This window comes from Lactuca serriola, chromosome 2, assembly GCF_051521515.1.
Source record: "Lactuca serriola cultivar US96UC23 chromosome 2, Lser_US96UC23_V15, whole genome shotgun sequence".
NCBI lineage: Eukaryota > Viridiplantae > Streptophyta > Magnoliopsida > Asterales > Asteraceae > Lactuca > Lactuca serriola.
In genome coordinates, this window is record NC_136409.1 from 210,162,443 (window position 1) to 210,234,531 (window position 72,089).

The 72,089-nt window shown below is 35.6% G+C and overlaps 3 protein-coding genes and 1 long non-coding RNA gene across 43 annotated transcripts; 1 reads left to right on the top strand and 3 right to left on the bottom strand.

Annotated features, from left to right (window-relative positions):
* Window positions 1-833: 833 nt before the first annotated feature.
* Window positions 834-8,312, bottom strand: LOC145088356 (G-type lectin S-receptor-like serine/threonine-protein kinase At4g27290). Of its 17 annotated transcripts, none has more exons than XM_079026661.1 (16): window positions 6,971-8,312; window positions 6,634-6,759; window positions 6,406-6,530; window positions 6,101-6,311; window positions 5,764-6,001; window positions 5,525-5,675; window positions 3,750-5,449; window positions 3,533-3,652; window positions 3,292-3,328; window positions 3,086-3,182; window positions 2,871-2,918; window positions 2,655-2,770; window positions 2,422-2,460; window positions 1,941-1,988; window positions 1,707-1,835; window positions 834-1,074 (listed from the first exon to the last, which is right to left on the bottom strand). In XM_079026661.1, the coding sequence occupies exons 1-7, from the start codon at window positions 8,280-8,282 to the stop codon at window positions 5,141-5,143; spliced, it is 2,472 nt and encodes an 823-aa protein (XP_078882787.1). In that variant the 5' UTR covers window positions 8,283-8,312; the 3' UTR covers window positions 834-1,074; window positions 1,707-1,835; window positions 1,941-1,988; window positions 2,422-2,460; window positions 2,655-2,770; window positions 2,871-2,918; window positions 3,086-3,182; window positions 3,292-3,328; window positions 3,533-3,652; window positions 3,750-5,140. The 17 variants fall into 17 exon arrangements, with proteins under 17 accessions (XP_078882787.1, XP_078882793.1, XP_078882790.1 ...); XM_079026667.1 differs by having other exon boundaries at window positions 3,086-3,137; window positions 3,244-3,328; XM_079026664.1 differs by having other exon boundaries at window positions 3,432-3,652.
* On the top strand, window positions 4,970-6,457 carry LOC145088358 (uncharacterized). Its single transcript, XR_013701083.1, has 2 exons — window positions 4,970-5,101; window positions 6,175-6,457. It is a non-coding gene; the product is annotated as an uncharacterized LOC145088358 (long non-coding RNA).
* A 5,654-nt stretch (window positions 8,313-13,966) lies between the features above and the next one.
* On the bottom strand, window positions 13,967-21,010 carry LOC145088352 (G-type lectin S-receptor-like serine/threonine-protein kinase At4g27290). 24 transcript variants are annotated; one of them, XM_079026649.1, is made up of 16 exons: window positions 19,625-21,010; window positions 19,363-19,482; window positions 19,151-19,275; window positions 18,850-19,060; window positions 18,510-18,747; window positions 18,270-18,420; window positions 17,238-18,179; window positions 16,889-16,945; window positions 16,733-16,795; window positions 16,492-16,560; window positions 15,902-15,977; window positions 15,574-15,734; window positions 15,347-15,457; window positions 15,029-15,264; window positions 14,768-14,945; window positions 13,967-14,670 (listed from the first exon to the last, which is right to left on the bottom strand). In XM_079026649.1, the coding sequence occupies exons 1-7, from the start codon at window positions 20,985-20,987 to the stop codon at window positions 17,871-17,873; spliced, it is 2,517 nt and encodes an 838-aa protein (XP_078882775.1). In that variant the 5' UTR covers window positions 20,988-21,010; the 3' UTR covers window positions 13,967-14,670; window positions 14,768-14,945; window positions 15,029-15,264; window positions 15,347-15,457; window positions 15,574-15,734; window positions 15,902-15,977; window positions 16,492-16,560; window positions 16,733-16,795; window positions 16,889-16,945; window positions 17,238-17,870. The 24 variants fall into 24 exon arrangements, with proteins under 24 accessions (XP_078882775.1, XP_078882771.1, XP_078882770.1 ...); XM_079026645.1 differs by having other exon boundaries at window positions 16,657-16,795; XM_079026644.1 differs by having other exon boundaries at window positions 16,657-16,795; window positions 16,880-16,945.
* Window positions 21,011-54,701: 33,691 nt separating this feature from the next.
* Window positions 54,702-55,521, bottom strand: NIMIN-2 (NIM1-interacting 2). Its single transcript, XM_079026675.1, has one exon. It carries the CDS (start codon window positions 55,327-55,329, stop codon window positions 55,006-55,008), a length of 324 nt encoding a protein of 107 aa, XP_078882801.1. The 5' UTR covers window positions 55,330-55,521; the 3' UTR covers window positions 54,702-55,005.
* Between the last annotated feature and the right edge of the window lie 16,568 nt (window positions 55,522-72,089).

Consider the following 72,089-nt stretch of genomic DNA (forward strand, 5'->3'; position numbering starts at 1 on the left):
GAGAGAGAGAGAGGTGGGCCCCATAATTTTTATTAATAAAACTTTAAATTAAATAGTAAAAACCATAAAAAAAAATATATCAGAAGGGCATTTTAGTATTCTTAGTTTTCTGAAGGACCAAAAACACAACGAAACTAGCTCAAAAAGACCACCAATCCAAAAAAATTATAGTTTGGACTAAAACCTCAAAAAAAATACATACCACAGGGACTATTTTTGCAATTTTGTCTAATTGATATAATAAAATTATAATAATATAATATCATCTGTGTTAAATAAAATATTATATGATAAAGTTATAATAAAAAAATCTCTTTATCAAATAAAAAAATATCTTAACATTATAGTAAGACATCAAAATTACATTATAAAATACTTACTTTTAGAAAAAAATTTATATTTTAATCATATTTTTTTTTAAAAAAAATTCATCATATTTTGGTTTTAATGATTTGTCACCATCTAAAATCTCAAATATATAAACAATCACAAGTTTTTTTTTTTCATTTGTTATTCAAAAACATGAAAATCATTCTTTAATTGTTAATGAGTCCAAAAGGATTTTTTTTTCTAAACATTCTTATTATTTTACACTAATAACAAGTCTTTTTATTTGTTCAAGCAATTACATTAAATCTAACTAGAAGGGTATCCCACGCGTTGCATGGGGTAGAAGGCGTTCAATTAAAATATAATTATATAGTTTCGATTGTTAAATTAATAAATTTACAAATAAATTTAATCAGATACAACAAAAGAGAAAAGAAGTTGCACATCTTTATCTTTTTAAAAGTTGCACCACTTTATCCTTTTTGGACATTGCGGGAAAGAAGTAAATCACATCGAACATTATAATTAGTAATCATATCTGGATTTGGTTGTTTTTTGGTGGGATTAGATGGGGATGAATGTGTATCAGGTTTTGTGCAACCAAAATTTCAAGCTATATCAAACTATCAATAACAAAATCAAAATCAACTAAACTACATTTATGTTTCTTGTATTAAGGCCACAAGGGTATTCTGGTCAAATTACTTGATGTGCCTTTCCATAATACCTATTTATGAATGGAGACTGCAAGAAAAACACACATGGTTACCAAATGTCATTCAATCATTACAAACATAAGCATTACAGTGGCAAATAGGACATTTTGCATTTCAGGTCAAAATCAACAACATATTGTTTCTTTTCGACTTAATGGAACAGAACTTGATAAACGCCATTTGATGACCTAAAGGGCAAACATATCATTTTTGCATTTCAGATCCAATTTAATGGGGCATAACTTGATGACCTAAATCAAGGCTAAATTGGTCTTTTTGCATTGAGGTTCAAAACCAAGGAAAATATACAGGTGTTTATTTTTCACTTATCAAGTCTTAACTTTTTTACAAACTTACCCTCATTTATTTTTTCCTTCCATTTTCTCAATTACTTTTTTAACAATACCTATCCGAACAACATTTTATCTAAACTTACTAAACGTGATTTAACCACATGGTATTTTACATTCAGAACTGCAACATATGACCTAAATGTCTACTATTACCCTTAAATACTAATTCACATTATATTCAATGACCATAGAAAAGGGCAAATGAGTCATTTTCAATTGGATTTCCACAAAGGTCGCATTTTTAAGAAAGAATCTTTGACAGAATGTAAAAAATGCATCTTTTTTCAAAAAAAAAAAAGTAACAAACCTTGACTTGTGAGACATCAGGGGTATCAGGTGTGGCTACAGGATAAAATTTGTAAAATTTCATCTTCTCATATGCCTCAACTTTCTCTTTACTCAATGACTCTCGAGCATTCTTCCTCTTTTCCCTTGCCTAATAGATGTCAAAATTATGAAATTAAAATTAAAACATAAAACAAAGCTCAAGTATTTAGCATATACTAATAATACTAATAAACAATTACTTTCACAAAGTTACCTCACGATTAGCTCTCTTTCTTTCTCGAACCTTTTCCTTCACAAATTCCTATATAAAAAAGAAATATTATTTTGTTAAATAATACTTGAGCAAATCATGGCATGCTAAGGGAAATAGAGGGGAAATAATAAATGAGGACAAATTTGTAAAAAGTTGGAGATCGATGAGAAATGCATACATGTTTCTTTTTTTGACTTAATGCAGAAAGAATGGCCTTATAGTGTAAAAAATAAACATTTTTAACATATAAAATCATTTTTGTATACTTTGAAGTCGTTAAAACCAACTTTCATTATTTACAGTTAGCATTCACATGATTCTACAAAACAACATTGTTTTACCAAAAAAAAAAAAAAAAAAACCCCAGAAACAATCGTCAAAAACCATACATATTTCTATCGGGTTTAGACTCTTTAGAAACATATATGAAAAAGCTAAGAAAGCAAGTAAAAAATTAGAAAAAGAAAGAACTATAGCTCACCTCAAATTCATCCAGCTCCCAATCAAACTCACAGACAACCTATAGAAAGTCAAAATTAAAGCAAATTAGTGACAACCCAAGTCAAAGTTTGTATGAATGGATCATGATATATCATCTTCACAATTTGACTATTGAACTCTAAAAGCTTTAAAACAAAATCAATTAAAGAAGCTAATCAGTAGTTAAAATGATGAAAGCATGAAAGATGTATTTTCATGGCTGTTTTATCAAACCTTAAATTTGCAACCGTCATCTGAATCTATTTATGGCTCACTTCTGGTGGATATTCTGCCAACAAATAACATCCAAGAGCATCTACTCTTTTTGTTTCAACACCCTTCAACATAAACTTTACAAAAAGAAATTTGTGATATTACAAACAAATCCCTTTATGTATATAAAAGAAAAAAAAAGTCAAATTGTAAAAGGAATAGTTAGAGAGAACCAACCTGTCATTGATTGAATTCCATAGTCGATATCAGTCCTTCAATATTGTTCTGCAATTATGTAACCAAAATTAATAAAATTAAGAAACGGCAGCGAAGCAGGAGGAACCGACAAAAAGAACACACACAAAACACAGACATAGTGGAATGAATTCAGATCGATATTATGTGAGTATCCAAATTTTTGATTTGGGTTTTAGCCTTTTAGGGTATTTTACCTGGCCCATATCCGGTGTACATAACAATGAAATTCAGGGTTGTAAGCAGGAACTCCATTGTTGTAGATCCCGTGTGAATAGCAGTCAGAATCGAGCTCTTGATAGGACAAAAAAATAACAAAAAATGAATAACAAATCAGAGCATGTTTTGAACAGACCTTAGGCTTGAACCAGAAGAAGAAAGGAAATCAGGCGAAAAGCCCTACTTTTGAAATAGACGAAGAGATGATTGGTGTATGTATCCTGTCACAACATCTAGGGTTAAAAGATATTGTCTACGACAGATAAATTAATAGCTCGTATATACTATACGTCATAAATATTAAAGGGTGGAATGGAGAACAACCTTTGAAGAAACCATAATCGGCATGAAAGAACAATTACAAGACATCTGAGTGGAGGAGGCGTGGTAGAGTAGAAGACATAGAGTTAGACATTATTAGTTACCTGATTCGAGATGAAAACACCGGAGGCGGAAGAAATCAAAGCGAGCAGCTTGGAAGAAGGGAGGCGGTGTTCTGTGCTTTACCCACCAACGTTGGGGATTTCAAAACCCTGAAAACATTCCTAAAATGAAAGCGAAAACAAAGTTGTCAAACCGAAGGCTGAAATCAATGTACAGACGGTAGGAAGCAGTTGGAATAGATAAGGGAAGATAGGGAACCCGAACAAATATGTTAGCCGATGAGCAGACGAAGAAGAGGTTGCTGATACTGTAGAAGTTGAAGCGAACGATTCTCAAAAGAAGAAGGTATGTAACGGTGAGTAACGGAGGTGAGGTTGACGGTTGCTCAGATGGTTTTCATCAGGACGATACAAAGGGAAGTGGAAGTGTGGAGAATGAGGCGTGGGAAAACGATACCAGTGGGTGTTGGAGGCATCGGTGTCGTCGAAAGCCACCGGTGAGGGAGGAAGTTTGTTTGTGAGAAGCAATGTATAAGAGGTTTCTGGAACGAATGAGAAACAGGAGAAGGAAAATAGGATACTATTGGTATACCAAAGAAATAGAGGCGGTGATGAAAAAACTTGTCGATATGGTATTGGATATGAGAAGCGGTGGATTATAAATGGAATACACGTATGTATGTCACACCGAGTTTTATGTCACGTATCCACAAAAGAATACACATATTGGCAAAAGATGCCCCCTATAAAAACTAAGAACAATTGTAAACAGGTCCAAAGACAAAGGACCAAAACTGCCAAAACCTTTGCAACTTAACTGTAGCTAATAGCTAAGGCACAAGAATTTTAATATACATATATAATTGGTAACAAGCTAAAACAACAATTTTCGAAGGCACGGCAAGGACACAACGATTCATATAATATTTGGTTTGCTATTTAAAGCTTAAAAAATAGCCATTTTTTCCTTTTCTCATATTGTATTATTCTGTTTGCTGTTCATTTTGGCCCCATCATATTTCATTCTTGTTTGGGTTGGGGAAAAAGCCCAGCTGGCAATTCAAACAAAATTCATGTATCCGTCCTCCATGACCCGGTCTTGATATTGATCGTTAGCCGTGAATCGTAATGGGGCTGTAAAATGGTAGGAATTGCTTGAGATAATAAGGTAATATCTGAATCATCACATTAAATCTGCTGCAACTTTCCCAATCTTGATTAGATTCCGATTGTTGATTGTAACCTACATTGCCCATTACGTGTTTGTTGAAAGTTCTCAAAGAAAAAATGTCGTTTGCAAGACCATAAATTTGAATATGTTATTGTTATAGCCTATTTCCACATTTCAACTGTGGCTAACCAAGATGTTAGCTTTTATATACAGATGGTATGTGATATCGCTGTTGCTTACAACTCTGATGGGTTAGAATGAAGTCATTTAAGTTCCAAATCAGGACTGGGTTTTCTATAAGCTCTGTACTTAATCACATTGAATATATAATAAGATCATGGGAGGGACGTGAAGAGAAATCTTGATGTTTCATACTCGATTCACCAAGAGAAAAGGAAACAGAAAGGCGGTTTGTGTGCAAACCACTGAATACAGATTAGGTAATTGGTCATGACTCATGGGTCTACACCTTTATGTAATTATCGAGCATCAAATTGTGTAATTGTGACTTCATTGACTGAAACCAAAACTTCTGGTATGATTAAGTTAGACTTAACTTCAGGGTTAGGCACTTGTGTGAAAAAGCCAGGTGGTTGTGGTGGAGGTAGTGCACCCTCACCACTCAGCATATGAATCACAGAGGACATAATTGGTCTATCATCTGCATGTTGTTGCACACATGATAAACCAACATGTATTGATTGCAATACTTCTGAAACAACCCATGAGTCCCCTAAGGCTGTGTCAACCAGCTCCAGAGGTTTGTCTTCCTTGTAAAGTCTCCATGCCTAAACCATTTTGAAGCTCAATAAGATTAGATTAATTTCTGATTATGGGAATTAGATTATTTTCACCAAACTTACATGCCCGAGAAGGTTATCATGGTGATCTTGATGAGAGAATCCTCTGTTTTTCTTCCCACTCACAATCTCCAACACCAAAACACCAAAGCTAAATACATCTGATTTCACTGAGAAAAGCCCATTCGCTGCATACTCTGGAGAGATGTAACCCCTGCAGAATATTTGTATCTTAGTGTAGAATGATATTATAGAGGATATGTTAAGCTACTACACATGCATTATGATTAGTGGCTTCTTACAATGTACCAACAACTTTGTTTGTGTTAGCTTCGGTCTCATATTCTTTGAACATTCTAGCCAAGCCAAAGTCTGATATTTTTGGGTTCAAGTTGGAATCAAGCAAAACGTTGCTTGCTTTTAGATCTCTATGGATTATTCTAAGCCTGGAATCTTGATGGAGATAAAGAAGACCTCGAGCAATCCCATTGATAATGTGGTAGCGTTGACGCCAGTTGAGTAACAAGGAGTTGTTTTCATCTGCCACAAAAAAAAAAGGAATTTCTTTTTAAGTTTGTATTACGTATTTTAATGATTTAATCAAGTGTTTGCTATTATATAATCTTGAGAAGGACCTACCAAATAAAAAAGAGTCCAAGCTTTTGTTGGACATGTATTCATAAATCAACATCATTTCCTCTCCTTGTATGCAGTATCCCAAAAGCTTCACAAGATTCCTATGCTGAAGCTTGGCAATGCATTTAACTTCGTTCTGGAACTCAACAAGGCCTTGCTTTGATGTCTTTGAAAGCCGCTTCACAGCTATTTCTCCTCCTTCATCAAGCACACCCTGGTGATTGTTTTTAATTCATAGGTTGGTTAGTTAGATGCACTTACTTACTGCTCATCATTGCTGATTGTTGTTTTGATATTGGAGTTTTTACCTTGTAAACTGCACCGAAACCTCCTTGTCCTAGTTTATTGTGGATTGAAAAATTACTGGTGGCCTTGATTATCTTACTCAAGCTGAACAAAGGTAGATCAGAATCTTGCTTCTTGTTCTTGTTTGCTAAAAAAGATTATATGAAACATCAATGAATGGTTCAACTTCCCTAAATCTATACAAAGTGAAATTGCAAGGATAATCAAGTAGTTTTGTAAGTTGCCCCCACCCCTACCATGTGATTTCTTCAACTTTCTCCATGCATATAGTATCAGTGCAAAGCCAAGTAGGGCCACTGCAAATACTATTGACATGGTCACTTTAAGATTCGTGTTCGATTTCTTCTTCTTGTCTGCTTTTTGCCCACACAAAATGTTAGTGGTGGTAGTTGTAGTTAGTAACAGGAATGAGCTTACAAAAACATGACTAGGAATAAAATCAAGCGTTTTTCTATTTCCAGCTGTGTAAATTAGTTGTATTGTTAGAAAAAGTATAATGTACCAGGTTTATTCATGTAAGTTTAGATAGCATCATGAGGTTTAAGCAAGCAGGAGAAGGACACTTACGAATTAAGTTGTTGGTGTTGGACATTTTTATGTAGATGTCTTGCCCTGAAACATCTCCTTCCGGAGCGTCTCTGATGTCAAACAGCTCACCTGACCACTGTAAACATCCACTTCCGCTCCCTCTAACATCAATGTTTGCATAAGCTGTACAATAGCCATTGCGAGCACAAAGTTTCCCACATTCCTCAAGGGAAATGGTAGTATCAAACCATGAATACCTTGAGTCGGGCAATTTCAGGTTTGTAAATTTCCTGAAGTTTTCCCCATTTTCATCAGTCGCCGATATTTTATGCTTACACCCATTTGACCAGTCTGCTATGGACCATTCCATTGGCAGCTTTGGTTCAAATCCTTGTAAACACGCACATGCTGGCGCATTATTGATGTTACAGCTTCCATAAGAACCACATACAGCGTACCTGTCACAAGCATCCACGAAAAGCTCCATATATACCCTCCATTTTTCATCTGTCTTGTCCCAAACAAACTGCAAAACGTTGCCTTGTTGATCCAATCTTACCCTTGTAAGATATGAACTGTCTAACAGTGTGAAGTTGTAGTAATTCTCCTCATCAGTTGAAACAAAGTCAAACGCGTAGAAGATGTTGCGTTCCAAACCATGCAACCCAGTAAACCCCAACCCATTCCAATATCCAACCCTCTGCGGTTGCATGTTTGATCCATCTTCAGCAGTATACAATTGCGGATATCCAATGTTGTCCATCCAAACTGAATAAGAACCTGATGAAGGGTCATCAGAAGTCTTCCATGATGTCAGCCTCCTTTTTGTGCCCATTACACGGTCCACACCGATTTTCATTCCTGGTAGCCAAGTGTCTCCAGGATGATCAAAGCTTTGCCAAATGAGGTCACCACTGATATCATCTCTGATGACTAGATTTCCAGAATCCAATAGCTGTGCCACAGGATTCATATTTGTCCCTGGTTTGGAGGATTTGGATGACCAAATTGAGGTATTTCTAAGATTGAGAAGCTGTAAAGTTCCTCGGTCATTGATTTTGAGTACACCAATGCGGTCAGCAAGTGGAACCTCTCTATTAGCAACCCATACGATGGTACTGTCTGGCACATGCTTATACCGTATCCCTAGGTACCGAGAAGTTGAATTCCCAAGGCCAAAGAATGCCAGTTCAAATATTTCAGCTTCTGAAACAAGGGTGTCACCATCCTTGAGAGGCTGATTTGGAAACATGGTGTCTGTTGCACTACTAGTTTTCAGTACAACACAGCAGTAGAACCAAATCATGGCAAGAAGCTCCATACGATTTGATCTCACCTCTACAGTTGACATTTAATCTTATGAGTCTTATGCTCTTTAATCTCCTCCTTTCATGTATTAAAGACTTAGTCAATGTGGGCATAGCATTTCCCAACCCATGCAATACCACACAATAAAATTTAGTTCTAGAAGACTTGGTCAGTTTTTCTAGTTGCCATCGTGGACTTTTTTTTTAATGGTTATGGTTGCTTGATTTGTCTCATCTCTTATGTCTATAGAATTTTGCACAAAATACAAAATAACTTAGATTTGAATTTCTTTGTTTAGTTTTAGACCAATTATAGCTCTTTTTAGAGAACCCCAAACATATTGACGTCTATGCAATTATTTTCGGTTCTTTTAGATATGGAAAAAGTTTCAAGTTTTTAAATTGAGGAAAGCAAAGGAAAAGAAAAGGAAGAGGGAAAAATTAATTACATATGCTTTCGAGTTGGAAGTAATGAAAAATAATTTTCTGCCATTATTTGCCATTAATTTTTTAATTTATTTAAATAAACACACCTTCAACCTCACCCCCCCCACCTTACCTTACATAACCCACAATTTTTCCCTATTTAAATAATAATGTTTTTAGTTAAGACAGGGACCAAACGCGTAACAAAAACAAACAGTAGGGACTAAGTGTGTAACAAAAACAAATAGTAGGGACCTTCCGAGTTAAAAAAACAAGTTAGGGACCAAACGCGCAAATTATCCCAAACCATAGGGACCATTCGTGTAATTTACTCATTTGTTTATTATAACATCCCACTTTTATATTCCCTGTTTCAACTGTACTTTAAAAAAATGTTGTAACAAAGAGATTTTAGAAATCAAAAAAAACAATACATTACATTTCTCCATTAACTTCAAAACATTTTCACAACAAATTCTATTATATTTTTATAGTAGAATTTTTTACTCCTTTTAATTCATAAGAGATCATTCTATTTTTATGTTTAGCATGCTCTTAGCCAATCATAATTTGTTTATATAAGTTTATCTTAATATATTCTTTTATAATACCACTTTACAAATAAATGCATGTAAGGTTTCTTGATTAAAAACATTAAATTTAGAAAATATAAAACTGCAAAATGTAAAAATCGATAAACACCAAATAATAAAACATGTTAAATTACAGTTGAGCATGTCATAATCAACTTCAAGCTTTAAACATTGCATGATCAACTATTAACAAAGTGCTCTTCAAGTTTTTTGCTTCCAAAAGTATATGAGATAGCATAACTGAAGTTGTTAGTCCTCTTTGCAATAGCCCTAATTTGCTATGACCCAGCTGTCAAACTGTATGAAATAAAAGTAGCAGCCCTTAGAACAAAAGCAACAAACGTACACTATTATTTATTGTATTTAACCAAACAAAAAAAAACATTTGTTATTTAATTCAAACTCATTATTTGCATACCGTTGCACTTTATCGATTAATTTCTCAATAAAGTCAATTCTTTTAAACACTTGGTTATCATGAGATTCAAGGTATAACAGTAAGTAATAAACTTAACCAAAATCCCATCAACTCATCATTAGTTTTAAATAAAGATGTATTAAATACTTACATAATAATGCAAAAGAAAGTAGTGAACTAATCATAAAGTCTGAAGAGACCATATTTGATATAAAACCTTAAAATAAGAGCAAAAAAAAATTGACCGAGTCGTATTCTCTGTGTTAATCTATGAGGTACATGTATGATAAGTTTTCATTGACATTCAACTGTGTCAAAGCACTAATCTATAACAAAAAAATAAAATAAAATAATAATAATAATAATAATAATAGACACCTTAAGTGCTGCAAGCTTTAAAGGTGAGGCCCAAAGAAATGTACATTACTATTTCTTGCTATAATGGAAAGAAATGTAATAAAACACTATACTACAAAAACAGCTATGTACTTTCATGTTTGACATCAAAAACCAATTTTTTTATGTTTAATGCATAACAATATAAATTTTCAGCCTTATAGCTCAATAAAGTTGACAGAGCCTAAGAACAACTTTTTTTTTTCAAAAATCAAACCATTCATGAACCATTAAAGTATCTTAAGTTTGCTGAAAAATATCCAATTGTAAATCACAAAATCCATGGACCACTAAAGTCTTAACAAAATGGAACCGAGGGAAATATAATAACTTGCTAAAATTTTCATAAATCAATATCTGAAAGGGAGAAAAACACAAACAGGACCGAGTAATTTTAATTTTATTTTGGTCATTGATTGTTCCAATTTCTTGATCTTGGTAACCGACATAAGTGAACCCACAAATATTTACTGCAATATTTGTGAAAATGTACACATATTTTTTACACATATTAAATCTCTAATTTCATGTTAAATAGATTGAAGCAAAAGGATAAAGACGAGATAATCGATCGCATGTCTTACTTTTTTTTACATTTTATGTAAAGAATTAACTTTTCACAACTATAATGGAATTTATTGTTTTGAAAGAGCAACTATCATGGAATTTATATGTGCCTACGTACATGAGAATTAGTTCAACATTCATCAACACTAAAAAAGTTCACCTCATATTTAGGATCTAGTGTGGAAGATTTATTTGCATATGTATATAAAGCATTTAGCAAAACAAACCAAGAAATTAAAGAAAGATGATTATAATATCTACCCACTACTATATGAAAAAAATGTGAAAAGTGAAATAAAATAATACCTTTGTTCTCTTGGGAGATCCATTTCAACCACCATCCTCCATGCCCCTCTTATGGTCCTAGAAGTCCAGCGACAATTGCAAGGATGGAAATATGAAGATGAACAGACGGGGTAGTTGTAGGCGATACACAGGCCCACAGGTGGTTACAGTCGGTGGCTGTCTGAGATGAGAGAGTATTAGGTGTAGGAACAGGGAATATGGTAGCTGGAAACCCTTTTCAATCCCACATTCCCACATTGGATAAAATCTGGTTCAAAAGTTCTCCCCATTCACATAGCCTATTAGGGTTCATGTAACCATTTCAACACATTAGTGAACGAAAAGTGTCAATTAGATGAGGCATCGGAGAAATAGAGATGACATCATAGCAGTGTCGATGAAACGGAAGACCGATTTCAAGCAAGAAATTGGCAAAAATTCCTATTCTAAATGAGTGTAATCAGCGGAAGATGTAATTAAAACAATTTTTCCAGTATCGGACAAATCTTCAACAAAAGGTGGAGTGACGAATAACATCAGATTTAGGGTTTCTTAATGGAGGAGTGCAATGGTGGTGACTAAGGATAGTGCGGTGGTGAATCACGGAAGCCGACGATGGCCATAGCGAGGATGGCTCTAGTGGCGATAATGCTCTAGAGATGATGGGAGGCGGTAGGGTTTTACGCAAGAAGTTTGGAGGGATTGACAGAAAATTTGTTCTTGAATTTCAGGAAAAAAAAAGAAAAAAAAATTGATTATAAACACGAATTTAAAAGGCAAAGGGCAAAATTGAAAGTTTACTTTGTAAATTTTTGAACTAAGAAGATGACACGTAGACAAAATGGTTTCTTTTATTAGGGTTGGGATTCCATTATATCTTCCTTCTTAATAAAAGAAACCTTCATCCACGTGCCACTCCTATTGCAGAATCCGGTCATTGTGATTTTACCATGATGTCCTTCCTTTGCAATACAAAATTTCTCACGCTTTTAAATTCCTGCCCTTTTAAATGATACAAAACTAGATATACATAAATTTGGTATGAATTGGTAAGAATCCCTCTTTATTGGGATTCATTATTTCAATCCAAAATTAACTAACTAACTCCAAGATTTAAGGAATTAACTCGGAATTAATTGTGAATAAAATTGGTTTATAGGATTTATTAGTTTTGCCGATTATTTTTTCAAATCTGAAATTAGCCTCATATTCAATAATTCAACATTCCATATTTATGGAAACTGATATCATCCTAAATCATTTCTAAAATACATATCATAATTTCGTGTGTATATAAACCAAGTCTATAATTCCGGTGACTTCCAATGTTTTAAAAACCGGTTTGAACCGCCGGTCGAACCGGTTGGATCGGGAACCGGTGGTGAGAGCGGTTCAACTATCACCGATTTTATGTCGATTTCTGAACCGGATTGAACCGGCCGGTTTTTAGAAAATCCAGTTGAAGCGGTCAAAATAAACCGGTTGAACCGGTTAAACCGAAAAAAAACACATGAAAAAGAACCATTTACACAATAAACTTTGTGTGATTTTTTTTCAAATCTATTTAGTTTTCTATAAATAAAAATATATGGTAAATGTTATCAAGTTTTTTTGATGTGTTTGTATTCATTTAAAACTATATCTTGTTTTGGTATTATATTTTATTTTCTTTTTGACGTATATGGATTGATATAAAATACTAAAACTTATGATTATGTGCTATTTTAATGTATTTGGATTCATCTACAACTTTTTTGTATGTGTATTTTTAATGTTTGAACTTGTAAACATAAAATTTATGAATTATATATGTATGTATGTGTAGGAAAATAAGAAAAGACATGAAAAATATAGAAACCGGTTGACTCGGCGGTCGAACCGGGAACCGCTCACCATACCGGTTCAACTAAAAAACTGGTTTTCAAAACTTTGGTGACTTCTTCATCACTAAGAAACAATATTACTTTGCTTCAAAGTAAATTCCTGTCGAATATCAGGTTAGTATTTTATATTCATCATCTTATACAATGGAAATGTCCATATCATTCATATAATCTATGTTGAATTTGAAATATACCATGTATCTGTAATCTGTAATGTTTTCTCCGCATCATCATTAATCGATCTGTGTTAATTCTAAATAATCGGAAAGGCAGAAAATTCTATATCTGTAGCCTGTAATCTGTAATCGGAAAGGCAGAAAATTCATACCTTTTTTTTTCTAAGTGATAGCTGTATTGCGTATAATTTTTTTATATAATTATGTATCACTCTATCTCTGCATCATCATTAATCGATATGTGTTAATTCTAAATACCAATGTATGTAATATAAAATGCTAAGTTGTAATCGGGAAGGCAGAAAATTCATACCTTTTTTTTCTAATTGATAGTTGTATTGCATGTAATTTCTTTTAATTATGTATCACTCTATGTGTGCACTTGAATGTTGTCTTATCGAAGGTTGGTCTATATCTCAAAGATCCTGTTTTTTTATATTGACAGTTGTATGTTGTCTTATCTAGAGTTCAAAGTAGAGAATGATTGAAATTGTTAATTTTTTATAAGGATGGTAGACTTACAAATAAAATTTTCAATGTTGTATATAAGGAATTTTTTAAAAATTTATAAATAATTCGTAGTTTTTACAGCCAAACTATTGTGTTTTTTTATTTATTATTATTACATTTTTGTTATATTTTATCTTTTATATATCAATGTCATTTATATTATTCATAGTGTATCTCTTTAAACTCTACTGGAATTTATATTATGTTTTATAAATTATTTACAATATATATATATATATATATATATATATATATATATATATATATATATATTAATTTTAAATAATCAATACAAAAAGTTTTAAACAAACTTAACTCTTATTAATAAAATAAATGTTTTAAAAAAAATTTACCCGTGGTTTTCATGGGTTATAACCTAGTATTATTAGACGATAAGACTTGTAGCTTAAGGTTATTAGATATTGATAGAAACTAGTGAAGCTTCCCCGCGTTGCGGGGGTTGGAAGCCATCGGTTGATTGCAAACGAATCACGTTCCTCAAAAAAAAAATTGTACAACTCTTATGTTGTTTTATAAGTATACAGTTGGTCGCTAATTTTGTTACAGAGTACATGATATGCTACTTTTGTTGAATGCTCTCTAATACAAAATTTTTGAATACTGATGATATAATCCATAATCTGTAAAAGCAACAAAATGAAATATGTCAAAAAGTCGTAAAATATGTTAAAGACAAAAGATGGCAGAAGGAATCTCATCGGAAATACTATGTAATATTTGTTGGTATTCTGTGCTCTTGAGGTAATATCAGTTCTTGAAGATCATCAACCTCCACTTGTTTCATGATTAAAAAATGTGTTTAGTTGAATTGAATGGAATGGACACCATAATGAATAGCCTATTCCATTCTGTTAAGAGAAACAAACATTTTTTCATGTCATTCCGATGGAATGGATGATTCCATTCCAGCATACCAGACACTATAAATGTAAACAATGGATGATTCCATTTCATGTATTTGACGTTCAGCTTTTTCGTTACAACGGGACACGAATCACAAAATCTAATGATTCCTCTTGTTGACCGAAAGGTTGCTACTTTGTTAAAGGTTGCTGCTCTGTTCTTGTTGACCATTTATCTTGGAAATGCTATACGGTTCTATTCTCTAGATGATATATGAACATCACGACCCCTACCCTTTGTAGTTGGTGAACTCTCTGCAAAACAAAAATTGTCAACACATAATGAAAAATGCAAAAAATAATAATATACTTTACATTAGGAGGCTACCACTGCTACTATGTCGTCTCTTACCTCAGTAACCGCTTCAGAAAAATCAACATTGAATCCCCATTGAAACGTACAAATCAAAAATCAACAATCGTGTTTCCAACTCTTCTCTTCCATCATGAATATTTGCTACTTCATAGCAAATAGTTGGATCCAAAGAATGAAACAATCTCAGATATCCTAATTTAAATTTCTTTGCATCCTGGAAACATTTATTGATACTCTTAGATACATTGTAAATATAAAAAAAAGGTAGATAGAAAAATCTAGAATAATTGAAGTTACCTCTGGGGGTGCTGCACAAAGCATGTAAAAGGAATGATAGTTTCTCTCGGGGTCAGATACTTGGAAAACATGTGATCTTTCTAGAACATAAGTTCTGACTGCAGCCCCTAATATCCTTCCTTGCTTATCGAATTGGATCTCTATAAATTTTGTATACATATTTTTTTTCTTTCATTTCCAGGTGGAAAATATTGTATACATATTTTTTTTCTTTCATTTCCAGGTTGATAATCTGTCTGAAAGAGGGTAAATGCCTATTTTACCCTTAGATTTTATAAAACAAATTTCAAATAATGTGAAGTAGCAAAGAATGGATACCTCCAGATAGGTGATTTGATGTTGTTTTCAATACTGAGATAGAGTAATTATATCTTTGAAGAATTTTTATAGCCAAATCATTGCAAGTTGTATTTTGTTTTCTATCTCTTCCTGTAGAAATAACCAATAACTATCACATTGTCTAAATTTATGCCAAGGCTACAGGATGTAGCACCATTAATGGAAGTTTTTGATTCTATTTCAAGCACAAGAAAGAAGATCAATACAGTTTATTGTTTTTTGATGTTAACTGTAAGGGTGTTCATTGTTAACTGGATTTATAAACGATTGTAACACCAATACTTGAATCAGATGAACTTGATGGCTAGTTGACTAAAATATATGTGAAGCTGCTCTCTGTTGATGTGGATGTGAATATTGGAGTTGCCTGATCAAGTAGTATCAGATAACAGAATGATCAATTTATGAATTAAAGGTATGGTAAGAAATTGTTTTGGATTATTTCTAATTAGGAACACAATTGACGTTAGTGTTGCATCAATTTTTACAAATTGACTACTCTGGTAGAATAACTTGCACAAAGAGATGACTAACCTGTAAGTCCAAGCGAGTTGTCGAACGCCAAAAAACTATACTTATAGAGTACAATCAGGTTGAAACCATTGTTCCTCTGTACAAATTAGGAGTTCAAAGGTGAGCTTCTTCAAATACAAAATAAAACAAACAATTGAAACCGATGTAAGTTCATCTACAAGACGCTAAACAAATTCGTTGGTACTTTCCACTTCAATGGTCGGCGTTGACTAAGAAAGCTAATTGGACGGATGTTGAGCTGGTCGAAAGTGGCAAAACCATTCAAAATCAAGCCATGTATTAACTTTCTGTGTAATTTTAGAGAAGTTGGAAACGACAATTAATCCCAAATGGGGAAAAAAACTTCAAACCAAAGAAAGTTGCTAAAAAACGATCATTAAATATTCCTTTCAAATCAAAATATGACGGTCAAATGTCGGCGATATGATACTGCAAAATAAGTATCTCGTAATGTTGGTAAAATAGAAAAGTAAAACCAAACACATCAATAACAATCAAAAGTGGAACATAAAAAATTATAGCCTCTGGACTCATAAATCGAAGGGCATAAAAGAAGCAAAATAAGAGGAATATGATCGACAAACCCATACCTACAATTTGTCGATGGTTTCTACATAGCCAAAGATGAGAAGAGAAGCATGTTGGCTTAACCGAAGGAGCTACGTGCACAATTTAGTGAGTGAAAATTAGGGCTAAAAATCCCACATCTCATAAAATTGTTTTATATTTGCTAAAATAGAATTTATATTTTATACCATATAAGCCAGAATTTTTTCTTTCTGGCAATATGCAAAGGAGAAATTGAGGGGCACCAAGGACTTTTGCACTTACTACAGGTCCAAATTTTGGATTATGTGGGACTTCTTCCATTAGTGAAGATGGGCGATCAAAAATCTGAGAAGCAAAAATAAAAAAATCAAAATCAACTCAAATGCAAAGTTAAAGGAAAGAAAAGAAAAGTAAACCTTTGACTTTGACCTACGACACCTCTATTTCTTCCACAATTTATGAGCTCCGGCGCAAGATAACATGCATCACACTTGGCTGAAAAATTGACGGCTACCCATTTCTCAATTACAATGTAGAAAACACTAATTAGCCACTTGTTTACTTTTCTTAATCGCTAATTTCTCTTTCAATATGATTTAATTCCTTTAAACTTATTTTGATTGATTTTCTTTCCCTACTCTTTCAATTTATTTAATACTTCAACTCTTCATCATTACGTAATTACGAGTTCTAAACTCTAAACTCGTTGCAACACAAAAACAAAACAAGTCGACACCACACTATATCAGGTTCAAGCACTCAACCTGTTTCAACCAATGACACTTACGTTTGCCACCCTATATCCTGTACCCGTTCTCCTTGACCTGATCTTGATATTGATTGTTAGCTGTGAGGGAGCTGTAAGATGGAATGAATAAGGAATTGCTTGAGATAATAAGGTAATCTCTGAATCATCACATTTTATCTGTGCTGCAATTTTCCCAATCTTGATTAGATTCCGATTGCTGACTGTAACCTACATTGCCAATTACGTGTTTGTTGAAAATTCTTAAAGAAAACATGTAGTTTGCAAGACCATAAATTCGAATATTTTATTGTTATAGCCTCTTTCCGCCTTTCAATTGTGGTTAATCAAGATGTTAACTTTTATCAACAGCTGGTGTGACAGCGCTGTTGGTTTATGTGAATTTCCATGGTTTGTAGCATAGGTCTAGTGATGATCATTTCTATCATTTCCATGGGTAGAGACTTACAGAAATGAATCTTAGTTTGTAAAGTAGCTTACTGCATTACTAGATCAGATTAAGTTCCAAATCAGGATTGGGTTTCTATACGCCCTATACTTTAATCACATTGAATTTATAACAATACCAAGAGGAAACGAAATAGAAATGCACTTTGTGTGCAAATCACTGGATGTGGATCAGGTACTTGGTCATGGGTCTACACCTTTATGTAATTATCGAGCATCAAATTGTGTAATCGTGACTTCATTGACTGAGACCAACACTTCTGGTATGATTAAGTTAGACTTATCTTCAGGCTTTGCCACTTGTGTGAAAAAGCCAGGTGGTTGTGGCGGAGATAATGCACCCTCACCACTCAACATATGAATCACAGAAGACATAATTGGCCTATCATCTGCATGTTGTTGCACACATGATAAACCAACATGTATTGATTGCAATACTTCAGAAACAACCCACGAGTCCCCTAAGGCTGTGTCAACCAGCTCCAGAGGTTTGTCTTCCTTGTAAAGTCTCCATGCCTAAACCATTTTGAAGCTCAATAAGAGATTAGATTACTGATAAGATCTATTTGTTGATTATGGGAATTAGATTATTTTCACCAAACTTACATGCCCGAGAAGGTTATCATGGTGATCTTGATGAGAGAATCCTCTGTTTTTCTTCCCACTCACAATCTCCAACACCAAAACACCAAAGCTAAATACATCTGATTTCACTGAGAAAAGCCCATTCACTGCATACTCTGGAGAGATGTAACCCCTGCAGAATATTTGTATGTAAGTGTAGAATGATAGATATAGAAGATATGTTAAGCTACAACACATGCATTATGATTAGTGGCTTCTTACAATGTACCAACAACTTTGTTTGTGTTAGCTTCGGTCTCATATTCTTTGAACATTCTAGCCAAGCCAAAGTCTGATATTTTTGGGTTCAAGTTGGAATCAAGCAAAACGTTGCTTGCTTTTAGATCTCTATGGATTATTCTAAGCCTGGAATCTTGATGGAGATAAAGAAGACCTCGAGCAATCCCATTGATAATGTGGTAGCGTTGACGCCAGTCGAGTAACAAGGAGTTGTTTTCATCTGCCACAAAAAAAAAAAAAGGAATTTCTTTTTAAGTTTGTATTACGTATTTTAATGATTTAATCAAGTGTGTGCTATTATATAATCTTGAGAAGGGCCTACCAAATAAAAAAGAGTCCAAGCTTTTGTTGGGCATGTATTCATAAATCAACATCATTTCCTCTCCTTGAATGCAGTATCCCAAAAGCTTCACAAGATTCCTATGCTGAAGCTTAGCAATACATTTAACTTCGTTCTGGAATTCATCAAGTCCTTGCTTTGATGTCTTTGAAAGCCGCTTCACAGCTATTTCTCCTCCTTCATCAAGCACACCCTGAATATCGTTTTTAATTCATAGGTCAGATGCACTTACTTACTGTTCATATATCATTGCTGATTGTTGTTTTGATATTGGAGTTTTTACCTTGTAAACTGCACCGAAACCTCCTTGTCCTAGCTTATTGAGGATTGAAAAGTTACTGGTGGCCTTGATTATCTTACTCAAGCTGAACAAAGGCAGATCAGAATCTTGCTTCTTGTTCTTGTTTGCTAAAGATTATATGAAACATGAATGAATGGTTCAACTTCCCTAAATCTATACAAAGTGAAAGCTCAGAACTTGTAAGATGCCCTCACCTTTACGACGTGATTTCTTCTTCCTTCTCCAAGCATATAGTATCAGTGCAAAGCCAAGCATAACGACTGTGAGTACTATTGACATGGCCACTTTAAGACTCGTGTTCGACTTCTTCTTGTCTGCTTTTTACCCATTCAAAACGTTAGTGGTGGTAGTTGTAGTCAGTAACAGGAATGAGCTTACATTAACATGATTAGGAATAAAATCAAGCATCCAAGCGAAACATAAGCAATGTAATGAGTGAATGACAAATGCACTTACGAATTAAGTTGTTGGTGGTGGGCTTTTTTATGTAGATGTTTTGCCCTGAGGAATCTGTTTCCGAAGCCTCTCTGATATCAAGCAGCTCAGTTGACCACTGTAAACATCCACTTCCGCCTTCTCTAACATCAATATTTGCATAAGCTGTACAAGAGACGTTGCGACTGCAAAGGATCCCACATTCCTCAAGGGACATGGTGCTATTGAACCATGAATCCCGTGAGTCGGGCAATTTCAGGTTTGTAAACTTAATGAACCCATTTTTATCGGTAGTAGTGATGTTATGCTTACACCCATTTGACCATTTTGCAGCAGACCATTCTTCTGGCAACTTGGGTTCAAATCCTTGTAAACACGCACACGCTGGCGAACGGTTGATGTTACAGCTTCCATAAGGACCACATAAATCGTAGCGGTCACAGATATCACGAGCTACAATCATATATACATCCCATGCTTGCATTCTAGGCATCCACACCAACTGCGTGAAACTGCCCTGTTGATGGAGTATCATCCTAGTAAGAATTGAACTGTTAAATCCTGTGTATTTGGAGTAAATCTCCTCGTGAGTAAAAACAAAGTCAAACGCATATAAGCTGTTTGGTCCTACACCCAGCATTCCAGTAAACCCTTGTCCATTCCAAAATCCAACCCTCTGTTGGAAACTTGATTCATCTTTCATAGTATATAATTGTGGATATCCACTGATGTCCATCCAAACTGTATACGAACCTGATGAAGGATCATCAGAACTCTTCCATGATGTCAAGTTCCTTTTTCTGCCCGTTACAAGGTCCACACCGATTTTCATTCCCGGTAGCCAAGTGTCTCCAGGATGATCAAAGCTTTGCCAAATGATGTCGCCACTGACATCATCTCTGATGACAAAATTTCCAGAATCCAAAAGCTGTGCCACTGGATTCATATTTGTCCCTGGTTTGGAGGATTGGGATGACCAAACTGAGGTATTGCTAACACTGAGAAGCTCTAGCGTACCCTTGTCACTGATTTTGAGCACACCCGTGGGGTCAACAAATGGCACCTCTCTATTAGCAACCCATACGATAGTAAGTTCTGATATTTGCTTATACCATATCCCCAAGTGCCGATAACGTGAATTCCCAAGTCCGAAAAACCCTAATTCAAAAACTTCAGCTTCTGAAACAAGGGTCTCGCCATCTTTGAGGCTCTGATTTTGAAACATGGTGTCTATTGCACTACTAGCTTTCAGGATGATGACTAGAGCATACAAGTAGAACCAAATCATGGTAAGACGATCCATACAATCCAATCTGATCTTCACTCTACAATTAACATTTACTCTGTAAGCCTGTTTTATATTTTCTAGAAGACTTGAGTGCATGAGTTTTTCTAGTTGCCATTGTGGACTTAGAAAAGTCTTTCCTCTGTTTATTTAGTTTTCTATCAAACGGAGTTTTTTCTTTTCTTTTTTCTTATTGTATTAAAAATTAGGTGTGGGCCGTGTACTAGATGGGTTTATTAAAAATAAAAAGTTTAATATCAATATGTAAACACTAAACATTTTATAAAGTAATTGAAAAAAAAAAAGTAAATCAATGAGTTTGTAGTATTTATGTGAATTTGTTCTCAAATTAATAAAAGAAAAAATATTATAAATGGTCCCTGTGGTTACCCAAAATCTAAAGTTTCGTCCCCGTGGTTTAAAAACCTCATAGATGGTCCCTGTGTTTTCAAGACTTTTGATGTTTGGTTTTTATTGTTAACTCCGTTAAATTTTGTCCGTTAACTGAAGGGCATTTTCGTCATTTCACTACCACATGGACCATTTATGATGTTTTCACTTATTAAAAAAAAGAAAAAGAATGAAATAATATGAAAAAGGTCTCTCTCTCTCTCTCTCTCTCTCTCTCTCTCTCTCTCTCTCTCTCTCTCTCTCTCTCTCTCTCTCTCTCTCTCTCTCTCTCTCTCTCTCTCTCTCTCTCTCTCAGGTTCGCTGCTCCGGCTAAGACTAAGGGGGGGATTCTCCTTTTTCTTCCATTGCCCTTTTCTATGTAAAGAAGAACTTGGATCCGTTACTATGGCAGCATCTTCATATGATTAATAGTAAAAGTTCAAGTACAGATTTATAAAAAATTAGTCTTGATTCCCAATTCATTTACCTTTCAATTCTGACGGAACAACCATATCGTTCCTTTTTCCTTCACTTTCATATTTGTCGACAGACCCAGACCGTGTTGATTTGCGATTAAAAAGCACAAGGGTGGTTAACAATTATAAGATGCAATGGATAATCAGATTTCTTGGATTTGCATCTACTACAATGGTCATGATTGTTCTAGCTCCTTCTCTCCAATCTTTTCATCCTGCTGAAGCCATATGATTTTCTCATACTCATTGATGGGCCCATTCGTCTTCCCGATGGTCATAATCCAGGCAACGTATCCTCCTTTCGTAGAGCTTCTACATTCCGTAATGCCGTTGGATGTGAACCAAAGAGAGGTTCAAGGAATGTATGCGATTTGTCTCTAGTCCATGTTGCGATTACTCTGGATTTCAAGCATTTAAGAGGGTCAATTGTTGTGGTTCATTCGATATTGCAACACTCATCATGCCCGGAAGGAATAGCACCAGAGATTTCACAAGAACTAAGATCAAGAAACTTAAGGGTTTGAAGATGAAGCCCTAACCAATTTAGTATTGAACTTGGAAGTGAGAATCCTGAGGCATTAAACGAAATCAATTTGGTGAAATTGGCAAGAGCATCAACTGAAAATTTAGGGTTTCAACTCCAAAATAGGGTTCTCTTAAATGGGATAGACCGGTGTTGATGTTAAAATGTACTTCAAAAGAACAACAAGAAGAACAGTAGAAGCAAATTACACTTCATGATTATGGTCTCAACTGAACAACCAATTGTTTGCTCATCTACATTAAGCTTTTTCTTAAATGTAATACACGCATAAATGGCAAAATTGAGTAGCGAAATTAGCGATTCCCCATGATTATGCTCCCAAACACATTTCTCTTACCTTGAATTATTCGAAATACGAATCTACGATTCTTTTGGGAAGAATAGAAGAACCAACAATGGCTTCATTGTTTATACATTTAAAATACATAAAAACACATAAGCATATATATATATATATATATATATATATATATATATATATATATATATATATATATATATATATATATAACTTAAAAAATATATAAATAAATAATACATAAAAAAATAACACATAAAAATAAATAAATAACAATACGTAAAATACTTAAAAATACATATAAATATGTTAAAAAAATACTTTTATAAAATTAAAATTTGTAACAAAAATGCAAACATATACATATAAAACTTTTAAAAAAAATACATAGATATGTAAAAGTAGATAAAAAATACATAATACATAAAATGCTTTAAAATACATATACATACATAAAAAATACGTTTATACATTTAAAATATATAAAAATACGTAAACATATACATATAAAAAACTTTTAAAAAAAATTCAAAAATACATGAAAATAGATATAAATACGTAAATAATATGTTTATATATTATATACAAGTTTTGACGAAATCTACAAAAAAATATCTCATTATTTTGGAGAAATTAACGATTTGGTTCTATGGTCTGCTGACCTGCTAAATGTATCAAAAAATGTTAAAGTGAATTAATTAGTTGGTTTCTTAGACTTTTCTATTCAAAAATATAAAAAATAAAGTCGGGACTTTTCTATTCATAAAATAAAATTTAGGACTTTACTAAAAAATTTCCCAAAATATTGAGACTTTTCTGGATATCTCCCATTTTTTCTATATACATTTAAGTAATCTATCATCATCAATTTAAAATATTTTATAAAATCCCATTATTTAATTAATCATTTTTAAACATACATCGTATTTATATATACAATATTTTGAACACAAGTTATATAACGGTTATATGGTTTATATGCAAGGTTTTAAATAACGTAAGGCGTGATTTGACGATAATGTCAAGCCTCAAACTTTTCTAAGCCTTGGCGAGCCACGTCATTTGTAAGGCATGACATAAGATGGTAATTTTGTATATTATTAATATTTTTATATATATGTTCAATTATTATTCATTTTTATATACATATATGAGTTAAGGTAGTGTTTTAGTAAAGTTTGGTAACATATACAAGCCTCGGAGCCATGACGCACTATGACAGAGCCATGAAGAGTTTTTTAGAACCTTGTTTATATGTCATAAACTGAATATCATTAAACATTTAATAGAATTAGTTAATCAGTAAAGAAATAACAAACAAACTCTAATTTCGAAATGTGATTAAAACCCTTGTTACATATTAGACAATTTACATAATTTAGTATCAACGAGGAGTCAGACATGTTAGGGAACCCATGTTCTCATAACGTTGAGTTTAGCAAGTTCAATGTCCCTTTTAGGTCTGGATAATGGAAAATCGAAATCCTAATATATGAGTCGACCAAACAACAATTCAAACACCAAAATAGAAAATGGTAAACGTTGTAATGTTTTTAATTGTTCATCAGGGAGTACCCCATAAAGCATCAACCAATGAATAAGTAATGGTCCCCAGATGGTACATTATTGGAAGTTATGGTTTTAAATAGTGTTCGTCGTCCACCTTATGGACGTTCTACAATGCTAGACTTTTATCTTATGGTGTGTTTGAAACCCGTCTGACTGGGTCGAGTCACCAAATTGGGCTGACTCGGTCAGACATTGTTTGTTTGATTTGTGGCTTTCTCAGTAAGATAGTTATCTTAAATTGCTTACCGGGTAAGCATAATACACATAGCTGACTGGGAAATATGACACTTCTACCCCCCCTCTTCATTCTACTTTCTTCCCGTTCCATCGTGACCTAAAAACACAAAGAGCGCATACCAAAAAAACGCAGCCGCACATTTTCTCATCAATAGCCCGGTCGCTGCCATATCTCGCCAGAGGCACATCGTCGCCGGTCGCCACCATCTCACCCCACCCCATCTCTCCAATCGATCGCACATAAAATTTTCAGGTAAATCCCTTCTTCTTTTAATGGGGTATGTTAATACAATTGAAATCAGTTATGAAATCATTATGAAATCAGATTATCAAATTAGATTAGCAAATCAGATTATCAAATGTGTGTAATGCATTATGAAATCAAAAAAAATTGTGTATAATCGCCTTTCTTCTATGTATTCTGATTATCGAGGAATTGCTACATTTATGTATGTGTATTCTGATTTTATGGTACTTTAATTGTTAAGGTTTTTATTTGCTTACTTATCCACCAATTATTATTGAATGATCTTCAGCCATGGTTTTCATTAATTGATTGCAAAAAAAAATGGATACTACGTTTCAAGGCATTTGTTCAATCTGTTGGGATTTGATCTTGAAACCAATTTATGTATGTTAATACAATGGAAATTGTAAGGTCCTGAAACGGATCTTACCGGTGATCAAACAAGCAAAACAATAAGAATAGAGTAGAAACATAAATCAGAACAAGCTTGCACACGCTTCTATTAATGAAAAACGTTTGGTACAACTTGTATATGGCAGCCGAGAACTCTATGGCATCAACAACCATAAAATACCTACAAAACCCCTATATATAGTGGACTGGGCCGGATACTGGGTTTACGGCCGTAAACTCACAAATACCCTACCAAAATCAATTACAAACCCAAAAGAACTATTACAATGTAATGCCTAGCCCAAACCACTAACTGAAATACCCTACCAAAATCAATTACAGACCCAAAAGAACTATTACAATGTAATGCCTAGCCCAAACCACTAACTGGACCCTTCAATCTCCCCCTTGGTTTAGTGCTAGCATGGACTCAATCTTTATCAACTACCAGTACGTCCGACTTCCCCATAGCTCCATACCACATCTTTTTCCTGATAATTTCCGCGACCATGGATGTGTACTCCTTAGCAGCAGTCTGAAAAATGTCTTCAGTGACCTTAATCTGATGATGAGAAAGCTGATGAATATCCCATTTTCCAAACCGTAGAAGATCATACTTGTGATATAAACGAATGCAATCATTTGGGAGTTTGATGACAACAGAAGCTGTAGCATCATCAAATACCCAATAATGCATATTCTCTAAAACTTCATCACCAGCCTCTTCAACACAGAAATATGTTTCACTTGATTGGTTGGTGGCCACATCATTGTCTGGATAGGAAGGTTCGTCTTCGGATCAAGTATGTCAGGGTGTTCTAAGACAATTGACTCTGCAGTATTCATCACAGTAAAACCCTTCTTCACTTGGTCTTCCAAAAACATCTTGAAGTGTGTAGCCTTGGGATTTCCACATACGTTCGTAAAAGGAGCATTTGACAGTTCTGTGAGATCAACCCTGGTCCAGGAATTAAAATCATTGTGATCTTTGTATATCTCCATATTGCCACTCTTATGTCTCACATACCACATATCTTATGTATCATGAAAGCCCCAAGAGACAATTCCTGGCCTATCACCATATTCGGTTCCGAACCTTTTCTTTTCAAGATCTGTGACGGTGATTTTGGGTTGATCCTAGGGAGTGTTCTGATATGAGCTTTTCTTAAACAATAGTTGTCCCCTTTCAGCAGATTTAGCCAATTTGGCGCGTTTCAAGGCTACAACATTCGGAGCTTGTGCCGGCTCTTTGTCAAAACGATCCACAACGCGGGTTCTTCTCACAGGTGTTGGAACTATGTGAGCCGTTTGATTGGGAATATAGATCCTTGGCTCATCAACAGATGTCTTAAACTTATCACAAAATTCTTCTTCCAACTTCTTCTTCAAATCATAGTAACTGGCAGTCAATAAACCAAAGTGAGTATGGAGATCTGTAATCTGCTTTGTCTTCAGAGCATTATCTTCAAGAAGATCAGCAACTTGACTGTTGAGCTTGGTGTTTTGCGTTTGAAGATCTATAACCAGAATATCAAGCTCTATATTCTTCTGATTCATCACTGAGATCTCCTTCTGTAGTCCAATAATAGTAGGATTCTCTTTTCCAGAATTACCTTCTCCGATAGATATGCCTTTACCACGGGAATGAGGCGTTGAAAATTGTTCTTCTGCCAGATGCATGGCTAGCCTTACCTATGTTGCATCATGATCAGGCCTGGGAGGAGAAAACCCTATGGGAGCAGAAGAACCACCAACCTCAAAGGTGGTGTCGGGGCCTTCACGTAAAGGTTTTGTTGAGACGATAGTAGGGGTAATTGTTGGAGTAATTGGTAGGCCTTGAGACAGGTCAGAATCCAGAAGCCCAGGTCTGGGATCACGTCTTCTTCTCTTTGTCAGAGGTTGTGAGGTATGGATTGTTGCATTATCACTCTGAAGTGATTCGGTAGTAGGTGAAACAACATCAAAGGGAGGAATCCCAGATACTATCACCATTGGAGTTGTTGTATCAACCACTTGATCTGCAGTAACATGTGTTGACTCGAGAACGTCATCAGAATCCCTTATCTCAGTTGTTAAGCGAGCAACATCATTGATATCATCAAGTATTGTTGAGATTGACATTAGACAAAAAATCATCGTTTGTTCCAAAGTTGGTTGGAATCTCATCTTTATCAAAATCTATAAGATCAAGGTCTTTATACTGATTAGATTCAGTAGCATTCTTGGAAAGCCCTTCATTGTAGTCACCTTCAACTTGGACAAATTGCAGGTTATGCTCCTCTACTATAATAACATTGGGAACAACAGTTTCATCTCCTTCCTATTATGACACGGTGATTACATCGCCTTCCGAGATCACCCTTTCTGATGAAGTGGGCTCAGAAGATATTTTGTCAGAGGATCCATGGGACTCTGACGTCTCATTTAGCTCAGCAAATCGTCCAAATTTAACCAATGGATACAGTCCTTGAAAAATAACCTTTCGTTTTCGATTTTGTTTAATGAACCCAATAGTGTGAGGGCCCAAGGACTTCATGTCAAGCATTTCTCCCTCCTTTACCATGTCAGGAAATTGTTTATTGATGAAGATCTGAACGAATCGAGGGTACATTAGAAAGGTATCCCGCTTGACCACAAACTCGTCCAGGATAAACCTAGAAAAGTTGAAGCCAATCCCCGCAGCTAGAGAAACAATAGCTCCAGTGTTTCTCAGGGACATTTCATCCGCACCAGACCTTCTGCCGGAGATACAACTCACGAACACGTGGGCTAGGAATCTCCAATAGGGCGGCAGAAGCTTCTTCAATGTAGGAGGAGAATCACCTTCATACCCCCATCTTCTTTAAGATCTTCTAAGCATCTGCAATACCAATTTCAGTGGGAAAGCTCGGTAGGTCGTTTTGTTGGATATAGTGTCTAAGTCCATAACTTTATTTGGTATGTACTTGACCTGACCCGACATGGTCAATTTGGGTTGCATGGCATTGCAATACTTGGATAGACAAGATGAGAGAATAAGGCACTTATGATTATTAATATATTATAAGTTCTAATATATTAATAATGGTATTATTTAATTAGTATTGATCAAGTATTAATCTAGTATTAATTTGGTGATCAAAGTGAGACTAATTAAATATATAGGGTTGATTATGACAATCATCAATTCTTTTATGGTGGATTAATGATCCATGGTTTATGGGTTTGGTTATAACCATATGGAGCTCAATGGATAGTCCATGGGAGTTACAAACCCATGGGTCATGAGAAATGAAGAGTCATGACAATTAAGAGTATTCATGTGAAAACCCTAATTGTGACAACACTATAAAAGGAGCCCTTTGGCTAGCAAAATCAGAACTAGAGTGGTTCTAGAGAGGGCATAACCGATTTTCAAGTGTAAGAAGTATTCTCTCAAGTTATTCCAAGTTTTGTGGTGTTGTGTGAAGCATTTGAGGCACAACATTTGGGGTGCTAGGCTTACAAAGTCTTGAAGGAATCCAAGCAACAACAAGGTATGTATTTCTTCTAGTTTTTATGTTTTATGTAATCCCCATGCCATGCTAGTTAGGACATAACCTTGAAAAAGAAATTTACATGTATATAGAGAAAACATAGATTCAAGGTTATTAGGGTTGCATGTACACTTAGAAAGTGTTAGAATGCTCAAAACCCATCACGTTTATCAGCAATGTCTCTCTCACAAACGGCTCATCGATCACAATTTTGCATCCTTTCACGACTGCATGTACTGTCACTGCTCCATCATCATATGTTGTCAGCTTAGCAGTTTGCCAAAATTCCCTTATTATGTTCTGATAAACTACAGTGTTCATAGTGATAGCAGAGGCCAGACAGCATTCCCTTAGTCCATGAATCATCGACTTAAATTCTCCATGTGCCACTGGAGGATCTGCCAGTACTATTGCCAGATTGTGCATATCTGCGAACTTTAGAGCTACCATTTGATCTGCAGAAAAACATGCCAAATAAGGGATGAAAAATGCTTGAGCAATGAAATTTTTTTAATCTACATTTATTAAATCAATTTCAAATTAGCCCACAATAATAAATTATGTTGATTAAAATCAATTTTTTATAGTCAACATAGGGTTTACGGTCAAACTTGAGTTTGCGGCCGTAAACCCATGGCCGTAAGTTAACGGCAGTAAACAGAGTTTACGGCCATAAACTACTGACCGTAAGCTTGGGCCGTAAGCTCGGGCTATAAACTCCGACAAATGGTTTTTCATCGATTTTAGCCTCAAAACTCATCGATTTCATGAAACAGATGCATATCCTTGGTCGGAATTTGATTACCTACGAGATGAACGGAGCAATTTCACAAAATCAGACAAAAAATTTCCGAGCTAGAGAGAGAATGAAGGGTGTTTGCGGCTGGAATCAGAAAAGTAAAAGGAAAATGAGTTTCCGGCTATAAACTTGCATTTTATACCCCCATAAACTTTTACCTGGCTTCCATACAGTATAAGGCATACTCCAATTCCCAAGTAATTTTCAAAAATGAAATTTTTGAGGACTTAAAATAAAATAAGACTAAAAATAAAATTAAATTAAAAATCAAAATCAAAATCAAAATGAAATTAAAAATAAAATAGCAATTTAAAATTAAAATATTTCAAAAATTTTGACACACACAAAAAAAATTAAACAAAACAATTTCCAAAACTTGGAATTTTAAATTTTGACAATAAAAAATTAAAAACAGAAATAGATTTAAGACAAAATAGACTAAACTTTATCTTCACAAACACTGAATATTAATTTTATGACTTTGGGATCAAAGTTGTTAGACAACCTTAATCCACTTGTCAGTACCTCTACCTTCATGTCCATGTCTGATCGATCGTCGGTATTGTGGTCCACTTAAACACGAAAAATCTGTGACGAATTTGGATAGACTAAAAATGACAAGACATTTTGATCCTAATTTCCTATATTCTTAAATAAATTTCCTTGGGACCAATTATCTGACGACGACCAGGGATATTGTTGTCCACCTAAATTGAGCAGCGAGATCTGCAGACAACTTGTAAGCGTTCAGTTTTTAGGTGTACTAGAACGTGTTTCCCGCTTCCTGATATGCCCCAATAATCAAGGACTTCCAAAGTACTCCTTACACCGTGTGAGCAGACAATTATTAAAAAATAAGATAGATTTTAGAATGCATATGCTAAACACCCAGGTCGGATCTCTTCCAATCACGGAGAGGGTGAAACATATGACTAACTGAAGTTTTAGATGGATTAAGAAGAAGATTGGTGCATATACTGTGTACCAGGTCGGATTGTAAGTCACGTAGAGGAGACAGTATATGGCTAACAGATAGAAAGAATTGCATAGATAGAAGATGCATAGAGATAGAATTGCATATGTTATAGTCCAGGTCAGATCTTTCGATCGCGCAGAGGAGGCAACATATGACTAATAGATAGAAAGCAAGAAAATAATTTTCTACAGACCTAATTTATCGGAATTCCCCAGTCACCCCATCAATATCGGAATTAAGGACAGAATCCGCACATCGAGGAAGAGTTAATCCACAGTTCTAGATACGGGTTCTTTTAATGTGACCAGTAGATTCCTATGCATATCTCTCGGCTCAACCTATTCGAGCGTCGTATTGTCAGGCTAAACGGATCTAACTAGGTCAAGATTTGTCAAGTCTTTGAATTCCTTAAGTTCAAATATGCCTAGTCAAGTCCATTTAAAATCTTTCGTGCCTATCGGTGCATCAAACCCAAAGCATAGACACTTCAGCTTTGGTACGTTACACATATTCAGATTTCCTGTTATCACTTCCCAATACATCACCTACAAACAAAACTGTTAGCAACAGATTTTTTTGTTTTCTATTTTTTTTTTAATGTTTTTGGATTTTTGAAAATTTTCATATTTTGTTTGGTTTTTGTTTATTTCTCCCCCTAAATCTGTGCATGGGTGAGAATGAAATGACTAAAATGCGAAAATTTAAACTAACCTAACCAAAAATAAGCTAGAAAATAAGAATTAAGAAAATAAAAAAAATTAAAAACTTAAAATAAGTAAAAAAAATAAAAATAAAGTTAATCCTCAAAACGAAACATTTTAAAAAATCCCACGAGCACATCGCATATAGATTTTTGTTAAAAGGCTTGGTGAACAGCTCCGCCACATTATTAGCAGTGGGAACCTGTTCCAGCCGGATGAGTGAACGTCCATAACAGTCTCTGATAAAATGAATTTTGATGTCAATGTTCTTGGTTTTGGAATGTTGGACATGATTTTTAGAAATTTGAATCGCGGCCTCATTGTCACAGTAAATTGGGATTTCTAGATAATTCAAACCGTAATCCAACAATTGATGTTGGATCCATATGACTTGAGAGCAACAGGTAGATGCAGCAACATATTCCGCTTCAGCTGTTGAAGTTGAGACAGTGTGTTACTTCTTGCACTGCCATGACACCTGCCGATCTCCAAGATATTGACACCCTCCTGAAGTAGATTTACTGTCAAGCTCACAGCCTCCATAATTACTGTCAGCAAAAGCATATAAATCAAATTCAGAATTTTTCGGATACCAAAGACCCAATTTTGGGTTGCCTTTAATATACCAAAAAATTCTTTTGACAGCAATAAGATGTGAAAGTTTAGGATTAGCCTAATAATGTGCGCATTGACAAACTCAGAACATTATGTCAGGTCGACTTGCAGTAAGATACATCAACGATCCGATCATCGATCTGTAGTGTGTATGATCTACAGATTTGCCATCAGTATCTGGAGTTAGAAGAGGTCTTTCAGCCATCGGCGTCGATGCAGGCTTAGCGTCTTAAAACCCAAACTTCTCAAGAATATCCTCCACATACTTGGCTTGATGTAGCAGGATTCCGGTTGAATTTTGTTTTACCTGAAGCCCCAGAAACATGGTCATTTCTCCCAACGAACTCATCTCGAACCGTTTTTTCATAACACCTTCAAACTCCTTGCATAGCTGCGGACTGGTAAACCCGACGATAATGTCGTCAACATAGATTTGAACTAGAATCTGATCATTACCAATATGCTTGATAAAAAAAGTTTGATCGATAGGGCCATGAGAGTATCCATGCTCGACCAAGTGCTTTGTTAGAGTCGCATACCACGCTTGAGGAGCTTGGTGTAATCCATACAACGCCTTGTCTAATTTGTAGACATGATTAGGAAACTTCGAGTTAACAAACCCAGGGAGTTGATCAACATAGATCTCTTCCTTCACCTTTCCATACAAAAAAAGCAGTCTTGACATCCATTTGGTACACCGTGAATTTCATATAAGAAGCATATGCAAGGAAGATACGAATAGCCTCCAAGCGAGCCACCGGAGCATAAACCTCAGTATAATCAAGACCCTCGACTTGTCGAAACCCGCAAACCACCAATCTAGCTTTATTTCGCACTATAACCCCTGAATCATCCTGCTTGTTTCTATAGACCTAGCGTGTGTCAAGAGACTTTTTGCCCTTTGGTAACTCAACCAATTTCCAAACCCCGAGTTTTTCAAACTGATTCAATTCTTCACGCATAGCATCTACCCAGCTGGGCTCATTCAGAGCCATTTCAATATTCTTGGGCTCTATTTGAGAGATAAAGCAAGAGTAAAGACATGTATTTACATCTCCACTTTGACTTCTAGTTTTAACGCCATCGCCCAGCTGGCCAATGATATTCTCGATCGGATGATCATGTTGAATTCTTTAGGGTATCTCCTGGCTGATATCATTAAGTGAGATGGGAAGATTGTGAATATTGACACCTCCTTCATTTGCTGATTGTTCCACACCAGAAGATTCTGCTACAAACTCATTAGAAATGTTTTCAGGAAAGAGTAGTTCCATAAAAGTTGAAGTGACAGCGGAAGCATCTCTAGACATGAACTCTCTTTCAACAGGAGTGAGTGGTGTAGCCTCAGCATCAGGAGTATCATTCTGAACTGGAGATTTTGGACTATCATATGATACAGAAAACTCCCCCTCAGGCAAAACAAAGGACTCCCCCTCAGATGGTGAAGGGAATGTCATTGGAGGTCTGTAGACAACTTCTTTGTCTTCGTCTTCAGAAACATTCTTCGAACCAGAGAAAGACCCAGATGAGCTATCTAAAGACACATTGATAGATTTGAAAAGTGATGTGTAATCAAATAACCAATCCGTACCCACCCGAGCATCCGTTTCATTCTCCTCCAACCAACACACATTATAGGACTCCACACACATCATAGGACTCCACGATCCGTTTTGTCTTCTTCTTGTAGACCCTATATGTGGTGCGAGCAGCATACCCTTCAAAATAACAATCATCGGCTTTTGCGTTAAACTTTGGGTTGGATTCCAGGTGAAGAAGGGTGCAAGGGTAGCCAAATACGCGGAAGTAACTGACTGAAGGCTTGTGACCATATAGAATCTCGTACGGTGTCTTCATCTGAGCTTTGTTGATCAGCACATGGTTATGAACGTAGCACGCAGTGTTGATCGCCTCAGCCCAAAAGAAAACAGGCAGCTTTAAATCACACAACATCGTCCTTGTAGCGTCTTTTAATGTTCTGTTTCTCCTTTCAGCAACACCATTTTGTTGAGGTGTGTGAGCAGAGCTGTATTGACGCATAATCCCCTTTTCTGCACAAAAATGATCAAGAATAGAATTCTTGAACTCTGTTCCATTGTCAGCACAAAGCGCCTTCACCCGATTATTGGTTTGATTCTCAATCAACACTATGAACTTCTTTATCAGTTCAGCAACCCCCGCTTTGTTGGATAAGAAGAAAACCCACGTAAAACAAGAGAAATCATCAATCACAACCAGATAGTATGAATTTATGTTGATGCTTAAGACGTTGACTGGGTCGAACAAGTCCATATGTAATAATTGAAGTACCTGACTAATTGAGTTAACCTGTTTTAGCAAGTGTGGTTTTCTGTGATGTTTACCCTGGGCACATGACACACACTTTTCAAATGTTATGAAATCTCTGACCGTTAGACCATGAACCATCTCATTCTTTGCAAGACGATTTAGGTTTTTGGCGTTAGCATGACCGAGTCTTCGGTGCCACAACATTGCATTTTGTTCTGAGATCTTTGAAAAGAGGCACGCCACTTATTCTGGGAGATTGCTATTCATATCAATAATGTAAGCATTCCCATCCCTTTTAGATTTGACAATAATCCACTCTTCTGGGATAACAAAGTCTTGCTTGAGAATCATACATTCCTTGTCAGTGAAATGTGTAGAATAGCCTTTGTCGCATATCTGAGACACACTCAACAAACTATGCTTTAATTCGGGAGCAAAGTTTACATTCTCGAAACTTAACACTCCATTTGTAACAATTCCTCTCTGAGTGATCTTGCCGCCTTCTCCACCCGCAAAAGAAATATAACCCCCATTAAAAGATTGAATATTGTTCAGTTGGGAGATATCTCTTGTCATATGTCGGGAGCAGCCACTGTCGACGAACCAAGGTCTGACGACATTCCCCCGTAATTGTCCCTGCAAAACGAGCGGGTTCATTTAGATTTGGGAACCCAGGTCATCACTTTCCTGGGTTGACCCGTTGCCTTTTCAAATTTATCATTATTTACTAATTTTTTCAGAGGATACAGATGATGGATTGGAACTTATTTTGGGTAATCCTTGATAATTAGGTTTTCTAATAGTCACCGATGGTTTTGAAACATGATTTTTATTGGTTTGCCTTGAGCTTCTGGGTTTTCTACTAGAATTGGTTGAAGACCCAGAGCTGCTCCTAGTCGAAACCAATCTTGGTTGAGCCATGTTTGGTTTTGGCAAACTGTTCGGGACTTTGTTATGAAAAACCTTCTAATTAATTTTAAAAACTCCCCGTTTTCTACTACGATCATCCTTCCAATCATCATTCCGAGAACGAGTTTTAGAGGATTTTCTAGTTAAACACCTTCCTCTAAATTCATTATCTCCTCTTGGTGACATATAATGCACAAACATTCTATTAGGACAATTCCTAGCTATATGACCACCAATACCACAATTGAAACAAATCTGTTTGTTATTGTTAAAGCCTGTACTGCTCTTTTCAAATTTGTTTTCCATACCAACACCCTTGCTTTTCTCACATGAACATAAACAAGAATTAGGTTGTGAGATAAGTGAGGGTGTATCAGATGGAGAAACTTGTGAAACTGGTGGTTTTTCATTAGTATCATCATAAACATTAGAATTGTCAACCACATCATCAAACACTTTAAAAACATTCAAATCAGTATCAGAAGGTGCAAAAAAATCACAAAAAACATTGGCACTTGCAACATCAGAAAAATTAAAGTCTTTATTTAAAACTAAAACTTCAGGTTTAGACTCAGTTTTATTTTCAGAAACAGATCCTTCAACTTCGTGATTTGACTGATTTAAGGATTGATCTGTAGGAGAAGTAGAAATGTTAGTACTTTCAACATTAATAAATCCTCCCGAAACAAAACCAGACGGCTTGCCATAAACCATGAATGGTTCAGTGGCAATCTCCTCCTTGGACAACGGTTGAAACTGATATGAATGGTTGAAAGGAGGAGGCACTTTGTCATACCCTAGACCCTTTGACTGATTATGTTTAAATTGCATGGAGTGGTCTATCATGTTGGCAACTACTTCACTTGACACATCAAATTTTCTAAAATCAAAATCAGCAGTCTCAAATTTGCTCTTTAATGTGTCAAGTTCAGTAACTAATTCAACGTTATGTCTCTTTATGTAGTCATAATTTTCACATTTATTATTGTAGTCTTCCTGAAGTCTTCTAAAGTCCTTTATTTTAGTTTCTAACTGGGCCTTAAGGGGTTTTTGTCCTTTTCTAAGTTGATAGCCCTCATATCTAAGAGCCTCTACTTCTCTACGTAATGTTTCTATTTCTTCATGAAGAATTTTAACATAATCAATACAAGCTTGAGAGCATGAAGGAAAACTTACCTCACTTTTCTTTGGTTCAGAAGTAGAAGATACCATAAACGCAAACTGAAGCTCCATCATCTTTTCTTCAGCAGCAACACTCTCCACAGAAGCTTCATCCTTAACTTGGGCTAGGTGAGCATTTTCAGATTTTGAAATATTCAAGGCCTGCATCTGGTCCTCCCAGTAAAACGACTGAGCGACCATAGCCTTCTCGCTATTGACCTGAGCACCTCCCCGATTGTTTCCCATCGCCACAATTGTCTTGTCATTGTTCAATCTTCGATCTGGCATCAGGCAATCACGAGCAAAATGACCTAGCTCGTGACAATTGAAACAACGTAACCCTACCTTCTTATCGGCACTCATACCCCAGTTGTTCTTCCCGGTCTTCTTAGCAATCTGCTTTGCCCTGAAAACTACCATGACAATTTGCCATGTTATATCCATTTCTTCCACGTCTTCTGGATGAATCTTATCCAGATCAGCAAACGACAATTGTGGTGGAAGATCTCCAGCTACGAAAGCATTATAGCAGTTAACAAGTCATGTGGCAAGAGCAAGATTCTCATCACACTCCTTAGCACATAAGGAGGAAGCCCCATTAGAAGAAGAAGAAGAAGCAACTTGAAAGGCAGCAAATGATTGGTTTTGAGGCAGAGGCATGGATGATGCAGCAGGAAGTGAAGTAGCTGATGAAGTGGAAAAGGATTGATTCTGAACTTTCTGAACGGCATAAGGTTGACCTGTAGAGGGAAAAGTGAGAGATGAAAGAGCATTGTTAGATGAAATTCCAAGATTTGCAGCAGAGTACGAGTTCACATGGTTTATCTCCCGCTGTTTATCATCAATATCACACGCCTTGATGATTGCCATCATTTCAGCAATAGTAAGACGATTTAGGTCTTTGGTCTTCTTGATAACGGCTACATTCATGTCCCATGACTTTGGAAGGGTATTTAGTAGCTTCTTGTTTATTTCATACTTTGTCAAGAAGATTCCATATATGTTCATCTCAGTGGTGAGAGTTGTGAATCGTTGAAGTTGTGCCTCTAGGGTCTCACCAGGAATGTAATTGAACATATTGAACCTTTGGCGCAGCATGTCCTGGCGACTCTCATTCATATCTTCATTCCCTTCATATATCTCAACTAGGGCTTCCCACAAAGCCTTTGCTGAAGTATACTCCCTAAAACCTTGAGCTATATCCGAAGACAGAGCCATGGTCAGAGTGGCCAAAGCCCGTTCTTGCTCCTCAACCTTCTCAAAATATTCATCAGTGTAATTCTCAACCACTTTATCAACTACTTGCCCTACAACAGTTGTGGTTATTCTGACGGGATTCTTGATGATACTTCTCTAAATTTTGAAGTTCTTCATTTTAATGTACTTCTCAATTCGGTATTTCCACTCGGGAAAGCCATCTGCAGACAAGAGTCTTGGAATGCGAGTAGTTGTGCCCATAACAGAGTCCAGCTCATGATGTGTTTGATTTTGAGAATCCATTGAATATTGATTTAAATAAAAATTAAATTATTTTTTTTAAATTTAGTTTCTGGTCAAAACAAGTGTTCACGGTCAAAGAAGTCTTTACAGCCGTAAACTCTGTTTACAGTCTAAGATGTCTTTACGGTCGATGTTTACGATCGTGAAGAGTTTGCGGTTCCTGTATACGGTTTATGAAGATGCTTGATTCACGGTCTAAGAACGAAGTTTACGGCCTAAGAAATTTCTTGAGCTTGCTGCCGTAAACTCTAGGTAGTAAACTTTCAGAACTTCAAGAAATCACTATTTTTGGATTAAACTTAATTTCCCTTCGCAACAAACACCAACTCCAGTCGCAAACAATGAGGAAAATGGCCAAAAACTCGATTTTAAGCTTCTTTGACACTGGTTTTGCTCTGATACCAATTGTAAGGTCCCGAAACGGATCTTACCAGTGATCAAACAAGCAAAACAATAAGAATAAAGTAGAAAAAGAAATCAGAACAAGCTTGCACATGCTTCTATTAATGAAAAACGTCTGGCACAACTTGTGTATGGAAACCAAGAACTCTATGGCATCAACAACCATAAAAGACCTACAAAACCCCTATATATAGTGGATTGGGCCGGATACTGGGTTTACGCCGTAAACAGGCTTACAGCCGTAAACTCACAAATACCCTATCAAAATCAATTACAGACCCAAAAGAACTATTACAATATAATGCCTAGTCCAAACCACTAACTGGACCCTTCATAAATAAGTTACGAAATTGATTATGAAATCATATTATGAAATCAGATTTAACAACAATTGTTAATTTATGCATCTGGTGGCAGGCAGGTCTACATTCATATGTCATTGGACTCTTCAAAAATTTTATGATAAGGCTACATGCACAACTGTATGTACTACTTATTTCCTCACTTAAACAGCACATACACTATATAATGTTTTGGCATTTTTATTGTTTAATGTGATGAAAAAACTTTCATGTTAATTGTAATTTCTTATTGCAGATTGTTAGTTTTTCCTCATCTTCATACCTTCTTTATAAAATGCATGCTCCTACCATAAAAAGTTTAGTTTTGACTTTTGACCTTGTATTCAAATGTGGAGCACCTGATTTCATCTATTCACGTTTCCCATGTTCGTGATTCTTCAATTTCATCCATCACTTGCTTAAATTGATTAATGAATGTGAATCTAGTCAATGAATGAATTGTTTGAATGGCTGAAAAACAATGTATAGAGCAGAAGGGTAAAATTGTTATTTTTCATCAGTAAACACATTCAGTTAGATGTACAATCAAACAACAAAGTTTCTTACTCAGTCAGGATTTCTTATCCAAACATACCTTTCCCAGTCAGCACTTTCTCAGTTAATAACTATCAAACGGGGCTTTACTTTGCTTTAACACTAATATGGCCACTAAAATCTATGCTCACATGTTACATTAACCAAAAAAGGTTTAAGTAGCTAGAATGTTATCCACCTATGAAAAAAATGGATTTTTGGGGATTTTTGCATGTTGCGCCTGTGAAAATATCCGATCCAGCTGTGAAAAAACATTTTTCATTGTTAATGATTGATATGGTATTTTCGGAGGGATCATTTGCAAAATTACTAAAATTTATCTGCAAAAAAAAAATAATAAAAAAAATAATTGCAGATGTATTTGGTATTTATGCTGCTGTCACCTACAAAGATACAAGTTGTGATTTGCAAAAATAAGATTTTTACAGGTGTCATCTATAAAAATAAAATAGGATTTTAGTAGGTAACATCTACCTTAAACCATATCATCCAAAAATCCCATTTTTGCAAGTGGAGATGCCACAAACTAAAAAAAAAATGAAGATTAAAACATAAACTAAACAAAATCAAAAACTTATCATATTCCTTTATTATTGTTGTCTTCATGCGTATTCATCATAGCATTTTTTAGTATATATTGCGAAAAACGTTGGATGAAAAATGAGAAATAAAAATTCTCCTTAAATACGGGGACCATTGTGTCGGCCCATTTAGAATTTCCTCAAATCATTTAGAATTTTATCAGTCCATTAGACAGTTTCGGAAATAAAACCTACAAAAGAATAAGTGTTTTTTCTTAATTCTTGTTAGAAAATGATGATTAGCAAAATTTGTCTCTTTTCTATATTTTAAAAGAAGTCACCAAACTTAAAGCGTTTTGGTAAACACTGTGAGATAGTTTTCAGATTTTGAGCGTTTTGTTTAAACTAAATACTAAAAGCTTGTTGTATCAAACGAAAATTTTTGTTTAAAACATAGTGTTTTGTCAAACACTAGAAGCTCTTAAACAATCTCAATAGCTTTGTATCAAACACGTTCCGAGAGAGAGAGAGAGAGAGAGAGAGAGAGAGAGAGAGAGAGAGAGAGAGAGAGATATGCTCATTTGTAATTAACAACTATTGTGTGAATTTATAACTCATTATGGACCAATCAATTTACACGTGTATTATAGCAATTTTAGTAATTTTATGGACCAACTCATTATGGACCAATCAATTTATGTGTATTTTATATAATTAACAACTATTGTGTAAATGTATAATTCATTATAGACCAATCAATTCATATATGTATCATTTGTAATTAACAACATTCATATATGTATCATTTGTAATTAACAACTATTATGTAAATGTATAACTCATTATGGATCAATGAGTTCATATGTGTATTATAGTAATTTTAGTTAATCAAACTAATTATTATATTAACTATATCCCTATATTTATGGTAGATTATAGTTACCCTTCTTATCATCGAGCCTTTTTATAGCAAACCTAATTTCATACCGCCACCAATCATCACAATATCAGTTAGGGGGAACCCATATTAAATCCTTCATCCATGAATATGAAAACATGCAAGCACACTCCCCAAATCATACTTCCTTTCTCGGTTTTACCTTCTTCGACGAATCAACCAGAGAAACACTAAAAATCAGGCACCCTCCAAACACTGACTCAAAACGAAGAAAAGAGTTCACCGTCACCACTTGCATCTGCCACCAATAATCATCAACAACTGGTTTGCCTCAGATTTTTCATTCCTACATATATGATTCTTCTCAGCGCATCACCTGGTAACTGGAATTTCTTTTTTTCAACCTTTTTCTCCTTCTTGCATCGCATCACCTAGTAACTCAAATTTTTTTTCAACCTCTTTCTCCTTGCATCTTACCTAGGCTGTGTTATAAAGCCTTATCGGGCTACAAGTGGCGAACTCGATCAAAAATTATGAATATTTGATTATTGGTGGGATTTTTTATGGGAATCTCAAGTGATCTTATTGATATTGTATGACTTGATCAAGAATTGATTATCGAGAATTTTGATTAATGTATAACCTAATTTGGAATTTAAACAATGATGAAGTGTGACTATATTGGAGAATAAAGTTATGATAAAAAAATTATAGTATAAAAGAATGGTTTCATAAAATTTGATGCTTTTCGAATAACGAGTATCTACGCTGTCAAAATGTCAAAATATAGTGTTATATGCTAAAAAAATTCATTCAATGAATGATGTAGATACAAATGAATATATTCTGAATTCAACAATATCTTCTCGTAGATGGAAAGTTCATAAAGGTAACCTTAAATGTCATAGCAAAAATGAATACCAAAGTAGAAAATTGTGATAAAGCGTCATCATAACTATAACTTTAGTGTTGTCCTTTTGTTTTCTTCTTTAGTTGACATAGATCCACTTTATGACAACATTATAGCTATTATTGAAATGGAATTTTTTTTTTCCTTTTAATTGTGGTGCTAACTCGATTTGGTAATACAATGAAAAATATGGGTTTTTAATAGAAACTAGTAAATAAGCATGTGTTTTACCACTAGTTTTTACGTGTTTTTGTTAAGTATTTAGAGTGAAAATTGATTAAAATAGTGAAATTTTACAAAGTACAAACTTCTGGGTTCAAAGTAACATTTAAAAAAAATAGGGGTGGAAAAATCACTTTTCAAAGTAAAGGAGTAAAACTATAAGCGCGGAAGTCTAAAAACAGAAGGGGTAAAAGTGACATCTTACAAAGTTAAAAATGAAGAGGGTGAAAATGATATTTTAAAAAGTATAGGGATGAGGAATATCATTTTACGAAATAGAGAGGTTAAAAGAGATAGATTATAACAAGTTGATGGATTAAAGTTGCACTTTACGCATTACATTATGCATTAAGAGTTTACATTTTACAAAGTTGAAGGTGGAGGGGGTGAAAGTGATATTTTACAAAGTAAAGGGATTAAAAATATTATTTTACAAAATAAAGGGATTGTAAGTGACAAATTATACAAAGTTTGGGAATTAAAGTTGTACTTTATGCATTCACATACTTATACATTGTGCATTACCAATTGCATTATTAGCTATTAGTTACATGGTGCAAACGAAAACTTAAAAGTTTTGTTTGATTAACCCTAACCTCACTAACCTAACCTAAATAAGCTCTTAGTATTAGATTGAAATGTTGCATTAAGTTTGATGTGAATGTTCCCAACAACACCCAATACCTCTCACAGGCCCAGGGGCATAAGAGTGTGTGAATAAGATTTACACTAAACTCGTTCAATGAAAATTTGTTTAGTGCTTGTTACTTAATCTAATTCACAAAACAATTACAGATTTTTCAATTAGATAACTTTAATGACCTAACTCAAATTTAAATGGATAATAAGAAATAAATTTAGAATCAAACATTCGATTGAAACAACATCAAATTCACTAGATAGAAATTGAAAGCAAACATCAAGTCATATGATTGAAATCACAACCAAATAGTCAAAACATAAAGTTAGAGAAACTAGGGTTCTAGCCACACATGACTAGAACATGATCACAAATCTAGAAAATGAAATTAAAATGCTTACAAAATATAATCAAATGTTTCCAAGTGTTAATCAACTCCAAAAGTTTCCATAAAATCGCCCAAAATGCTCCCAAAATCGACAAACCAAAAAATGAAATCGGTAGCCTCCTTTTAGGAAAGATGAGAAACTGCCTTTAAACCCACGTCCACGTTTACAAGACCCATGTAAATGCAATAAGTATACTGCTCAAATTGGTTGGGCCTTCAAAGTGCGTTGCTGAAATGTGCTTGGTTACACGACCAGTGTAAACTCATGGCTATAATTTACACGGCCGTGGAAGTCCGTGGGTGGATGCAATCCTCAAATCTTCCATATCTTCCTCCTCAATGCTCCAAAAGTCATGAATCTTGTCCACATCTTCTAATCACCTCTCTAAATGAGATTCCACCTCCAAGAGTCCCTGAAATATCACAAAAGTGTGTGAGTGAAATAATATCATCGAATATCTCGAGAAACATGTAAAATGCATGGAGTTAAGCCTAAATGCAATGCAATGGTGTGGAGTAAAGGTGCAAAATAGGTACATAAAATGCATCTAACATACACCATCAGAGCTCCTTCCAAGTCCGTCTGATATCGCTTTTGAAATTAAGGCTTGCGTCTGATCATGCTTCTCTTCCTCCATAGGGGGGTATGTCTCATCTGATGGATTTTGAGCACTACAACATTCCTATGGTGTACATTCAACCCTGATGCTTCGGATCTATGTTTTTCTCAAGTTATACATGCAAATCAAGTTATCCAAAGCATGAACCCTAACTAGCATACAATTTTCGGAATTGGTAACACAAAACAAAGTTAGAAGAATACCTTTTGCTTGTAGCTTGTAGATCTTGACCTTCAAGAGCTTAGTGCCTCAAATGTTACACCTCAAATTGATCACAAACACCAATTAGCAAGTTGGAAGAATATGAGAGAGGTTGGAGGCTCCTAAAATCGGCTAGGGTATTCTCTTGGAAAGCCAGTGGCCGATTTTGGGAGTCCTAGGGGTTCCTTATATAGCTGAGCAATTAGGTATTTGACTAAAAACCTAATTCTCTGCTTTGGGCTTAAGCAATCCAATAGATCCTTCCAGAAGCCCCTCATGGACGAAATCTATGTGGACTTCCTCATAGAATTCGTCCATCCCTTCCTTAGGGATCCACAAGCCCAACTTTGTAATTATCTTATAATTACAATATCAATCCCCGCAATTTAATCAGTCTCTTTTGGTCACCAAATTAATTCCAAATTAATTTCTGATCAATACTAATTAAAGAATATGATTTCTCAATTAATATACTATTCTTATAATATATTAATAAATCACAATTAACCTCTTTCTCTATTATTCATCCAATCAAGTTGCTATGGTGACGGCAACCCAAAAGGACCATGTTACTATCGGGTCAAGTACATATCAATTATAGTTATCGACTTAGACACCTAATCCAACAGTCTCCCACTTGGATAAATCTAATAACTATAAATGCAAATATGACTCCAAAATTTGATTAGCAATCGTAGCTCTCAAAAGCCGTTGTCAAACTCTGACCTGGTTAATAACGCGTCCTTTAAATAACGGATCATGTAATTCTCCGTTCTCAAGATATCGTGTGGACAAAGACATGGAATAAAGTCATACTCATTGTCCAGCAGTTTGTTTCCCGATTTCTGATTTGTTTGACATAAAACTTAATTGAACACATCAATTTAGTCCTGACTGGGTCTGACACATAAGTCAACACAAAATCATCGAGGGGCCCAAGATATCGCTTTTAATCCTCTTAGGATAAAAGGAACAGATAAACTTTGGCTTATATGCTTGTGCTATTTACGTATTAAATCATACAACAATACGTTTTATAACATCAAGTTACTGATGTGTTTACGCACTATCAATGCACAACCAACTTGTAAACAACATTTCATATATCTTGGTTTAAAGACTATACAATATTATCGTCTCACAATCACTCGTGATAAACTCCATGAAGTGATTCATATGAGCGTGAGTTTAATCCAATACTCAAATCTTATTTCAAGAGCACTCATGAACGTTGCAACATACTTTTTCTATGTCTAAACGCTTAGACAATTTACAAACCAATTCATGACAGTCTAACCTCATATCCTACTTCCAAAGTATGATCGATTATGGATGATTCGAATAATCCTATTATTCTGGAAGTCAAAACATGCAAAAGTGAAACAATAGTAAACAATTGACACAAGATAGTAACTTTACTCATAAATAAAACTCCTTTATTCAATCATCAAATGTCAATTACATTTTATCTATTACAAGTTTCTAAATAACTACGTAATCACTAAAACTAATATAGTCTTGCATACCAATGCTCCTCGCATGTTGAACGTGCTTGATCCTACTTAGACCCTTTTTGAGGGGATCCGCAGGATTTTCTTCTGACGATGCCTTCTTCATTACGAGAAGTCCCTCTTCTACCCAATGTCTGATGAAGTGGTATTTTCTGTCGATGGCCTGGATCTCCCATGATCCCTCGATTCCTTGGTCAAGGAAACCGCTTCTTCGTTATCGCAAAAAATATCCATAGGCTCCTTTATGGCTAGTACAACTCCAAGGTCTCTGATTAAGTTCTTCAACCATATCGCATCCTTCAATGTTTTGCTCGCTGCTATGTACTCTTATTCGCACGTTGAATCAACTACGGTCTCCTTCTTAGAACTTTTCCACGTCACTGCTCCTCCATTCAGGGTAAATACCCAGCCCAACTGAGAGCGGAAGTTATCTCTGTCGGTCTGAAAACTAGCATCACTATACACTGTCACTCTCAAGTCTTTACTTCCACCAAGTACAAGGACCCATTCCTTCGTACTTCGTATATACTTAAGAATGTTCTTTACTGTCACACCCCAAACCAGAACGGTGGAAACATTCAGGGGTGGAGGGCGTCATGTACAGTATCATAACAATGCACAATAGTAAAACAAGCAACAACATCCATTGCATTAATAATATAGTTTATACATGTGTGTTCTGTGTATATTTGTAAGACACCAAAAATATATATATCAAAATGAAAGACGAGTCTTGATCCTGCTCCGTCTTCTCAAAACTTGTGCATATGTACCTGTCTACTGGTGACCTGAGGATACAAGTTATTTTGAAAGAGTATATCAACATTTAAGCTGGTGAGTTCATAAGTATTTTAGTGTCAAAAGTTTGCATCTGTTTTATGGTTCATAAATATTTTAGTGTCAAAAGTTTGCATCTGTTTTATGAAAATGTTTGTAAGTTTTTTGATGTAAATGTTTGTATACTTCCTAGAAAATCCTATATTTTCTACTAAAATGACAAGTAGTCTTCTACCAAGACCCGACTGTTTTGTATGTTTTTTCTCTCTTGAAAAGGTATGTTTTTCCAAGTTTATGACTATCTTTACTAGAAAATAGTTTGCATTTCTCAATGTTAGAATTTCACTGTATGAATGTAATGGAAATGAAGATGTACAGTAGTGTTGTATAAAATAACTATTGAAGCACTAACTACCTTAAAACCAAATTGTTATTTAAGGTAGAAATGTGATTAGGTTATAAGCATGCTTGATTGACTAGTATAAAACACGAAGATGTGTAAAATGGTATGACATTTGTCACATGTAGACCTGCAGGTCCCACAGTAGCTAGCAGCAAGGTGTAGGATGGTCAATCCCGTATAGATCTATACACAAACTCACGCTCTCCCTTGTAACGCCCTGTTCTAAAAGTACTTATTTATGAATTTCCGAGATCAAGAGTAAGGGTGTTTTAGTCTTTTGTGGGCAATGGGTTTCATTCGAGAAGGTTTCTATAACATCCCAAGTTTGTCATTTGTTGTCCATGGGAATGGATGAGGTAAAGTCTTGAAGAGCCTAAGGGCTAATTTGTAAAATTGTGACCAGGAGGAGTACGCCGTGCGTACATAAGGGTACGATGGGCGTACCAGGGCGCGCCCTAGTACGCTGGGCGTAATCTTGTGTACGCTGGGCGTACTCGTAAAAGATGAAAACCCTAATGTCCCGATTTGAGAGCTATATAAGCATCCTTAAGGTTCATTTTCTATCATCACTCTCAGCCTCCATCCTTCAGAAACGTCCCAAACCCTAGATCTTGTGTGAGAGTGTGAGTCGGTGGGTATTTTGAGCTCTTGGAAGTGAAGGCATTGCACCAAGAAGTTGGAGAAGAAGATTGGCTTGTAGATCTGAAGTTGGTTTGTGTCTTTGAAGCTCCAGAAGGTAAAAAGCTTGGAACTTTATGCTTGTATATCATAGATCTAGACATTCTAGCATTTTGGAACCATTTCTTGTCCCAAAAGTCCCAAGATGATGTATGTTGTGTTTTGGGCATAATGATCTGTCCTTTTAGACTCTTGATGGGGTGTTGAGTGATAAAAATGAGGTCCCAATGGCTTATGAGGTCCCATGCAAGTAGTAGAAAGGTCTTAATGGATTAAGACCTTGGATTAATAACTTTCTGGTCGTCCAAAGTGATAAAGTTCGAGACTTTATGAGTCCTAGGCATATTTGGTCGATGGATTTGAGGTTTGGGCTTAAGAGCTTAAGCCATTAAGCACTTATGAGGATTTTTGTCGAAATCGCGTACGCCCCGCGTAGGAAGCTATACGCCCAGCGTACAGGGTCAACATCCCGTTTTCCAGTCAACCTGAGACGGGGTACGCCCAACATACGCCCTCTGTTGGGTTTTTAATTTTGGGCCTTATGTGATTAGGCTGTTAGTGGGCTAGTGGGGCTTGGGTCGTGGCTGAACATTATGGATGGAGTATTTTGGACTCAATAATTATTATGGACCTTGGATCTAGGCCCATTTGGTTAGGTGGGCCCAATTTAGTAAATTGGGCCAATATTGGGCTTTGCATGAGGATTTGATTTTGAGAGTTGGTCTAATAAGAGGATGATGGACTTAATGAGTGTTGTGGGCCCTTGGTCTAGAAAGTCATGATTGGACTCTAACTTAGTGATTATTATGTGATAGTTGGGAGTCCCGGTGAGTCAGCGGTCGGAGATTTGTAGGATTTCGGCAGTTGCAAGGTGAGTTATCCTCACTATATTGACAGGGTCTACGACACCAAGTCCAGCCCTTTATCGGATGGAAATTCGGGTATTGTTGGTTATGTTATTGTTTTGCTAGATCTACATCCTGGTATTTAGGATGGTGTTATGTTAGTGACCTGATTAAGGTCGATACCCGGGATATAGGGTAATGTTATGCTAGTGACCGGTTAGGTCGGAATCCTGGTTAGGATGTTGATATGCTATGTGATTTGTTATATTGCTTGTCTGGTGAGAAATTTGTTTTGTGATTGATTGTTTTATGTGCTCATGGTTGTTTGATGGGGGTTGGGTTGAGGCGGGTCCTGCTTAGTGCTGTAGACCAACACACCCAAGGCGGACCGGATGTTCCGAAGGCCCAACCAGCGGTCCGGATAGGCTGAAGGCCCCAAGAGGGCGGACCAGACGTGCCGAAGCTCGGAGAATGGACCAGGCCGACTGAAGGCCCGGTACGGGCGGACCAGTCATACTGTAGACTCAGAGAGTGGACCAGGTGTATTGAAGGCCCAGTGCGGGCGGACCAATCACACTATAGACTCGATGTACATGGCTAGACTCGGAGGGTGGACCAGGTGGACTAAAGGCTCGGTGCGGGCGGAGCAGTCACACAACAAACCCGATGTAAACGGTTGTTCTTTTGTGATATGATATGAGTATGTTATGTGTGGTTGGTATTTTGGGGGTAACTCACTAAGCTTTTGGGCTTATAGTTGTAGTGTTATGTTTCAGGTACTTCAGGAGATCATGGCAAGGCAAAGGCGTGATCGTACCGCTCCTCATGTTTTATGATTTATGTGATATGGTTCTGGGGATGCTCTGATGTTTAAACTGTTTTGAAAACGAAATGTATGAACTTAATGGTTTTTGAATGAAAGAAAATGTTTTAAATTTGGTTGAAATTTTTTGGTCGTTACATCCCTCCAGGAGACTCTGGTCATAAAACGTGACATAGCAAGAATATTGCTCTGCCATGAAGTAGTATCTCACATTTTAGTTATCTTGTTCTTTTTATAGTATGTATGTTCCTTTTAGTTCTTGTTATAGTAGATATGTAATGTATAACAATAGTATGTATGAACTGACTCATGTATGTTTCACTGTTCTAGAAATAGTAAGTAGTGATCCTCTAAACTATACCTATTATAGTTTACTAGTATGTTTGTTTGAATTGTTACTGATTTGTAGAAAAGACTCAATTACTCACCGTAAGCAACTAAGTTAAGTATGTTCCTTAAAAATGGTTTTAATATTTATATATGTATTTAATAAGTATAACTATGATTTAGCCGACAATCAGACTAGTGATCCTACCCTAAGCCCACAACCAAAGAAGGAACAGGAGTCAAGGTATCTAGCAATAGTCCTAAGTCGATTAAAGCATACTTATATGTAAATAGATAGATGAATATAATTTGATATAAAAGAAGTTTAAAATAGTTTAAAAGAGTTTTAACAAGTTTTTGAGTATAAGAAATCCTCTTGTTTGTTGTTTTCACATGTAAATGGTTAACACAATTGTATTGTGTTCTACTTGTATTCCCCCCCCTAAAATAATTTAAAAGCATTTAAAAGTGTAATTGTAGGGGTATGAACTCACTTGCAGTGAGTGACTCAAATGAAAGGTCGGTATAGGATGTTTGCTTCTACTAGTGAAGTCCCAAGCACAAATGGATCCTAATTAGCATATATTAACAAATATAGGCATACACTTAGTGTTTATAACAACTAATGTGTAAAGGAAACAACCTTAGGAAGTAGGGAACATTTACAATGAAGTGTTAGAAGCGAAAATGGGAGGCTGAAAGATGATCACGGCAAAGAGTGAAGGGTTCACGGTCCTTGAGTTGATCACGACCCTTGAACACTTGAGTGTTCACGGCCCAAACTTGAAGGGTTCATGGCCCTGATGAAGGTTCATGACCCTATGAAGGGTTCACGACCAGAACTTCTTGAAGATCTTTGATGAAAAGATGATGAATCAAGATGGAAGGCAAGGAACTTCTCATAAACAACAAGGAAGGGAGGAGTTACTTACGATTTTAGAAGAGAAAGGAGAGTTTTTGGTTGATGATCGTTGAGAGAAACTTGATGTTCATGGCTGGAAGATGAAGAAGTGATGAGAAAATGAGCCAAACCCTTATATATAGAATGGAGTTCACGGCCAAGGATGGGTTCACGGCCGTGAACCTTGTTTGCGGCCGTGAACACTCTTGAAGGGGGTTCCTGGCTCGGGTGCAGTCCACTGATCTCAAGCTATTACTTCATAACACCCAACCATTTAGTGTACAAGGCTTAGAAACTCATAGAAAAACCCTAAACACAGTAAAAGGTAACATAAACAAGCCTGACGTTTGATTGATTTGATTGAGTTTTCAAGATAGGAAATTTCAGGTTGTCACATCATCCCCCTGTTAAAGGGAATTTCGTCCCGAAATTAAGACTTATGAAATACACATAGACTAAGGGAAAATATGAGGATACTTAAGATTCATTTGATCCTCTCACTCGCAAGTGAATTCAGGTCCCCACTTTGCATTCCAGCGAACCTTCACTATAGGAATACGGCTCTGTTTCGTTTGCTTGACTTCCCTATCCATAACTTCTACGGGCTCTTCCATGAAGTGAAAGTTCTCGTTTAGTTCGATCTCGTCGATAGGTATAACAAGTGTCTAATCGGACAGACACTTCTTTAGGTTCGATACATGGAAGGTAGGGTTTACTTTTCTGAGTTCTTGAGGTAGACGAAGTTGTAAGGTACTGGGCCGATTCTAGCGAGAATCTCAAAAGGCCCAATGTACCTTGGATTTAGCTTACCATGCTTTCCGAAGCGTATCAAGCCCTTCCAGAGTGAGACCTTCAATAGAACAAGGTCACCAACATGAAATTCCAAAGGTTTCCGTCTCTTGTCAGCGTAGCTTTTCTGTCGGTCTCGTGAGGCTTTCAATCGCTCGCAAATTTGTACTATCTTTTCTGTCATCTCTCGAAAGATTTCCGGACCGGTGAGAGTGCTGTCAGGGACTTGCCTTTTAGCTAATTGTGTGTCACCAACTTCAGCCCAACACAGAGGGGAGTGCCTCAAATCGATTTCTTTCAGCTTTGACTAATCAAACATGGCATCAAATACAATAGAAAAACAGCCAAAGCTCTGATACCAATGATGAGTTTTGAGCACTACAACATTCCTATGGTGTACATGCAACCCTAATGCTTCGGATCTATGTTTTTCTCAAGTTATACATGCAAATCAAGTTATCCAAAGCATGAACCCTAACTAGCATACAATTTTCGGAATTAGTAACACAAAACAAAGTTCAAAGAATACCTTTTACTTGTAGCTTATAAATCTCGACCTTCAAGAGCTTAGTGCCTCAAATGTTGCACCTCAAATGGATCACAAACACTAATTAGAAAGTTGGAAGAATATGAGAGAGGTTGGAGGCACCTAAAATTGACTAGGGTATTCTCTTGGAAAGCCAGTGGCCGATTTTGGGAGTCCTAGGGGTTCCTTATATAGTTGAGCAATTCGGTATTTGACTGAAACCCTAATTCTCTGCTTAGGGATTAAGCAATCCAATAGATCCTTCCAGAAGCCCCTAATAGACGAAATCAATGTGGACTTCCTCATAGAATTTGTCCATCACTTCCTTAGGGATCCACAAGCCGTACTTTTCAATTATCTTATAATTACAATATCAGTCCCCGCAATTTAATCAGTCTCTTTTGATCACCAAATTAATTCCAAATTAATTTCTGATCAATACTAATTAAATAATATGATTTCTCAATTGATATATTATTCTTATAATATATTAATAAATCACAATTAACCTCTTTCTCCATTATTCATCCAGTCAAGTTGCTATGGTGAAGGCAACCCAAAAGGACCATGCTACTATCGGGTCAATTACATACCAATTATAGTTATGGACTTAGACACCTAATCCAACATCATCCACCATCGGAGCTCCTTCCAAGGAGGCGTAACATCAATCTTACCCCTTTTCTCTTTCTCTTTCTCTTTCTTTCTCTCTTTCTTTCTTTCTCTCTCTCTCTCTCTCTCTCTCTCTCTCTCTCTTCTCCAAAATCACCTGTCCTTAAAGCCACAGGGGGATCCGTCATCAGAGCTCCTTCCAAGTCCGCCTGAACTCGTTTTTGAAAATTAGGGCTTACGTTTGATCATGCTTCTCTTCCTCCACAGGAAGATCCCTCTCATCAACCTTATCTTCCTCAACATCATCCATTATCGGAGCTCCTTCCAAGGAGGTAATAACAAAAATCTTACCCACTCTCTCTCCTACTTTTCTAAAATCCCCTTCCTTAAAGCCATTACCAACATCATCCACCATCAAAGCTCCTTCCAAGTTCGTCTAAACTCGTTTTTGAACATTAGGGCATGCATCTGATCATTCTTCTCTTCCTCCATAGGGGGGTTCGTCTCATCCATCGGACTCGACCGTCATTTAAGACCACATGTGATTGATTAAAGCAAATAGTTTAGATCGAATGACCAATATCAAATGGCTTCAGATCCACCGCAATGGTCTTATAATCAATTTTCCTAAAATTGATCAAAGTCTAGTTCAGAGCCCCTGAATCATCTTCCAAAATCAAAATCACCAAAGAAAGATTGAAGTTTAGTTTCCATCTCTCTACAAGAATTCAACAAGTAATTGTGCATCTGGTTAGGACACATTTGAAATTGATTTTCACATATGTCGAAAACATTATGGTCACTTTCGTTTCATGTGAAAGCCATTGTTTGATTTTAAAGTTTAATCCCAATTAATGTTTGATGAAACTCATTGCTAATATACATAGCCTTGTCAATGATAAACACACACACACACACCGTGCAATCGAAGAACCCAAAACGTAAAAACCTAATCAATGTCGATAGAAAAACTGAAATCTAGTTTGAAGATCAAATGAGAAAGAAACATGGAAAAGGTTTGTGTTCTCTTTTGAAATTGATAAAAGATAAAGGAACTAGAATGTGGTAGAGAAAAGATAAAGGAACCAGAATGTGGTACATAGAGTATAGTGGCACTTGATTTCTTTTTTATTTTTTTTTAAATAGAGATAAAACACTAAAATAAAATAAAATAAAAACAAAAATAAGATTTAAAGGGCAAAATAATCCTTGTAGGTTGGATGTGGACCGAATCAACAATAAAATACAAACGTGGGGACCAAAATCACAAAAAGTGTCTAAAATTGGACTAGCAATACATATTCAAACTATTTTTCGACCAAAATAATATAATTTTGAAAACCATATGAATTATTTTTGCAATTTTGTCAATATTTTAAGTTATTTTTATTTTAATTGTAATATATAGATAACATTTTTTATTATGTGTTTTCATTACACTATTAATTGTATTATATAGGTGAGTATTTTTTTATTATGTGTTCTCATTACACTATTAATTGTATTCTATAGGTGGGTAATTTTTTATTATGTGTTCTAATACACTATTAAAATGCATTTTAGACTTGTCGTATAAGATGGGATAATAAAGGCAATGCCATAGATAAATATAAGGGAATATGACTTATGAAGGTAATTAACTTTTCGGGTTGTTCACATATAGGTAACTATATTTTTTTATACACATTTAAGTAACAAACTTTTTGAAACTGTTCACATATGACCATTATGACCTGCTGTAACAGGTTACATCCAACTACAGCATGTCATAATGGTTATATGTGAACACTTTCAACAAGTTCGTTACCTAGATATGTACAAAAAAATAGTTACCCAAATATGAACAAAACCAAAAGTAAGAGTAAATTACACGAATGGTCCCTATGGTTTGGGAGAATTTGTGTGTTTGGTCCCTAACTTATTTTTTTAACTTGGATGGTCCCTATTGTTTATTTTTGTTACGCGCTTAGTCTTTGTCTTACCTAAAAAGATTATTGTGGCCTTATTAATTTATTTTTTTAGTTAATTTTCTTATTTATGTATTTGTTTTTATATGTTTAAAAAATTAATAGGCCCCACATATCTGTATCTCCTCACCGTAAACCTGAAACCACATTTGAGAAATTTAATCTTGGTCGCACCGGTCACCATCCCATATCTCAGCATCTGCAACTTCTTTTTTATTTCCATCTTTAGTGATATGGAAGTCTTCACCATTCTTTTTTTTGGTCCTTCAACTTTGGCGAACAAACACCATAACACACTGTCTTTTCACTTTAGTGGGTTGTGGTGTTAGTTCGTTGGAGTTGAAGGACCGAAAAAGAATAAATGGTGAAGACGTCGATGTCATTAAAGATGGAAAACAAATAAAAGTTGATGATGATGAAAGATGGGATGGTGAGGAGAAACAGATATGTGGGGTCTATTAGTTTTTTAAGCATATAAAAAATACATAAATAAGAAAATTAATTAAAAAAAATTAAATTTATAAGGGCACAATAGTCTTTTTAGGTAAGACAGAGACCAAACGCAACAAAAATAAATAGTAGGGACCATCCGAATTAAAAAAAATAAGTTAGGGACCAAAAGTACAAATTCCCCCAAACCACAGGGACCATTCGATTAGGGACCAAAATAGGAGGGGCTATTTTTTTTTGTACACATCTAGGTAACGAACTTGTTGAAAGTGTTCACATGTAACCATTATGACCTACTATAGCCGGATATAACATGCTACAGCAGGTCGTAATGGTCATATGTTAACAGTTCCAAAATGTTTGTGTACAAAAAAATAATAATTACCTACACATTAACAAATTGAAAAATTAATTACATTAATTAGTCCTATTCCCTAAATACAAATAGACCTGAATGAACAACAAACTATGTAGTTTTGAATGTCTCAATAGACTATGTATAATTTAATATCAGTTTAGTAGTTGAAATCTACCCCAATATTATATCGAGAACCTAAACAAAAAGTTGAACGATCGATTAAATGTAATTAGAAGGTAAAGAAATTGTTAATTATTAGTTGTAAATTTATGAAAATAATTAACACAGCTTTGAAGAATGTTTAAGTTCCGCTAAAAGTAAGATATTTTTATTTTAATTGTAAAATTATATTTTTTAAAAAACAAAATCAAGTACAATAATTAAAAATCGTAATCATTCATTATTTTCAACCATTAAAAGATATCTTGTTCGCCATAAAGCAATATGCGATCTGTTTCCTTATTTTCGATCATCTTTTCCTTGCTTTCTCGTTCTACCATTTAAAATATAAAAATACATACATAAAGACTCAGCTATAATCATCGTTCAATTATCATCTTCCAAAGCAAAATAATTTACCTTCCGGGCCCGTTGATGGGTACCTTTTTTTTCAATCAAATTACACATACATCAGCCATGTGTAGAAAAATTAACAAAGAAAACAAAATATTTCATATTTTTTAACATTCTGGGTCAAAACCCAGCCGGATGACCCGACCAGGTGAGTTACATGAGCGCAAGATAGCCAACGATGCCAGGCAGCAAGGCTTAAACTAAGACGCGCCACGAGCGCAGTTAACAAAGACAAACCCCACGCGCCACCGTAGAAGATGCTATTCTCTCTCGTCAGGAACAGTATTCAGATCCAAGAGTGCAACGTTCGTTCCTTTGTTCACAGAAGCTAAACCATCATCAGGTTCTCGTGATGGATCCGATAATTTATTCCCACCGTTACCTTTCTCGAAGTATTTCACCGCCTCTCGCATCCGTCGCAGAATAGCAAAAAATTCATCCACCTCATCTTCCGTCGGAGGAGGCACCACCACCGAATCGATCTCTACAATCTTCCCCTTGGCTTCCTTTTCTTTCTTCCGATGTCCACCTCCTCCGCTACCGCCATCCACCGCCCTGCTCCGCTTCTTCTGATCTCTCTCCATGCCCTAACAATAATTCTATTATATTCTCACCAAAACCTCCCTCTTAATATAAACGAGCTCCTCACACATATCACATGGGTGTATTATTGGTTTATATATTCTCCGATCCCCATAGTTTCTTTGCAATTACGACTCTCACACATACAAATCACACATCTCTATGTCTAACAACTATCTTTGTTATAAAAGGCTTTGGTGTGGACCTTAAAATATTCTAAATAAATAGACTTTCCGCTTTTCTGGTCTCCATGAACAGCAAGTGACGACGATCCTACGAATTTAGATGACGTCATACTGCTGTCATAAGCACCCAGGACGGACCCAGCAACTAGACAAATTTGATTTTTTTTAAACGCACCGAAGATTTTTAAATGACTAGGGCTACAGTGAGCAATTACAGTGGATCAATTGGAAAGTAAAGTTACAGGATCTTCTGTTCAAATTGGGAAGAGAAACTATTGATGTATGATTAAAGGAAATCAATTCACACCAAACCTAATATTCGATGGATCCGACCCAATTTTGGAAAACACCGGAAATCTCTAATTTGACCGAGATGAATTTTTAAGTCCGGATGCTATTATGAATTTTTTTTTGAAACGACAAACTAACTAACCTACACCTAATATCCACCTATGTTTCCACGAGACTTGAACCTATGACCTCTCTTATGAGAGAATCACTCCTTACTGTTAGGCCATTGGGTCTTTGGTGGATGCTATTATGAATAGCCCCTATTATTCCTGCCCAAAGTTTTGACGGGTCATTCTTATATTTCTAACACCATTTAGCAAAGTTGGAGAGACATTCGAGGCACTCAAACTACCCACACCGAGACCCTCGTTAGATTTTTGGTGCCATCACTTTTTCCTACTGACACCCAACATATATTTGTTTGAAGAGTTTCCACCCAAAGAAAGGTTTTTCAAGCACGTTCCAATTCATCAATGACTTAAAGAGGAGCTTTAAACAAAGAAAAGAAATAAATTAGAAGGCTCCCAAGCACCTCTTTAGTGAGTGTAAGTCTAGATTGGAACCTGTCGATCGCCAGCTTCAAATTTTTTATTAAAGATATGTTCTTTCAGATGGGAAGACCAAGATATGTGTAGGGTAACGACACCGGCCGACAATGTAGGATAGCCACTGATGTGAAGTTGATCTTTGGGTCAGCTCCGTTAGTGGAACGCCGTGATGAGGTAGAGACCTGAATCACAATAAAAAAGGGATCATCAGTAGTGTTTCGGAAGGAAGTCCTGAAAGAACGTTCTAACAGTCAAGTTAGTCTTTGGTGGAGGTGAATATATGAGCATTGAAAGAGTAGATGATGAAACCCTTTTACCATAAAAGACATGCGATCTTTTATAGTGATGCATTTGACATATATCCTGCTCTGGGAGATAGGGCTGTCAAACCCAAATCGGGGTAGTGACGTTGATTGGTGGATCGTACATTTGTCTTGTGATTAGCTTAACAGTGATAGTGATGCGTGCACCACTATCACTAGAGATTGCATGTGCTCTTTTGTCGCCTAGAGACTTAACCACGAGTGTTCTAAGTTGGTCGTCGAGTAGCGGGAATGCCCGAGGCGTACTGGAACTATTGCTAGCCAATAGGGTTGTCATAATGTTGTTGATGAGGCTCATGGTAGGATGGTGAAGGTTGCGTTTGTTTTGAGGGATTTGACATAAGCATAGTTAGCCTTCGTAACGTGGCTAGGAGGCCCGTTATCAAGTCCCCTAGTCTTAGCCATTATGGCGTATCGTTACGACCAAAAGTTGGCATGACTGTGAAGACCAAAGAGAAAGAAGACCATATTGCTGGTTAGCTTGTCATTGAGATCTATAGGGGTTGTATTAGTCAGTGAGGGCATTGTTAGTCTAGTCGCTTTCGTTTGTCTAAGTCGTAAATGTTAGACGACTTTACTGTGAAGGGAACCATCGCGGACTAGACATAACTAGTCAAGGGCTAATGCCGCCTACCTAATGAGCCAATGGCAGGGCAAAACCAGCTGACATGAGTATCTAGGTAGGTTGGTCTCGTGGTTCTAACGGGAACCTCGTGACATTGCACGAGCAATGAAGAGTGCTGAATTTAAGTTTGTGACAAATGGTATCAGAGTCACGTTCGAGAAAATATGACATACGTTGAGTTAGCTACACACTGTCGTGGGGTCCATAGAGGCGAACTAGCAGGAGGGATGCCTAAAGGGGCGACCTATTGAGGACTGCTCCGCCTCCTTACGTAAGTCTAAGAGTGGACGGGGGTGACCACATGTCGTGGATCTTGATCCTATGTATGGGTGGTTGGGATCAGGGAGTTTGGTGCTCAACTGTACGTGATGTTGATCGAGATTGGAAGGGACAAGAGTTCTTCTACTGTTGCACGATGACGTGCTATATTTTGGCAGTGGGAGAGTGTCACGACCAAAAGTTGGTGTAACTATGAAGACCAAAGAGAAAGAAGACCATGTTGATGGTTAACTTGCCATTGAGATTTATAAGAGTCGTAGTAGCCTATGAGGGCGTTGTTAGTCTAGTCGCTTATGTCTGGCTAAGTCGTAAATGCTAGAAGGCTTTACTGTGAAGGGGGTTGTCGCGGGTTAGACACAACTAGTCGGGGACTAATGTCGCCTCCTGATGAGCCCATGATAGGGCAAAAACCAGTTGACATGTGTATTTGGGTAGGCTGGTCTTGTGGTTCTAGCGGGAACCTCGAGACGTCGTACATGTAAAGAACAATACTAAATTTAAGTCTGTGACAGTAGGCTTGCTTAATTGTAATGACCGAGGCTAGCTCGGGCCATGTTTGTCTCTTCGTTTGGTTCTCGTCGTTTTGGTTGCACAATACGACAGTTTCCCAAAACGTGACGTCAGTTACCATCATTACTTTTTAGGGTTTTCAAATTTCCTGCCCAGAGACAATCTTTATATTCTCTGGTTCTTTTCTTTTTTCTCCCCACGAAAGCCAAACGATCAAGGAAACTATGTGACGTCCCACATATAGACCCATGAACGACCCAAGGCCAGTGCAACTGATCTAAGGAACAAGGGGCTTTCACACACACACACACACAAACACACCATGAATAGAGTTCTAGCAAATCAAACGATGAAGGGAACAAAGTGTTGTCATTTGACCTACTTCTTTTTAAGAACTCTTTTTTCTCGATTTTTCTTCGTGTCGTTTATTCTCCGATCATCGTTGCTCCCACTCCCGACAAATTTACTACTCTTCAAGATAAGTATGGTTTTCAATTATAAAATGGGTATAATGGTCAATTGACAAAAATATAAATGATTATAAAATATTTAAAAAGATTAAATATAAGGATTATATAAATATAATATTTTATAAGTTTATAAAAAATAAATATATTATTTAGTAATTAGGACAAGTTGATATGAAAATTTAACGTTTAATAGAGAAATATATGATTTTTCTTTTCAAATTTTAAGGGTTAATCCATGCCTCCATGGTAAAAACTAAAAAAGTAATTGGTTTTCACCCGATGAAATTTAGTTTTAACTAAATTACAAAAAAACAGTTATCAAAACCGGTTATTTTTATGTAATTATATTCAAACATTTAAAAGTACTTTTAACCATAACAAACCACAACAAACTAATTTAAAAGTACTTTTAGCCGTAACTAACCACAACTAACTAATAGACATTTTGATGAACAATTCCTAAAAGGCTAAATTAATGCACAGTTATACTTAAGCATGTACCATGTTTGTGTAAAATAGTTTATTGAAGACGGAGAATAATCTTATAAATTTATGATTGGTTTTTATTTTTTTATTACTTTTATTAAGTATTTTTTGTGGAGACGGTGTTTTCCTAGAAGCAACCTCGTGCTATATTACAAAAAGACAACCAGTCGGTTGACGACACAACGTTTTTGTGTTAAAGAAACGAAAAAGGCTACGCATGCCATATTTTCAGAATTCAGATTCCCATGTTTATTATTATTATTATTATTATTATTTTATTTTTAATTTATCTTACTGTTTTTTATCATATAAAATTGACGACACAAAATCGATTGCTAGCGCATATATCACGTTTCAAAAAGTTTTCGAATTTTACTTTAGTTTTTAACAATGGTTTTCACTTTCAAGACTGTCGGTGATGTCTATTTTAATTTATTTATTTTTAATCTCAACGTATTTTGATTTTTGCTAGATAGTTTCGACTTTCGACTTTCGAGAGGACTAATAATAGCTTTAATATTGATCTTCGAGAATATTTAATTGGAAGTTTTTATTTTTATTTGAGGACAAAGTTGCGATCGACAACAAATTAGAGTCCATGGTGATGCATGCAATGGCAGGATTAGGTGAGAATAGTAACGTAAGTTCTCAGTTTTGAAATTTTATTGTTTTGTTACTTTGAATTGCGTATCATGTGTTTGTTGGAATTCCTACAAGACCATATGCATCTTTTTCTAAGTCAACATCTTTTAATAGGGAAAATGAGTTAGGACGAAAAAATAAAAAAATAAAAATTAAGGGGTGTTTGGCTTATCTTTTTTAAAAGCAAAAGTTTTTTTTTTTTGAAAAGTTACAAAAAATCATGTGTTCTTGACTTTTCCAAAAAATCAGTTTTTTTATATCAAAAATCCAAAAATAGTTTTTAAAATCTTTTTACCAAACATCTTTTACATTATAAGTCAAACAGCAAGCTTGATAAAAAATACTATTAATGTCTTTTAATATATTATAAAATCAAACTTATTAAATTATTTAAAAAAAATACTATTATTAACATGGTTTTTAGAATAATAATAATAATAATAATACTAATAATAATAATAATAATAATAAAGAAAGAGAAGAGGTTAAGATACTAACATGGATATTATATATTAAGTAATATATACAAATATGCCTTAGGATAGTAACAAAGTTTCAACTTTGTTAAAAAAACACTACTAAAAGTGTATTCATAATTGAAAAAAATAAACTGTTGTGACCATATTTTTGTAAAATAGTCATATGTGATGAAATGATTTAAAGCATAACACTAAAAACATTCTTATAAAAAAAATTAGAGGTGTTATAGCTACTCCTATAACAATTATAATAATGGAACCACAACCCTAAATATGTAACGTCCCAAAAATCAGGGGTAAAAATTTCATTTTTAATATAACTAAAACATTGATATCATTTAATTCAAACAATCAAATTATAGTTAATCAAATCGTTTATCATAGTTTATCCCAAAATCATTCATTGCGGAAATCATAGGTGTGTGCACTGCGATCAACCCGAGCTCTTCCTTTCCAAAATGATGATACCTGAAACCATAAACAAACTTGTAAGCACGAAGCTTAGTGAGTTTCCCAGAGCATACCATTCACACAAACTACATATCATATATCTTGTTAGCTATAAAAGCTACACACATATCATATATACTGTTAGGTATAAAAGTTACCATATATCACATAAGCCCTGCATACATAAAACCAGTAATAGTGCCATGGGCTACCCCACATGGTCTTTACCTAGGACTGCCATGGGCCCCCCCATATGGTCTTACATACAATGTCATGGGCGACCCCACATGGTCTTTACCTAGGACTGCCATGGGCTACCCCACAAGGTCTTACATCAAATGCCACGGGCTTCCCCCGGGGTCTTCCCTGCAAATACCATATATAACTAAATAGCATATCATGCATCACATAAATATCTACACATAACACGTACATAAACCTGTAAGGATATCGTGGCTACCCTAGGGTCTTATACCGTTATGCCATGGGCTACCCCACATGGTCTTCCATGCAAGTATCACAAAGACAACTAGCATATCACATATTTACCAGCATACCACCGAGCATAAAGCTAACTATCATATCACACAACATAAGATGGGCCGGCCTTGGTGCCTTAGACCCATTGGTATGGTGAGAAGACTCACCTGCAACTGTCGGCTGCAGAAATAAGATCACGCTGCTCCAACCACCGACACGAACCCCTCCACTGGTCGACACCAAATAACTGAACTCAATAAATACCAATAATTACCAAAATACCCCTAGAAGTCAACTGGTCAACTCTTGGTCAAAGTCAAAGTCCTTAGTCAAATTCAAAACTTACTGACTGACTCTACTCGCCGAGTCAACCCGCTGACTCGTCGAGTCCAAGAATCTTTGAGTCCCATCCTGCTCAACTCACCAAGTCGTCCCTCGACTCACTGATTCACGACATAACCAGAAAAGGTTATGGTTCCATGACCAGACTCGCCGAGTCCAAGGCAATCTTCAACAGACTCGCCGAGTTGTTCTTCCAACTCGCCGAGTTCATGCACATATTCATACAACTCGTCGAGTAAACTCATGTGACTCGCCGAGTATCTCCAGTTCTCAATCCATTCATAGGCTTTTCAAGCCATGCAGGGGCTCCAATCCATAGATCTACCCTTCTACAAGCTATCCCTCACGTAAAGTTGCAAACTTTACATGATACCAAGGAGATATAAGCCCAAAACACACTAGGGATTGGGTTTTAGACAAATGGGCTTTACCAACAACCCAAGAACTGAAGCTTTATGACATTCTAAGCCATCATGAGTCTATATCTGGAGCAGCAACCCCAGATCTAACTCCCAAATCCGAGATAGGTCTCAAAACAAGCTAAGGGACTCCCAAAACAACCACCAAGGATAAACCAAAAAGGAAATAGCTTAAGATAAGGTTGCTTGCCTCAGAGATGAGCCCAAAACTGATGTAGATCACAGATCTATACAAGCCCTTGCTGCTAACTTCCAATTTCTCAAGCTCCTTCCACCAATTTCCTCTTCTAAGCCCCCAATCTCCTCAACAATGAAGCCTCACACGAATTTTGGGGTTTCTGGAACTCAAAGGGAAGGTAAAGAGGCTGAAGGAGGAACATAACATTCTTTATATAGGGCACAACCCCGGGATTAGGGTAATTCTCTCTTCAGCACCAACTCGTCGAGTCCAACTACCGACTCGATGAGTTGGTCACTTAACTCGCGACCAAAATCCCGCTCCGACTCGGCGAGTCGAAATACCTACTCGTCGAGTCCCCTTCTTTATTTACACTTTACCCCCTGGAACTCTTGATTCTGACTTGGGATGTTACATTTCCTTTCTTGGCCTTTCTGATTTCAGGTGTTACAAAATACCCTTAAAACACCCCATAATCAACATGGAATAACCAAAAAGCTCTGAAAACATTATTGTCCAAACCTAATAGCCTTATATTGAATTTGTCCAACCCAAAACAACCACAAATGCTCATATTTTAGCTACATTTTCTTTAACCTCAACCTAACCAGAATTCCTCTGAAGCGAGGGTAGACCTAAAGCCTAAAAGGAATTCCATTTACTAGTCGATATCTCTGCCAATGCCAATACATAAAAGTGTGAGTGTTGAACTCGGAGAATTGTTATGACTGCAACAAATCAACTTTTTTAATTGAAAAAACATCATAAATGGTCCCTGTGGTTTCCCCAAATCTGAATTTTAGTCCTCATGGTTTAGAAACGTCATAGCTGGTCCCTGTGCTTTCAAAACTTTTGACGATTGGTCCTTATTGCTAACTCCGTTAAGTTATGTCCGTTAACAGAAGGGCATTTTCATCATTTCACTACCACAGGGACCATTTATGATGTTTTCTCTTATTTTATAAATAATAATAATAATATACAAAGGGTCTCTCTTTCTTTCTTTCTCTCTGTCTCTCTCTCTCTCTCTCTCTCTCTCTCCATATGAACGCACACTAACATGGAATTCATTTCTTAGGAATCATCAATTGAACCCATTATTCTTTTAATATCAGCTGGTTTTTGTTCCTTGAATGAATTTACTGATGTATCGAATGAAAATTTCCTACCATGCCTCCAATTCGCCACATCTGATGCCTCAAACTTAATGTTTCCTAAAACCCTAGATTGTCCACTGTGAGATCTTGACGCCATTAACAAACTAAGGCTCAAACCAGTTAAAATGTGTAGATAGAATCACAGAATTAAGTGAAAGCTTCAACTGAAGAACCCTAATCGGAACAACTGGACTATATTTATGAAAACGTTCATCTGTAACGTATTTACAATTATTTCTATTAAAAAATTCATCAAAGTTGCTATATGATTTCATATTGTCATTTTTCAATACAAAAAGTAAACGAATCTACAACAAAAGATCCAATAGAACCAACAGGCAAAGGAAAATAATCCACGTTTGAATCGAATAACAAAATCGCTTACAGTGTCCACCAGAGCTCCGACCTGTGCTTACACTCCACTCATGGCGACCTTCCAGCCCTACCGCCACCACCGACGGAACATTGTTAAGATTCAATGGTTTTGAACCTGAATCAATTTAATTCTCAATATCGTAACCTTCATGAACAAGAAACAACAACCAGTATAAAAAATTGATTTCAATTCTTGATTTGACTTTTAAAAATCGAAACTTACAATCGGACTTTCTCCACCCAAGAATAAGTTCTTCTCTATCAAATACGATTTTGTACTGAGTCATGAAGTTCTCTACATTCAAAATCAACCCCAAAGTTATACACCAAAATAAGATGAACAATCAGGTGAAGATGAACACACACGTAATGCTTGTTAGTGTTTCGGGAAATATGGAAATAACTCAAGTGATTTTCAATTTTCTTTCAGCAAATACAATTGGGGGTTTAACTGGTTCGAGTACCTGAATCAGATTTTCAGGAACTAAAAAATAAGGACTTTAGAAGAAGATAAGAACTCAGATGTTGGAGGCAACAATGAAGATCAGATATTGGAGGTTGGAGATTGGAGGCAGCAAAAAAGATCGGAGATTGGAGGTAGCGGCTGCTGATAACAAAACCATAGAGGTGATGGATTCCAAAATTGGTCGGAGTCGGTGATGAATTGTGTGATTCTGATCCAAAGTAGGGAATTGGTTGTGGCTCTAGAAGTGCTTACTCGATTGTTTATGGAAAAATGGTTGCTTTGACTAAAATTGTTTGTATCAGTTGTGGTATATTTGTGAGATAAATACAGGAGTCAAAAAAAGAGGTGGAGGAGAAGAGAGAGGAGAGAGACCCTTTGTTTGTATATTATTTTATTATTTTTTTCTTTTTTTATAAAATAATAGAAAACATCATAAATGGTCCCTGTGGTAGTGAAATGATGAAAATGCCCTTCTGTTAACGGACATAACTTAACGGAGTTAGCAATAAGGACCAATCGTCAAAAGTTTTGAAAGCACAAGGACCAACTATGGCGTTTCTAAACCACGGGGACTAAACTTCAGATTTGGGGAAACCACAGGGACCATTTATGGTGTTTTTTCTTTTTAATTTTAAAGAGGTGGTGACCTCTAAAGCAAGGCATGGGGAGTTAATGCAATCAAGAGAAAAAGATATGAGAACTTACCAATTTGCACCAACTCATAAAACAATCAGTTTGAAATGGGTCTTTAAAGTGAAGAAGGAAAACTTAGGAAAGATGGTGAAACATAAAGTTCGGCTCATTGCAAAATGGCATGTACAGAAACAATAAGTCAACTTTGATGATTATTTTTCATGGATAGAATGAATTAAATTTGTGAGGCTTATTCTTAATTTAATGATATAATAACTCAATTTGGGTGTTTTGCCCACCACCTTGATGTCAAGTCAACTTCTTTCAATAAAGATCTTAAGGAGGTCTATGTCATCTAACCAAAATGATGTGTTGATTAAATATATAGTCATAAAGTGTTCAAGTTCTTCAAAACTCTTTTATGGTCTATGAAAAACACCTCGATCTTGGATATTCATTTGGATAAAAGCTTAAAAGGAACCCAAATGAAAATTTTAAAAGACCTGACAATTTACAAAAGGAACCCAAATGGAAAAATTCTTATAGTTAGTTTCTATGTTGATGACCTAATCATTATAGTCGAAAACCGAAGACATAGCTTTGGGACAAACAACTTATGTCAATGAATTTTCAGAACAATGTGGGCTGTTAGATTGCAACTTGGCTACATCACCAATGGAACCAAAGTTGAAGGTCATGAATGATGAATATGATGAAAAAGTTGACCCAACCAAATATAGCCAAGTGATGAGTTGTTTGAGGTGCTTGACACATACTCGACCAAACTTTTCATATTTGGTTGGTATTTTAATTCGTTTCATGGAGAAACTGACAACTTCGCATTTCCAAGTAGTAAAACATATTTTGTGACTCAACTAAGGAAAGTTCATGAAATTAAAGACTTAGTGGAGTTTACCGATAATGATCTTGGAGGTGACATAGTAGGTAGCAAGAGTACAACTGGGATTATTTTTCTACCTTGGAAGGAATACAATCACTTGGCAATCTCAAAAGTAAAATGTTGTTTCTTTGTTTATGTGTGATTGTTTATTGTAGCCATAGCGACGACATGTAAATCGATTTGGATTGGGAATCTCGTGAAGGAGTTTATATAAGTTAGAAATTGTCTTGATGAAGAATCTTGTGTTTCATGGTCGAAGCAAAATATTGAAATTAATTTTCACTTCATAAGGAAGTGTGTTGAAGATGGATAAACTATAGTGGACTACGTCGATAGGAAGGATCAATAGGCATACATCTTTACAAAGGCTAACATACACGTGAAAAATTGTGAAATGTGAAACATGCTCGACATAATGGATACTAAGCTTGGTATAGTTTAAGGGGGAGAATTTGATATTAAACCTAATCTTGACAACATTATTTGGCATTTCTTTGCTTTCAAGAATAAACCTCACATGGGATGCTAACTGACCCACTATTGCTTGTTTTATTTTACCTTTCCAACTTTGTATTTCACTTTCCAATCTGTTATTGCAATATAAATTTCACTATTTAAGGAGTGTAGTTCTTAATAGAGCATGCATCACTTTTATTTTTCTATTATATTAGTGGTTATATTATTTTTTCTTTGAAGATAATTGTGTATTCTTTTCTAAGTATATCTCTATCTATTTTCCTTTATCCACGACTTCGATTCCGAGCCTCATAACATTTATTTATTAGCTAGTTTTCCATCTCTAAATTAGTATCATAAATTTAATATTATTTCCAACAAATATACGTTGTCATCAGGCAATGATGATGATCATCAGAAACACATGCTTGAGCACTATCATGAAAGACAACATTAAACCGAGCACATTTTTTATTTAATTAACAAGAAAGCAGTTTAGATATTTCGAAAGTTGTTAGGTTTGAGAAAGCCAAGAAATCCATATTGAGAAAGCCGAGAAATCCATATAATCATATTACAACTTGCAACTTAAAATTTGAAAAAGAACAATGAAATTAAAGCTGACAAAAGCCACTAAGCAATATACCTTGTAGCTATTGTGTGTAAGATCTTATAAAGGCACATACCACAATATTGTCCACTTTGGGCCTCCTGAAAATAGACGTAGAGTAGTATATCACATTGTAACGTAGCCAAATTACAAGAAATTTTTTTCGTTTTAAAATATAATAAAAACCCTCTCAAGTTTCATACTAAATAAAAGATAGCCATCATAAGAGTTCAAATCGCAAAACCAGTTATCAGTGGATGCAATACAATCAAGTTGTTCCCTTCCTCTTGCTACTATAAGTACCCAAAACATTTAAACTTAAACCGTAAGCACAAAGCTTAGTGATTTTTCAAAGATACCACATATATAGTACAGATAATAATGGGCCCAACCCTAGGAGTATATTTCAACCCATGTGAATGATATGATCCAACCATAGTCTTACAGTCACTTTCGTTGCTACGATCCAACCATAATCTTTCCTGTTATGGTCCGACCATAATCTTCCATACATGTGCTGTGATCCAACCATAGTCTTTCATACAAAAGTCACAAAGATAGTTTAGCGTACCATGACACCTAGTGTCCTGCATAGTATAATGAGAAGAGTCACTTATCAAAAGCTAGATATCAACACTCTAAGTCTAACAGAGTTAGCTACTTGAATCACCTATAACAAATAGAGGTCACACCTCAGTCCAAGACCCAAAATCCTAAAGTTTGACCCAAGGTCAAAATTAGTCAAAAATTCAACTCTTGGTTAACCAGTTGTACCACGGCCTCTCCTAGGTGTGCCATATTCACTACATGACAAAATAGTTGCGTTTTCAGACAATAAAACGTGCATCTAGAAAAAATCAGAAGTTGCGCTGCACCCAAGCTAGACACGTCGTGCCTTGACCCTTTTCATAATGGTTTTTCCAATTAATTCATTAAGTCATGGCTCAACTTTCTAGATCTAAATCTCACTAAGGTATTAATGGATAAAGTTTCCAATTTTATTCATTAAGACGTCCCCATCATGCAATATCTAAACTTTAACACACCAAAATGACCTAACAAATAACTTGCATGGATTAAAGGACATGCACAAAGTACCCACTTTCCAAGTCTAAAAGCTCCACAGATAATTCCTAGGTGCTCAATGTTGGATTAATGTCTAAGTCCATAACTATAATTGGTAAGACTTGACCCGACCCGGCATGGTCCATTTGGGTTGCATACCATCATGCACTTGAATAGACTATAATGAGAGAAATAAGACACTTATGGTTATTAATATATTATAAGTTCTAGTATATTAATAATAAGAATAATAAGATTATTTAATTAGTATTGATCAAGAATTAATCTAGGATTAATTAAGTGATCAAAAGAAGACTAATTAAATATATGGGTTGATTGTGTAAATCATCCATACTTGTATAGTGGGCTAATGCTCCATGGATAATCAAGTTGGGCTAAAACCCATAGGATGGTCCATGGATTCTCCATGGTGTATTTGTACCCATGGATCATGGAAATGAAAGGCCATGTCAATTAGGGCTTACATGGTGTAACCCTAACTATATAAGCATCTTATTCTTGACCAAATCGGTCACTAGAGTGAGAGGAAGAAAGGGCTAGCCGATTTCATGAGTTGTAGAATTCTCTCAAGTTATTCCAAGTGTTTTGGTGATTGTGATTCCATTTGAGGCTTCCACACTATTGGGGCTAGGCACTCAAGCTTCATGAAGACTTTCTACATCAAAGAGGTATGTATTCTATCCTGTTACATTCATTGTTTTGTATGCTAGATTAGGATAATACCTTGGAAGTTCTTATTTGCATGTATAATAGAGAAAACATAGATCCAAGGTATTTAGGGTTGCATGTACACTTAGGAGTGTTAGAATGCTCAAAACCCAACAGTGGTATCAGAGCCTAGGCTTGTTTTCTTGTTATACCTGCAATAGAAGCTGAAAAAACGAATTTGGTGCTGTCTGATCATCTGACTCGGCGAGTCCATCAGAGGACTCGGCGAGTCCATGCCTAAAATGTGATCAATTCGATCCAACTCGCCGAGTTGGTTCATGCACTCGACGAGTTGGACCCCCAAACAACATATTTTCGAGTTTTTTGGCTAGAAATGGACTAGGAACATTACCCTAAGTTGTTTTTGAACTTATAAACTTGTTTTTGATGTGGTAATGTTCATGCTAATCCATTTTCAAAGATAATTGTCAATAGATTCATGTTTTGTATTAGTTTAAGGTTTAGACTAATTACATGAAAAAGTTTGATTTGAATTATCTTGTTCTTATGAGTTGCTTAGATTAATAGGAAAGTTGTGTGAAATTATTGTTTTCAATCCAAATTAATCTAAGAGTTGATTCTAAAATGTGTTTGTGTAACTTGTCCTCAAGTTATATGAAAAGTCACATTTAAGTTTCATAAAACTCATAAAAGTTGGCAATGGTTACAAAGTGAAGAGTCTTGTGTCATTGAATAATTTTTTATGACTCCATAACTTGTCCTCAAGTTATGGAAGTTCAAGAGTCACTTCATTAAAAGAAAAATATGTAACCATAATTAAATCCATAAGTTATAAAATAAAGAAAAAGTTAGTTCTTTTATTAGTTTAAAGTCTTCCATAACTTGTCCTCAAGTTATGGAACTTGAAGAGTTTTTGGATTAAAACTACTTTAAACACATAAGTTATGGAATTAATTAGTTTTGAATAGTTTCAAAACTTGCCCTCAAGTTTTGGAATTTGAAAAGTGTTCCTTATGAATACTTTAATTCCAAGTTAGCCCTTAGAATTTTAAAAGTTAAAATTCAACCCTTATACTTTATAATATTATAAGTTAATAATATATATATATGTATAAGAGTAAAGTCAGTCTTACCGCTAGTACGCCTCATTCACGAAGCCGGTCTATAAGGTGGGTATAAGGTTGTTGCCTATAAAATGGCAACTTAATGGGTGTCCACTCTCACCCACCGCTTGCTTGACTGGTGGAGGGTCGTTAGCCGAACGGGTTTGACAAGACTATAATTCTCCTTTCATTAAAAGTATTAATGATAAATACTAAGTAACTAAACTCTTAATAATACCCAATCTTAGTTACTTAGGAAAAATGTGAATAAGGTGCTAATCCATGAAATTACACTTTGCACTTTGTTTAAGTCGGTTAGTGGAGCGTGTGTGTGGTTAACCGGCACACTAACGCGTATTTAACAAGGTAGGCAAAGGGTAACTTAATGTTTATCATAGTATCGATGGAGCGTGTGTGGTTAACCGACACATCGATTAAGGGGTAAACACTTAAGGGTACCAAGTAATTTGCATGGTTACTTCACACCTTGTTTTGTGATCCTCGGCATCCCAGTCACAAAACCTGAAGGGCACACTCGAGATTGAAACATGCCTTTGAAAAGTTCAATGAATCTCAAAGATCTAGGAGTTTCAAAACCAATTAAAACCTAATAATACATTTCGTTTATCTTGGTGGAAATTGGTGAATCGTCATTCACCTACCTTCAAATATTTTATAGCTTGGATTACGACATACCTCTTCTAAGTTATAAAATAGTTTGTTGGGTCCTAGCCTTAATATTTCATATTGGGTGTCATATTAAGGACTTTAGATCAACTATCTTGAATATCTCCCAAAAGATGTCTGGTTTAGACACCTATGATCTTCCCAAATCTCTTGAAACAAGGTTTCCTAATGAAGATGATGTCCCATGGATATCATACTTCTTTCTCCTCCTCCAACTAATCTCCCTAACCCACAAGTTCTTGAAAAGTTTAAGGTCACTCAAGCCCTATTGGCAAGGCAAGGTCTAGGTGTGAACACATCTTGGAGATGTAGTCACATATTGACAAGCCGGGAGAGTTGGGTGTCAAAGTCTTGAGAAAGTTGGTGGTTCAATCACTTTCTAAGTCACATAGTGAGTTCCTTTGGGACACCTATAAAACAGACTATGACAAGACCCTTAATGATCTTATCTATTTGCTAAGATCAACTTCCTAAACTTTATGGACATTGATAATGATATCTAGTAAAGCTCTCTCTTCCCGATGGAAAGGGATCGGCCATAGTCAACTCGGTTGACCAAATGGTAAAGAGAAAAGCTAAGTCTGTGATAGTCTCGTGTACCATTCTCAAAGGGTCCATATGTTTGTATTGCCAAAGGAAGGGGCATTGGTTGCGAAGCTGCCAAATTTACCTAAGGATGTTAAAGTCAATAAGTTTGACTCTACTTCAGGTAAATTCCACTATCTAACTCTGTTAAAGTTTCTATTCTGAGATTCTTGATACATGATGTGACTGGGTCACATGGTGATGTTTTAAGAATCAAAGAAAAAGTGAAGAAACTTAAAGAAAGAATATGCTGAATCTGATCGCATAGATGGATTTCTATCGCATAGTTTGAAAAATCGGATTCTTGAGCTACTTCTTAGGAGTTATGAGATATTGCTTAAGGAATAGATAACAACAAGTTTTCATATGGATTGTAAGGATAAGTTTTTCCGCAAAATTTTAAAATAAAAGAAAATTTTTTGATTTTATTTATTTTAAAATATCCTTACAATGGCTTTTGAGGAAAAATTGTTGCTTATATGATTCCATTAAGAGCAAGAGTGGAAATATGAAATTGATTCTTTCATTTGTGGTAATGTCAAAATTTACCAAATAAGGAAAGATTCTCATCACCCAAGTTTCAATTGGACCGAAACTTGGAATCGTGTAAGTTATATAGCATGATGAATGAGAACTTTCAAGTTTTGGAAAAATTAAGACTAATTACTCGTTCACATGGATGTGTGAGTCAAGTGAAGGACTAAGGGATTGAGTACACATTCTTGTGCACTGATTAAGTCCACCACAAAAGATTGATAAGACTATTCGTCATAGTTTACTAAAGCTCAGTAAATATGATTATACTTACAAGCTTAAGTGTAACTCTGAGACATTGGAAAAGGTCCCAATGTATGGCAGAGCGAATAAGAAGAATCAAATAAGGCAGAAGGATAAAAGTTTCTCAAATCTGAAAAGATGGGAGAGTACTTTAGTATCAGTTTTGTGATCATCTTAATGATTAAGAAACCATAGCACAATTAGTTCTCTAAGGAAATCTTAGTGCATTCTTATGACTAAGAAGAGGGATCTTGAATTGTTGAAATGGTTAAATCAAGAAGATGAGTCATACTTCGTTCCAATACAAGTCTTAGAGTCATACTCCAAGATTGTAACTTGAGTGACATGTCTCAAAAGAAGGTTTAAAACACTTGTCAAATGTAAGAGTAAAAGTTTTCTACTCTAGTACATTTGAAATTGGTAAGTTGTGATGTTTTGGATAAAACAAAGACCAAATTAGGCCAATTGTGTGAAGTGTTTGTCTTGATTAGAATCCGCACTATCTCTTGGATGTTTGACAAGGGAGTCTTATATGTCAAGAGGACAGTGG

What these genes read in the sequence shown, in the direction of transcription:
- NIMIN-2 (XM_079026675.1), bottom strand. Translation starts at nt 55,329, where the DNA reads ATGGAGAGAGATCAGAAGAAGCGGAGCAGGGCGGTGGATGGCGGTAGC.
- LOC145088356 (XM_079026668.1), bottom strand. Translation starts at nt 8,282, where the DNA reads ATGTCAACTGTAGAGGTGAGATCAAATCGTATGGAGCTTCTTGCCATG. An exon ending in AACAAAGTTGTTGGTACATT is followed by an intron (nt 5,676 to 5,763) that starts GTAAGAAGCCAC and finishes AATATTCTGCAG; the next exon opens with GGGTTACATCTCTCCAGAGT. An exon ending in ATGATAACCTTCTCGGGCAT is followed by an intron (nt 5,450 to 5,524) that starts GTAAGTTTGGTG and finishes AAAATGGTTTAG; the next exon opens with GCATGGAGACTTTACAAGGA.
- LOC145088352 (XM_079026648.1), bottom strand. Translation starts at nt 20,987, where the DNA reads ATGCACTCAAGTCTTCTAGAAAATATAAAACAGGCTTACAGAGTAAAT. An exon ending in CACCACCAACAACTTAATTC is followed by an intron (nt 19,483 to 19,624) that starts GTAAGTGCATTT and finishes GGTAAAAAGCAG; the next exon opens with ACAAGAAGAAGTCGAACACG. An exon ending in ATGATAACCTTCTCGGGCAT is followed by an intron (nt 18,180 to 18,269) that starts GTAAGTTTGGTG and finishes AAAATGGTTTAG; the next exon opens with GCATGGAGACTTTACAAGGA.